Raw genomic sequence first — 61524 nt, 5'->3', positions numbered from 1 at the left:
AGATTTGTCCCTCCCATCAGCACTCTCTTTCCTATTTGCGGAGGGAACGGCGTTACTGCAGCGATATTGGAAGAAGCACCTGTCAATCCAGGCCGATCGGATGGGGGGGTGCTGCCTCCCCGCCCACTCCCTAGCCGCTACCGGTCAGGCTTTTTCCCGGTGCGCTGCTTTATCCCGGGAAGCCGTGTGGGTGCGTCATCAGCTCGTGCCTCCTTTCTTCCGCTTCCGGGTGGTGGCTGCCTTCCTTCATTTTACAGCGCGAAGGGGAGGCAGGGTAGGGGCTTTCTAAGCCCAGCGCCGCAACGTGGTCGGGAGCGGCTTTGTTCGCCGAGAGGGCAGTCCTGCAGCGGTTCTGCCGAAGCATAAAAGCGGAGCCCGGGAGTACAAGATGGAGGGGTGGGCGCAGAGGCTCTTTAGGGGCTGCCCCGTGCGCGCAGCCCGCCCCGCTGGAGCTCCTCGGCAGTCCCCGGGCTCCTGCCGAGCGCTGAGCGGAGCGCGGAAGCTGGCAGCAGCGAGGGACGTGCGGTAAGAGGGAGCGTTTGCGGGGCTAAAGAACAAAAGCAGTGCGTCCCGCAAGTAACAAATCTGAGCGTATTCCCTGCTTTGTGGGGATGGCGTCTGAACGTTTGGTAGTAGTAACAGCCATCTGTGTTACTTTTGGAAACCAACCCATCTTGTGACCAAGACATAGAAGAGTTCTTGTTTTCTGTGATTTATGTGTTATGATTGATGAGCAAGGTTGTTCACTGCATGTGCAACAATTCATAGTGGATAAAGCTTATTTAATCTTTGCAAAATGTATGTCTTTTATATTTTTGTTTCTTTGTCAAACTGATGTGTTATAAAGAAGCTCCCTGAGTCTTATGTAGAAGAGGCTAAGTGGCCCAGTTTGTCACTTCTGATCTACCAGAAAGATGCCTGTTGCTTTAATGTTCTGGAGATTCAGGAAGGGAATTAAGTGAAATTTAATTAAAAAGGCAAAGATGTTACCATGCTGAACTAGAATTCTCAATTAAAAATTAATAGACACACATTAGGTTGTGATGGAAACTTGATTGTATTTGGATTCCCATGTCTAATTCCAGCTATTTCCACAAGGATATGGTTAATAAGAAAAGAGAAGCGAAATGGAGACATCACACTGAAGGGTCATAAATCCTTGTGGGGGTAAGCTCCTTCAGGAACAGCATAACCTCAGCTGCAGTGGAATCCTCTGTAGTCAAAGAGATGCCCTTGGTTGGTGGTACTCTGGGCATACCAGGCTTACAGAGAGAGCAGCAGAGCGAGGAAGCCGAGGCATGCCTGTTAGAGCAGCAGCAGCAACATGCGCAATGTTCCTCTAACAGTAACAATCCTGTTGCCACGGAGATAATGACTTATCCCATGTCATTATTGATCTATCAACAGTAAGAGCAATTTTGCAGTCTGATATTGTTTAGCAAATAGAGTAATATCTGCTGAACACTTAAAAACTGCTATAAATGTTGGAAAGCTTCTTCGAAGCCTGAGTAATGGGTTAAAAGGAAATACCTGAGTTCAGTTATTTGTTGCAGTGTTGTGAGATTGGCTTTGTGAGGTAATTCTAAGCTTGGCAGGAAGCATTTTAAAGGAAATGATTAGTTTGGTCAGATGTTTTTGTATTTTAAAGTATGCAGCACTCTTTAAGTAGATAAATTTTTTTCACTGCTGGTAAGACTTAAATCAACTAGCCCACTACAATTTTTTATAGCAACACAATTAAAAATATTTGCAGTCTTGTCCAGTGTACTTTTAGACTAAACTGAAACTACTTATATTTTATTTTCCAGACAATGATTTAAATCACCCGTTCACGAGAAGTATTATTGGAACTCCCGTGGGATTTCTGATGTTTTGCTCTTCTTCCTGTTAGAAGAACTGTTATCAGTTCAATTTTGAAAACAGTAACAAAAGCACATTCAAACTGTGGAGTTTAAACTCAATCATTTCCAGACCTTCTGCAGCTGAGCAAAATTAGTAGTTATGAATTGATGGTTTGAGTTTCTTATATGTACACAAGAACAAAGGTGTCTAAGAATGATACTGTCACAGAGGCTTTTCCCTTTGGAGGAAAAAAAAAGAAAATGTGGGTGTGTGTGGCAGGGGTGAAGGGGAGGCAGCTGGTTGAAAAGATCAGAAGAAAAGGCTTGTTTCAGCTTATCAGGGCAGGACTCCTCTTTGTGTCTGAGTCAGATATGTCTTCCTTACTTGTAGCAGAGCCTGAAAATGAAACGTTATTATATGCAATAACAGTTAAGCTCTACTTAAGTGTTTTATTGTCTCTTGAAGCTTTTTTGAAGCTCCTGTTCAGCGTGCCAGGTGAATAATTTGAGGTGTATCATCAGGGCAACATCTGGCAGCATCAACTTGTCCTTTGAGACCAGTTAGAATGCTCAGTGTACCTACAGTTCTGGACTGCACAGTTAAAATCTGTGTGGCATACATACATTTTGAATGCTGAAGAAGAAACTGTGAAACTTTTATAGTAATTTTACCTAACTGGTGATCTAAGCCAGTTGTTGGATTTGGATCCTTTAATGGGGGGAAGTCATGCTAATGATAAAAGTAGAAGTGTTTTGAGTCCTGTACTGAGTGAATAGAATGTAAAATGTTCAAGCTAGAGAGCAGACCTTTAAATTAGACACTTTTTAGATGTCAAAGTAATTAATACAATAGTACAAATTAGTACCAAGTAATTAGTCCCAGTACGGTGAGTGTACTAAGTCTGCTTTGGGAATTGTGAAGCTGTCCTGTGACAAGAACCATGTGGTGTGAACTTCGGAATAGAGTAAAATTGCTGTTCAGTGTAAGCAAGTTTCTTGCAACTATGTTTCCTGAGCAGAGACTTTTAGACCTTTGTTGCTTATTTGCAGGTGATAGCAATCCTTGAGTCTTTCACTATTACAAAGGAAGTATAACTTTATATATGTTAGTTTTCATACTGAGTTGAGAAGTGTTACCTCTGAGTATGCTTTGTGCATCTCTTGGCCTCTTTTTGACTTGGAGTTAAGAACAGCAGAATTTTTCACCAGTCCAAAAAAAAAAAAAAAACAAACAAACAAACAAACAAAAAAAAACATTGCACAAAGCTGAGAAAGTAAAATTTATTTGCTAAACACAAGTATACTATTATTGGGTCAAGTACTGAACAAACGAAAGCTAAAGATGGTTTGTTTGAAAACTGTTCAGTTGCAGCGAGGCAAGAAAAGCTTGTATTTAGTGTCCACAAGAGGGCTCTGACAGCTCAGAGGTGCCTGCTGAGGGTCCCTGGCTGAGTCACTTCACTAAAATGGCAGGCTGCAGTAACTGAACTCTTGCTGTCATCGAGGATGGTTAGATCTTTTGAATTCCCTTATCTTAATAGTGCAATAATCGCTTGAGATAATAATTGCTATTACCGGGAAAATCCTCCAATAAGTAATCATAGAATCATAGAATGGCCTGGGTTGAAAAGAACCTCAAAAATCATCTAGTTTCAGCCCTCCCCCCCCAACTATGTGCAGGCTTGCCAACCACCAGACCAGGCTGCCCAGATCCACATCCAGCCTGGCTTTGAATGCCTCCAGGGATGGGGCATCCACAACCTCCCTGGGCAACCTGTTCCAGTGTGTCATCACTCTCTGAGTGAAAAACTCCCAATATCTAACCTAAACCTCCTCTGTCTCAGTTTAGAACTATTCCCCTTGTCCTTGTCCTATCACTATCCACCCTTGTAAAGAGCAGTTCCCCCTGCTGTTCATACACGTTAAGTATTGGAAGGCCACTATGAGGTCTCCCCAGAGCCTTCTCTTCTCCAAGCTAAACAATCCAAGTTCCCTCATGCCTTTCCGCATATGAGAGGTGCTCCAGCCCTCTGATCATCTTAGTGGCCTTCTTCTGTAAGTCTGTTGTGTTTTGGTTTTGGTTTTTGGTTGTTTTTTTTTTTTTTTAATTAAGAATGTACATTTTGAGAAATGTCACATCTATTGGAAAAACATCACCAGAACGTTAATAAACATCACTGGCCATATCATCTGCTCCATGGAACGAGACAGATACTACCAAGCATGTCATCGCATGTGGATTTCAAGTGTATTAAAAGTTTCTCCAAGTAAAGCATTTTGAATTGAAGCATTTTGCACACAACAGCATATTTGTGAAGTAGACAGAATTGTTATGATGTGCCTTAAGTATAAGTTTATTTTAGCAGTATAAACATGGTACTGTAGTGTTTCAATAAAGATTTGTGGTTTTCATTACAAATCGTTTAGCTTTTTTTTTTCTTTTCAAGAAATGTGTATAGTTGACAACTGAAGTTGTTCTGGAGAGTCTTCAGTTATTATCAATGTGATTTTTATATTGGGTATGACATAAATAAGCTCTTCTGTACAAATATTGAGAGTCATTCTTAACTGTATGTGGAAATGCTGAGACTAATTTCTAGCTATAAACTTCATATATAAAGCGCTATAAAGTGACATCAGGAATGAAGAAAGTGAGGTTTAAGTGAGAAGCTAAACTGAAATTAACGGTTACAATCAGTATATCCTTACAAAAAGATGATTATAGTCCTATTATTATATGAAGAATTGTGCAGAATAAAGTCACCCTCCTCTCGCTTGCTTACATTTTTTCTGTATGGGTTTCAGTGTTGCGGTGTTCCATGCTGATCCTCTGAAGTTTGTAGTAGCTTAACTCCCTTGCTTTGTTTTAATTTGTTTCCTCCTCTGACATCTGAAATTGTACAGCAGCTACTTAATTGCAAGATGAAAGAAAAAAAAAACTTGTATTGAAAAGATGTGAGATGTAATTGTAGCACTGGCTTGTCTCATACAGAGACCTGTTTTATGCAGTTTCTTTTAATTAAAAAAAAAAAAAAGTATTTGCATCCTATGAACAGAAGCCTGGGGAAAAGCTCAGACTTCAAATAATCTCTTTTTGTTAATGGGGCACTGTAGAGTACAGTAGAGCAGATATGTGGGAATCATCCTTATGCTCTCTCCCCCAGCAGTAGACTTTTATCTTTGTCTACAGATTTGTTTTGATGCTAGTAGAGGGAGTCATGAAGAGACAGAGGTGCAGCTGGTTTCTATCATTGTGCTTCAGTTTGAGGCACTTGACTGAAGAAAGTTGATCTGCATTCTTTTGTAGTTCTGTGCTAGGCTATGGTGGTGAATTCACTATGATGAATGATTTAAGGTCCCCGTGCTGGGGAGGGAGGAAAATAAAATTAAGGACTTTTCCTAGAACTGTATCCTCTTTTAAATGCTGGCATACAAGAGACATTTTTTTTAGCTTGTGTTTCTTGCCCCTTAAAAGACTAGATACAAACAAGTAAGTTGCTTCACAGAGCTGGCATTTCTAGAGGCAGAGAGACTAGAGTAGATGAAAGTATAACTGCAGACTGAGTCTCACAGACAAAAATAGCAAAATGGTGTTTGTAGTGTGAATGGAAGCAAGGAGAGCCAAATGTAATTCATTGTGATAAACTGTTATAGTAGAATGCTTGTGGAATGTTGTATTTCAACAGTTGTCTTTGCTGTTTTATCCTGTGGACTCCAGAGAATATTTTTAAAGCTAACTTCTGGCATTTTACTTGGAAAAATACAAGGTGTGTGGAGAGGAGAAGAGAAAAAAATCTAACATGCTGGAATTGGACCGAGGATATTTGGCTTCAGGTCCTGTGGAATCTGCAACACGTCTTGTCTTCCCGCTGGCTTATCTCCTACTGACTTCAACTGGGGCACTGCTGTTAGCTAGAAGAAGTTAAAACTTCATGCCCCTAAACATAACCTTCCATTTTGGTTTTGTTTCCTCCACATTTTCAAGCAGAGGTCAACATATCCCCTTCCTCATCTGCTTTCTTGCGTGGTTATGTTGTTGCTTCTCCAGAGCATGTAGGCTTCTAGGTGCTCAGACTCCTTAGCATACTAGGCATCTGGCTACAGTTGGCCTCTGGTTACAACTGTAATACAGTCTTCAAACTTTTTTTGGTCTGCAGAGAGTTAAAAGCATAAATTAATAGTTGTATAAAATTTGCGACTTAAGAAATATAAAAATCACAGATTGGCTGAGGTTGAAAGGGATGTCTGGAGTCAGCTAGTCAGTCCCAGTGCAGGGTGCCCAGGTGGCTTCTGAACATCTCCAAGGAAGAGACTCCATGGTTTCTCTTGGCAGCCTATCCAGTGCTCAGAAAAGTTTCCTGATGTTCAGACAGAAGCTCCTATGTTAGCAGCCCAGCACAGGGCACTACTGAGAAGAAGAAGAGCCTGGCTCCATCCTCCATCTTTCCTTCAGGTATTTATACACATTGATAAAATCACCCCGAGTCTCCTATATGCAGTTCTTTAGGTGAGGCTGCATCAATACAAAGTATAGCAGGGGAATGACCACTTAACTGGCTGGCTGTGCTGTGTTGAATGCACACCAAAATGAAGTTTGCCCTTTTGGCTGCCAGGGCACACTGCTGGCTCATATCAGTTAATTAAATTTTCTTAAAAGAAGAACATGAAGTTCTACAGGTAAGAAATGATTTTCAGTTTCAAAGTACTGGCTTTCATTTCTGTGACATTTTTGTGAGATCACCTTTTTCATGATTTGGAGAATTCCATGCAGCTCACAAATGGTGTGTGCTTCCTAAGTGCAGCACTCCAAACTGTACAGGTTTAAGCAACCCTACAGTTTTGCTCATATGCAATAACCTCTGGCTACATCCATTTCTACCTTCCTCCCATCTCATCTGAAAAGATGTGAGACGAGCAAGCTTCTCTATTTCTATTTTCAAGTGAAGAAGCAATATTTTTTTTCCTTTTCTCAAAAATATTTTTAAATTCTCCAGTTTACAGCCTCCTGTTTCCATGTTAACATCTTTCTCTAGCTTAAATAGGTCAACAAGGACTGTAAAGATACTGGGGGGAAGGAAGTAGGAAAAAAACCCTGCATGTATGCTTCAAAATATATTGCAAACAAAGCAGAAGAAAGTAGTGAAAAATTCTCAATGAAATGGGTATATCATTAACTCTAAACTGGAGAGGGATGGATTTGAAGGGTGGACAAGGAGTTGGCTGAATGACTGCAGACAGAAGATTGTGGTTAGCAGCTCTGTGTCCAGGTTGAGATCTGTGACAAGTCGTGCACCCCAGGGGGCTGTCTTGGGGCTTGAGGGGGTTTGAGGCTTGAGGAATTTGGTGCACCTTCAGCAAATTTGCAGACAACACCAAGTTGAGTGCTGCAGTTGATATGACAGGAGGAAATAAAGGGGCTGAATTAAAAGAGGAACTTAGATGAGATGTTAGGATGAAGTGCTTTACTCAGAGTGGTGAGACATTGGTATACGTTGCACAGAGAAGTTGCGGAGGCTCCATCCCTGGAGATCTTCAACACCAGGTTGGATGGAGCCCTGGGCAGCTGGACCTAGCAAACCTGCCCATGGAAGTAGTTGGGGCTAGGTAGGCTTTAAGGTCCTTTCCAGCCCAAGCCATTCTATGGTATTCACTCTTGAATTCGGGGAGAAAAAAATGTAGACATCTTAGAAACTTTATTTCCTGCTTAGCTGGTAACCTTGTTGATGCCTAAATGTTACAGCTTTTAGGGAAAACAATCACTGCTGGGAGTGGGGGGCACAGAGATCCCATAGTGTCAGCATTCATAGCCTACTGATGACTACAAGAGAATAAGTGCTTGGGGTTCTTCTCCTGGGGATTTTGATGTTCTGTTCAGTAATTCCTGTGTTACAGGAATTGTGTGAGGAAGAACTTGTGCTATGTAGCTGCTGACCTGCTGACTCCAGATAAGTATGCTTAGCAAGCATTTTTAGTTATATTATTACCCTTCAGCATTAAACACTCTCAAGGCATTGCAAAGGCATCTGATCCTCCAACACAAGGTCCCACTTCCTTCTACAAGTGATCTGTCTGCCCAGGATGTGGGGACTATCTATACAGAAGGTAAATGTCAAAATGTGTAGTAGGGAGAATGTGAAATGCCAAGACTGTATGATCTCTGTATGAATCCAGAACCAATTAGCTTGTCTAATTGATGGGAACCTTGCTACCTTCCTCTGCTGTTCCTGAAGATTTGTTGCTTTAGAGCTTTTTATGACACTTCGTTCCTCACCCACTCAAGAAGAGGTGTTCTATAGCAACTGCTACCATCGCCTGCTGAAGCTTTCTATCAAGCCATGTGCAACAACTTCTCATAACTAAAAAAAAAGAAACAACAAACCCTGAGAAGTCCAAGTGTCAAAACCTGTTATGTTAAAGACAAGACATATGTCAGTGGTACACTGCACACCAATGTTACTATTCCAATAAATGCTATTCCTCCCACCATAGGACTGCCAAATGACTCATTATGAATAACAACTTGACATTGCTGTACCCAAGCAAGCAAAAAGGGAAACATCTTAATATCTTGTAGTACTTGTTTGTCATCGTTTATGAGTGTGGTAAATGGGTGTGTTATGCTAATAACAGAGAGCAGTTACCCTGCAGCATTATAAGTGCTTTTCTACTGCAGTTCTTCCTGTGGTGGGTTGTCAGTCCTGTGGAGTAAACCCTGCCAACACATGTGCGTGTCAGTAGCACTATTTGGTGCTTCCCACCCAGTCCACTGGGTATTCTGCGCATCACAGGAAATGTCTGAAAATGCTGCGTGTTCACTGACAACCACTTGTGGTTTGGTTTAGAGGCTGAGCAAATGGTTCTAAATATATGTTCCTTTCTTCCAATGAAAGAGGGTTAAGCTTCTGTTCTGTCATTTTCAGAGGCTTCCCCACCCTTTCGCTCTAATTTCAGTTGTTCTGACCTCTCCGCTGTTATTTAGGTGTGGTGTGTGTGCAGTTTTATATTGTTTAGATAATGCACTGAATGTTCATTTACTTAATGCCTGCTGTTTGCCTGTGTATATTTCTAACTAAGAATGTACAAAGCTGTTGGAGGTAGTAAAATCAGAGCCGTGCAAGCTGCCATGTAGGGAAATACAGAAGGGGAACTTAATGCAAGTGATTTTTAAAAATAACAATGCACTGCCCACCACCAGCAAGCTCTCTGAATGCAAGGGGCTGTTTTCATTTTGGACTTAAAATATCTAGTTGTACAAAGTCTTAGGGAATGTTTTTGTTACAAATTAATCACTGCCAGTAAGGATTGCTTAAGTACCTAAATGTCTGAGCCAGTTTTCCCAATGAAAATTTGTAAGATAAGATTTTCTATTCTTTATCATCTACCTCTTCTACATGCATATTTGTGGAGTTCAACTTCTTTGGAATGTGTGCGGCTTCTCTCACTATTCCAAAGATTAAGAGATAACCAACTCTGAGTTTACTATGAGGCACAAGCAGTTGCATATGTGTGGGTGCTATTTTGTGCTGTTGATATGAACTTCAAGTAAGTCAAAACCATGCTAGGGAGTAAATCAGATTTCCCAAGTTGGGTGACTACCTTGTCCACAAACATAGGAGATATACAGTGTCCAGTTCCCCTCTCAGTGACAATTTAAATAGATCATAATGGCACACTTTGGGGTAATTAAGGTCCCACCTCAGGTATTCGGTGTCTTAAGGCCAGAACTAACTATACTAACCAACTATAAAAATGCATGTGTCTTACCATTAAATAATTCTCACAAATTCCCATTATCCTTTTCCACTGTGAGTGAGAGGTGTCAATTCCTCATGACCTGGAAGCAATTCAGGTACTGAGCTATTCCAGGTGGAGCTGCATTAGCACCATCTCGAATCCAAGCTATGGACAGAAGTCAGTCCTCAGAGGCCACCCTTGCAGATGTGGCCAGGAGACATCAGTGGTGTGTGCCAGCCTGCACTGAGAGATGGCATCACTGGACAGCCCTTGTCCTCTGCTTCTCACTGAGTCCCAGAGCACGCTCTGTTTTCACTTCTGGATGATGTGCCCTGAGGCTCTTGGCCTTAGGACTGTTATATATGGCTGAGACTTCTATCAGAAGCGTCCGGTTTTTCTGCTCGCTATGCAGATGAGAGCAGCAGTTTGCAGCGGCAGAAGGCAGCAACACAACCTCTCACAAACAACATTTTTGTGCCTTGAGAAATACAGAAAAGCTCCACACACTTACTGTTTGTTTACATTGTATTATTGCTCAAATACGATTGTTCGTTCTTCCCTCCCTGGGGCCATTTCCACGCGATGAGAACTTTCTCTTGCTGCAGGTGAGCACCAGGCGCCCGTGGCTCCGGCCTCTGGCTGCCAGGAGAGCCCGCTCCACTCCGCGCCTGCCTGCTCACTGCCTCTGCTGTTCTTTTTCTTTCTTAGCTGATCTTTCCACAATAACTAGGATGTATATTGTAGACTTCTTGCTTGGACTGGTTGTAGAAGAACCGCCTAATTCAAACAACGGTTTTGGCTTGCTGGGTTTTGTTTTGCTTTTCAACTTTCGGTTTGAACTCCCCATGCGCCCAAACAAACAACTGCAGAGCCCTGGGGCAGTTTCCTTCACGTACAGCTGGTGGGAAGCTGCCATGCTGCTGTTGTCCGTGGGTCGGTGTGGATTTCTGCACCCACCTGCACGTCTGGGGAACATTCATGTTTGTGTCACGAATCTAACAGCGCTGGGTGCTTCACAGAGCTTTAAGTCCCCAAATAGGATTCTGTGAGAAATTCGGCTTTTTTTTTCTTTCACAATTGCCGATGCTCAGCTCACCTGTGCCCCCAGACCCACCCAGTCCCTTCCAGAGCTGTCAGCCCGGGGCCCGGCCCCGCCGTCCGCTCCGCACCGCCGCGTTGCATAACGCCTCCCGCCGGGCCGGGCGGCGACGCAGCGGGGAGGGCCGAGGGCGGGCACTCCACGCAGCCCTGAGTGGCGGGGCCGGTGCCGGGCGGCCCGCCGAGGGTGAGCGAGCGAAGGAGAGCGAAGCGGGAGCAGCGGAGAGAGAAGCGCCGCGGCCCCGGAGGGACGTTCGGCGGCCGGTGCCGCGGCGGTGAGTGGGGCGCGGGCCTGCCTGCTCGCGCTGCGGGGAGTAACGGTGAGGCTGCGCTTTGCGGGAGAGCCCCCGCGTCCCGTCCCGTCCCGGCGGGGGTGGACGAGGCTCTCTGACAGCGCAGAGCGGCAAGGACAACCCTGCGCCCGGGCGGCTGCGGCAACCTGCCGTGCGGCTCTAACGGTGTCCCCGCGGCGCAGCTTCTGGCTGACGGTGCGGCTGCGGGCCCTGCAGCGCCTCTCCCCAGTGGAGCAAGCGGGCGGGTAAAGCCTCTTATTTAATGTCTTTCGGTTAAACAAGAAAATAACCTCATCTCTCCACGAGGAGCAGCTCGGTAAGAGCGCGAGCAGCGGCTTGCAACTTTTCTTACCCAGGTGTCGGGCTGTCGCTGCCAACCGGCTGCTCGCCGTGGCTGTCACGTTCCTGCGGCGCTCTGTGCCCACGCTTTCTGTTCCCGTTCTTATCCCCTTCCCCCGGCTTCTAACGCAACACTGTCCCGAGTAGTGAGGAGGGTCCCGGTTTGCCCTCACCTTTACACCCCCACTCGATGCGCAGTAAGGTTTTGGCTTCTCCCATGTCCTTTTCTGCCGCTGTGTTTATTTCCATGTGCTTATCGGTTTGACTCGTGTGAACTTAAGTCTTAGTTCTGGGAAACTTTATTCCTAGAAATAGCTTTCCTCAAATACAGTTATAGAGTGAAACCTGCAGGAGTCAGTGATTAATTGTAAAAATGAGGGTTGCAAGATTATGCTTCTACAGTTTGTTAAAGCAGTGCATTGCTTCCCTTCTCTGTTGTCTTGCTATCTTCTATCACTAATGAAAAATAATATCACTGTGCTGATCAGACCAGCTCCTTACTACTACTGCTTTTGGATGCCACTTTTAAGCCCTCTGTGGGCCATCTGAAAGCCGCTGTACGCAGTGGCTGTTTTTTGAAGAAGGAATTTGAAAAACGCAGCAAAACTTTACAAGCTGATTGGTTGCCTTAAATGTTCTGCTTCGTTTTCTAAAAGTGTCTCAAATTTGTGGGCAGTTGAAATGCGTGTTGGCTTGGCACGGCCTCTGTGGTTGCCAAGTGTGTAAAGAAAGTAAGGAAATGTAACCCGCTGCAGTCCCCTGGCAACTTTTATTTCAAGAAGCAAACTCGTAGTGAGTCATGGGAGCATTGTTCCCTCCAAACTAGCTGCCAGGAAGTGGAACTTGACACAGCTGATGGGCTCTCTATAAAACAGTTCTTCCCTACATGCAGTGTTGTTTCCATGTTCTTTGTGAATCAACAGATCCCAAGCCCTCGAACTCCCAAAGAAGATAGAATTTAGCCTCTCAGGGTGTGGTGCTGCATGTTTGTCCCTTCCTGTGTTGGTTTCGATTCTTTTCTTCTGTTATGTACTTCAGTTTCTTCTCTTCCATCCTGGTCAAAAGTTTTCCACATCTGTGAACCATTCCCAATGCATGTGTCCTCTCTGACTTTCATACACTGGCCTAACTGACAAGAACGTCTTGCCTTTCCTTTTTGGGTAAGCCATTTTTGTTCCCTCCAGTTCTTTGTGGCTCTCACATCATCCTGAAAAACATCTCTGAATGCTTGGGCTCAGGATGCAGCTGTACTTCCATACATACCTGTGTGATATAGGTAGATGCTCCAAGCCTAGCACCTGCATCACAGCTTCAAGAAGGATAGCTATCTTTCATCTTTTACTACAGCTTCTATTGCAAATAAGGTGCTTGTTGTCACTTAATCGTAGAATCACAGAATGGCTTGAGTTGGGCCTCAAAACCCACCTAGTTCTGACTCCCTGCCATAGTTGAAGTTGCCCTCCACCAGATAAGAACCCAGAGCCCCATCCAACCTGGCCCTGAATGCCTCCAGGGGTGGGGCATTCACAGCTTCTCTGGGCAGCTGTGTCAGTGCCTAATTATATAGTAATATTTGTATACACACGTGTTATAAGTAGGTGATATCCTTCTATGAAAATTGATGACTCAGCAGCATGCTGACTTACAACTGAATAACTCACAGAGTTGTGAACTCTGGCCATTCATACTATCTGAAATCGCCACACCTCAATGTCAAAATAAGGTAGTAAACTTGTTTGACAGAGAAGGGCATTTTCATTGACACTTTATATAAGGTTAATTAGCAATCTTCGATGTCTCTATCTGTCTGAACAGAAAGCTTAGACTGTTCTGATCTCTAATACAGTGCTTGTATGCTGAGGAAGATTAGGGTTATTTTTAATATGATCTGGGCCTGTTAGTTTCCTTTTGGCAGGACTGACTTGTCATGTGTGTGAATACAAGGATCTTATCTATGTTATGCCTACCAGAAGACTTGGGCCTGACAGGAAGCTCTTCATAGCAAGGGATTTCATGGGAATTCATGTTTTGGCTGTAGTACGATGAGGATTAAGTTGCCACCACAGCCTTGAAATCTCACGGAACAAATGCATGAAGTAATGGTACTAGTGGACATTGAGGGAAATCACAAGAAGAAATTACATCCATGATGTTGTAGTTTGCTTGGAAATCAGATACCAAGTTTCGGGTTGCTTGTTTTGTTCTTAATTGGTGCTTGTTCATCTGTATTAAAAAGATAGAATAGCCATTTTTACTGATGTGCTATGCTGAAAGCCTTCTTGTAACTATGGCAGTAATACTTGGGAGCACAGGATGAGTGAGAGGCCCATGTGGAATGGCATGTGCCAGGAGATTTCTTGTTATACTTAGCACTAGTATCTGTTGTTCAGATACAGTGGCTGTCACCAGTGAATCCTAGACTCACATATGCTTCTACCTCTGCAGTTAATAGTCATTAAAAAGAACCACTGGCGTTAGTAGAAGAGCAGTCAGACCCACAAATCTTTGGGCTCCTTTCAGGCAGGTGAGTAGCGTTGTATCTGTGGGATAGCTTTGCAAACTGAAGCATGACAAGAAGACAGGCTGAGGGAGCTGGGCTTGTTCAGCCTGGATAAGAGAAAGCTGCAGGGTGACCTCATTGCAGCCTTCCAGTACCTAAAGGGAGCCTACAAACAGGAGAGGAGCCAACTCTTCGTAAGGGTAGATAATAGCAGGACAAGGGGAAATGGTTTGAAGTGGAAGGAGGGAAGATTTAGGTTGGATGTCAGGGGGAAGTTCCTTACCAAAAGAGTGGTGAGGTGCTGGAAGAGGCTGCCCAGAGAAGTTGTGGATGTCCTATCTCTGGAGATTGGAGTTGGATGGGGGCCCTGGGCAGCCTGGTCTAGTATTAGATATGGTGGTTGGTGGCCCTGCATGTGGCGGGGGGTTTGGAACTTGATGATCCTTGAGGTCCCTTCCAACACAAGCCATTCTATGATTCTGTGACGCTGTGTTGCCTGCCCAGTCTGCTGGCTTTCTCTTCCAGACACATTGCCCCTGCTACTGGGGAGTCACAGCAGTTTGTAATCCCCTTCAGTGTCACGCCTTGTGGAGCTAAATAACAGGAGGTTATTTTTGATTGAGTGAGAGAAGTTCTTCAAAACTCCTTGAAAATATTTGATTTTCAAGATCAAGTGTACCTGTAAATATTGTTTTGATCCAGGCTAGCATACACAGTTTGAGATCTGGATTCTCCTGGAAGTGTCTGCACATTTCACTAAGCAGAACTATGCAAACATGAAGGCCCTAGTTCATGACTCCCAAACAATGTATGAATGGGCTATTGCTGAGTATATGGCCATCCTCCTCCTCTTAATGTAGTAGAGTGATTTAGAGGAGCCGTGTTCTGTGCTGCAGGTTTGCTCTGTGGTGTTGGTGAGCATGTACAGCTGAGGATTGGAGTGGGACCAGAGGTACTGAGTGCGAAAATGTTGTTGGCTCTGGCACCATCTATCAGAGGCTGCTTCTGAAAGGTAGACTATGAGAACATCGTATCTCCATCTGTAAAAGGGGATGCTAACATCTCACTTCATGGATGATGATAGTTGATGCTATGTCAAGGTGTCATGCTGTGATACAGTAAGCAACCATAGTGTGTCTAGGTACTTGGACTTATTTACAAACCAAGATTAGAGCAAGATTCTTACACTGATTTATCTCACCTGTTCATTCAATTGGACTGATGCAACAGTGATGAATAATAGACTATGAAAAAAATGTTAGGGTTACCTTAGCTGTCTCCTCTTCACCTTAAGCAGCAGTGTGATGTGATTTCAAGTATTGCATCCTTGTCTTTTGTTTTCTAATCATTATAGTTAGGCAATCCTAAAAATATATATTGCCTCTGATTAAGGAATAATTTAAGAGATGGATCTGATCATTACCCAGATGCTGAACTCCATTTTCAGTGCAGCCTGCAGAAGTTCAGGGACACTGAAGATGGAAGGTGAACAGATGCTGATATACCCACCATGTTTTCAAGTTATTCAGATGAAGAGGTGGTGTTGTGTGAGGAGATCATGTCAGTAATGAGGAGAAACCAATCTTTGAAGCTGCTGGTTCTTTCCCAATCTATATATTTCCTGTAACTTAAATGGCTGATTTTTCTTCAAGTTCGTTTCCTTGCACGAGCACTGCTGTGGCTCTATGGGAATGCAATAGCTGTTATGTGAATGGCAGATGACACTGTTTGACAAATACAGGTGATGTTCCATATTTAAGTCAGTAGAAATGCTCTACAGCCACAGTGGTGGAAATGAGCAATCTAGGCACATGCTCTTTGTAATGTACATATCTAATAATGATAGCTCAATAAGAGAAGAACTTTTGTTAATTTAGATCTCCAGATAGAGAAAGCACCCAAGGAAAAATTTCTCACTGCCTTGTCATTTAAGTCCATAGGAAAATCTTGGCTTTGTGGCAATGTTGCCATTGGCTTTGGCAGAGATTTGGATTTTCCCTTGTATTTTCAAATTATAGACCTGTTCCTAAATTAGCTGTTTTGGCAGTGGGTGCATATTGGTGTGAGACCCAAATCCGCAGAGAATACCTTCAACTTAACAGAAGGGAAAACAAGTTTGAGCCTTTCTGGTTCTTTTTTTTTCCTTACGTGTATAAGCTTAAAATTGTTGTAGAATCTTTACCTCTCTTCTCCTGTCCTCGGACCTTAGTTATTGCTTTATTCTTTTAAAGACACTTTTAGCATAGAAATAATTTCTTTACCCAGAATGTCGGGCTTTTCAAATCTGATTCCAGGCATAACAGCTTCTCCTCTGAAGGATTTCAGTGAGAAAATCCACTGGATCCAAACTCATGATAACTGCACTGCAGGTCCTTGTCAGACAAGTGGTCCCGTGTTGGAGGTCCCCAGGATGATGTTTCACTGTCTGAGGAGAAGTTCATGTATTCGTGTAGAATCAGTAAATAAGTAGTAAGGGAGACAAAGAAGAAGAAATAAAGAGAGTAATGGAGATGCAGACTCTTAATGGTGGTTGGACCTGAGGGAATGGCATGGAGCTGTGACAGCACAGAGTCAGGCTGGGTAATTAGGAAAAGGTCCTTCACCAGAGGGTGGTGGGCAAAGGAACAAGCTCCCCAGGGCAGTTGGTGCAGGTCTCAACTGCTGGAGTTCAAGCAGTGTTTGGACAACACTCTCAGAGGATTTGAATTTTGGGTAGTGCTGTATGGAGCCAGGAGTTGGACTTGGTGATTGTCCTGGTTTCCTTCTACTTTGGAATATTCTGTGCTGTTGTGATTCTGTGAAGTGACAAAGAGGAGTTATTCCAAGGGGGGCCGGGAGCAGGAGTATGTTGCAGGCAATGCCTGGCAAGCTGTGGTCACCTGCAAGATTTTGTAGTGCAACCACAGCTATGCCATCTCTGGCTGCCCTTGCGTGGTCAGCTTTTGCAACCTTTCTATCAGTGCAGACTTTGAGGCTCACATCCCCGTACTGCCTGCAGCACCAGGTACCAACTCCAATACCAAAGAAAAAAAGTAAAAACACCTGTCCTTTTGCAAAATACTTCTCCAAATATTCCCCCTACAGGCACCCCTGGTTGTGCTTGTAAGCCTCAACCATCCAGTGGCACTTACATAAGGCTGCCTGGGATGGGGTCTATCAGCAACCCCAAAGGTCTTGCTTTCATCAGTATTTTGTTTCTTGCCTCAGCTGCTTACCTGTCTACCTGTGGGGTGTAGTGAGAATGCTTAATTATGAAGGAGAGCTGTTTGTGTTTGTTTTTTTCCACAGCCAAGCAAAGTAGTCCTTGTTGCCTGATGAAAGAGCTGAAGGTGCTTTAAAAACATTCTTGTGAGTAATTACGTGGACACATTTAATCACTTAATCCCAATACTTTAGATGTCACAGATATTTTTTATTTTTTTTTTTTAATTTAAGCCTTGCTAGTGTTGAAAATTTGTAGTTAGTCAGTACTTTGGAATTTACCCAAACATTAATAACCTGCTTCAGTGCTCCACAGGTAATTATTTTTCATAGTGGCCTTTTCCTATGTTGTCTATCACCGTGGTATTTGTGAAGCTCTTGCAAGCTTCACCTTAGTTTGGAGATTTGTAAGATGATTTTTCAGTTAAGCAACTATACTAAAAGCTAATCCATACCTCCCTCAAACCAGATTTAACATCTATCAGTGTTTGGATTTGTGTGGGTTTTTTTTGTTTGTTTTCTGTTTGTTTGTTTGTTTTAATGCCAAGAAGTCAAAATACTTCTTCTCAAGTGGGGCAGAGCATAATGACTGCCTGCCTTAGCCTCGTTTTACAGGTGCTCAGCTTGGAGCTGATATACCTAAATCATTAGGCTGTGCCTAATGATTCATTGTTTGCAGAGTGCAGCTGTACCAGAAAGACAAAAAGCCTGACACCTAGCTGTACCACTGCCAGTACATCCAGGCCCAGTACTTGGGACAACTTGAATATTTGGTGTAGGTGTTGGTTCCTGTGTTTGCAAAAGTGTTTACCTTGCATTGCTACAGACTGTCAGGGAATCTGAAGTCATCCAGCTGGTTTTCTTACAGAATCATTGAATCTGTTTTTTATCACAGGTCTGGCTAAAGAACATGCCACTGAAATGCTGTCTCCTAACACAAAAGAAACAGTAGAAGGTCTGAGGGGTGAGAAAAATACTTGAATTCCTTGATAAACTGTCAGTAGTATTCTTCATAGAGAAGTAAGGAGATGGCAGGTTAGCTGTGGTAGGAACATCTGCCATGCTTTTCTGAAACTACAGTTTCCTTTCAAAATATGTTTTGCTTTGATCTAAATGACAGAAAGCTTTATGGGGAATGCTGCATTCCTGATTGCTAGATTAATTCTTTTCTGCTTTTGGGCTGTGGCTATTTGAAGTCACTGGGGTAGCTGCTGGGCTCCTTTGCTTTCATTGTTAGCCTGCCAGCTGATGTACTTTGCATCATTTTTGAGGATTATTCAGGTTAGCAAAAGCCTAACAAGATAGTTGGAAAATAGATGGTTTATCAGTTCCCTCCCTGAAGTGCCCTGACACCATGACTAACTCCTTTTCTGCTTGTCATTTTTCACCATTGGTGGTGCAAATTTCTGTGCTCATTTGGCTCTGTTGGGGTCCCTGTCTCAAATAGGGTTTGCAGCTGATCTTGAACTGCTGGTCTTCAGTTAAACTAGAAACTCCACAGTGTTAGCCCAATATAGAGTTTCTATCCCATTGTTTATCTTCCATTTAGATTTTCCTTCCATCCCTTCTCCTCTCTTCATCTTTTCCCATGCTAGTTTGCGTGTACTGCTTGGTTCTGCTTGCTGAAATTTAAAGAGAGGACACTGTTTTCTCCCTGTTTAACTTCTAATTTGGAAGTGGAATCTGAACCAACTTTTTTCTTCCATATTTCCTTTTCCCTGTTTTCTCCACCTTTCTTCCTTACATTCATTGTACTCTTATGGATGTTGCTCATGTAGCGCAAATCTGATGCGCACCAACTGTAAAACTAGAAATGTTTGCTGTCCACTTGGACTCACTTGGGATGTACACTAGCTTGAGTGAGTGTGCAAATATAGTTTGGCCCTGGAATACATTAACTGGATTTACACTGTTAGGATGGTTCCAATGGCAATGAATGGGTTGACCAAACCAGTGGATTTTAATTCATAGAATGTATAACAGCAGGAGTACTCAAAGGAATTATCATTAACTGAGGGAAAATGCTGCTTGATATTTTCCGGCAGTTTCAGGGAATCAGGAATAGAGTTAATCATGCTTTCCATCGTGGGAGATAGTTAATGGATGCAAAATGTATTCCAGTCAGCCAAACAGGGCCTACAGTTATATTGCCTGCAAATACCAGCTGACCTCCACTTTGCATGGCACAGCTTTAAGTGAGGGTAGAATCTAGATTAGTGTGTCAGCCTGCAAAGGGAATCTCCTGCTGAAGATCTGGAAATGAAAAAGGAGAAGATAAAGTGGGTAGAGAGGAAATTTATAATTATGGTAGCAGTTGAGCTGACAATTTTTAAAATTCTCATCTCTGACATGTATCTGTCTGCACTACTACTTCTCACTTGCTTTCATGCTGGGTATTCTGGACTTGTTCCTGTTCAGCAAACATTTGTCAGGCGTGATAATTTCAAGCATTAATCCTTAGGAATTAACCTGCTTGTTAGTTGATGACCTGAACTCTTGGTAGTTTCTGGGGATTATTTCTATTTAAATCTTTCCTTTCAAACAGAGGCAGCACACTGATAGATTTCTTTGTTATTTTTATTTTTCTGGTCTCCCATATCTTTACACTTCTATCTCCCTGCCTCCCTCCTACCATGCAGCAAGCAGCAGAGAGGAAATTCTGCACTGCCTTGGCACTGGTGAGGAGGAAGCCCTAGGTTTCTCTTCGCACCACATGCTGCTGATGCCAGTCCTGCTGAGCTGCACTCTAGCACCCAGATCCCCATAGCCTTGTGGTGCTGCACACCCAAGGGGAACACCAGGCAGATCCCTGCAGACTTTTAGCAGTCATTCTTCCAGAACTCCCAGGGTTTTGATAAGGTTTCTGTGGGATTTACTCCTTTTCTTTCATAAGGAAGTGAGATAGTCGAGACCATGCTGCCTGTGTTTTTCTTTCAGCTCCTGATAACTTCTTGAACTTTTTCCAATTTCCCATTTAAATTACTGGAGAGATAAAACCTTGAGGACGTTAAGTTCCTTGAAGTGTCATAAATTTGGATTACAATGGAAAGGAGACAGAAATAAGCACTCTGCTAGCAGAGCAGGCAGCCTATGTGTGTTATAAACAAGCAAGTGGGTGCTGCCTGTCTGTTTGCTTGCTTCTCTCGGGGGAAAGCCCATGCATTGTCTGCTCATTAGAAGGATAAGAGCAGAGGCCATGTGATGAAATAAGGACAGATAAACTGTTCTTTGAGCAGCAGAATGTATAAGGCCAGAATGGAGAACACCTTCATGTAAGATGGGAAAATGTAGTGAAGCTATCCTAGCCATAGTGCTCACCACAAGGCTGTGGCTGGAGATAAGGGGCAGCCAGTGAGGTTAACAGTGTCTGTTAGAGTTTGGAGGGCATATCAGCTTTCACAGCCTCCAGCCAAACTGGGACTACTGGAATTATTTTCCTGAAATTTCTCTAATAGTGTAGTTTTAACTTCCCATATACCACTGTTGAAACATAACTTGGGTATTTGCAATAAATTAAGACAAGATAAAAGAAATTCCATATTAGATTTTAAGAGGGGAGCATAATTTGCATCTCACTTTGTCACGCATGATGTGCTTGTTGTGGCTTCTGTGAAAACTGTCCAGCTGTTGGAGCTCGGTTGGGCTGCATGCAGTTCAGCACACATCACAAGGATTCTCTTTCCTTTGGAAAGGTGATAACCTGATTCCTTTGTTCTCTGAATCAGCCTTTAGCAAGATTTCCACTGAGCCCTGAGCTATGAATTCAAAGGGGAAATACAGTAGGAGGATTCAACTGACATGAAATGCATTTAAAATATAACACCTTTAAAAGATGGCTGTGGAGATCACTGAGAAAAGATTATTTTTCTTAGATCAAAGTTAAGTTTGTGCCACGATGTATGCTACTCCTTGTAGAAGAATTACATATTACTTGCATTATAAAAATATCTACCTTTCTGCTTCTTCCTGATCTTAATGTCTGAAAACCACCAGAGCAATGACACGTCACTCAGGAAATGTTTGTCAAAGGCACCAGTGTATGCATGCAGATCCACTGCCGATGGTGATCGCTTGCCCTGGGCATGTATCTGCATTAGCCCTTTGGCAGCTGGTGGCCCTTGGGATGTGCTTTGTCTTACTTTGGGTGGGATTTTTACAGTTGCTCTGAATAAGTAGGCCCTATGTTCCCAATGGAACCTAAATAGAGCAGAGCTGCCGAATCTTTTCAGCAGTTCACGGGGGGGGGGGGGGAAGAGCCTTGGTTTCTTACAATACTCATTTTTTATAAATACTCATTTTTTAAAAAGGTGATTAAGATTGGATGATGCAAGAGTGAGAATGATAAGCATCAGCTTTTCTCTGGCTGCTTGGCAAGGTAATTACCTGCAATCACAGCCTTAAATAACTCTTAGGTCCCTCTTGCTAGATGTGGACTGCTGACAAACACAACTTGCAGCTGAGTGCTGTCACAGCTTTATGTTCAACTGTGTTTTTAATTAACCTCAGGAGGAGGAGGTTGAATTACACTTTAGCTTTATAAAGCATGAGGCTCCAGTCCACATTCAGGCTAAAGTGATGACTAAAAAGACAGTGCTGCTTCATCCACAAGATGTGTCCTCCCTGTTGTGCAGTGCTGGGCTGCATGTGTTGCTGAGTTGTTGCTCTCACTGCAGAAGCAAGCTCCCGTGCTGCTGGGAGCAAACTCTGCAGCTGTAGACAGAGATGCATTCCTGGTCCTTAACCCACAGAGCCTGGTGAATGAGCGTAGGGGGGAGGGTGATGCAGATGTGGAAACTGCAAGAGTTCAGGCAAAAATGAGTCACAGGAAAACAGCCTCCTTTAGTCAGTTCCAGAAATGTTCTCAAACCACTCAAAATTAATTTAGAGCTGCAATTTTGCAGCGGTCTGCTTTGTTTCTGAGTTGAGATTTTTGGGGGATAAGGTTGCTGGCAGCTCCAAAAATGTATTGTTTAGGACATAAGAAGGCCTTGTTTGCTCCACAGCCTAGCTTTGTCTGAACACAAACCACTGCCTTTTTGCAGTATACAGCCTGGCATTATCAGCTTAGTACAAATGTTACTTTAAATTATGTCCAAATGCTGGCTGGCTGGATCTGACTTTGCTTACCCTGAGGTATCCTTTTGACAGCATTTCAATGGTTTAGCTTTAGCAGTGATCATTTTTCTCTTATCTGTTTGGTACAGGATCAGCAGATTTCTCCATTGTTATTGGTTTTGATCCTATGGAAATCACACATTTACTTTAATCAACAACTTCAATATTTAAAATTATGAATGTCCTAACTACTTAAGCTACTTTTTTGTTATAACTCCAATGAGTCTCACTTTTTCATAGAATCATAGAGAACAACCATGAGGTTGGAAAAGACTACTAAAATGATTTAGTCCAACCATCAATCCGTCACTGCCATGCCCACTAATCACGTCCCTCTGTGCCACATTTCCACATTCCTTGAATTCCTTGAATTCCTGGGCAGCCTGTGCCAATGGCTTTCTCCTTCTGAGAATAATTTTTTCTAGTATCTAACCGGAACCTCCCCGGTGCAACTTGAGGCTATTCCCTCTCAACCTATTGCTCTTACCTGAGAGAACAAGCCAACACCCACCTCAGCACAGCCTCCTTTCAAGGAGTTGTAGAGAGTGATAAGATCTTCTCCAGGCTACACAGTTCCCTATTTTCCATGTTTATGTTCCAATAGCATTATCCTAATAAGAATGATTTGAAAGATAGATGTGAAAAATTTGGAGTTTTGCAGAGTTATTCTGTTCTTCTGAAGGGAAAAAAAGGCATTGTATCCTTAGAATATATTTTAGTATTTACAAATGACTTTATAACAAATATTGCTGATAACCAACCTTATACAGCAAGTATTTAGTTTAAAGGCTGTGTGCTTAGTGCTCCCAGGTTGGACACAGCTGGTCCTTCAGAGGTGAAGGTAGTTGACTGATGGTCAATTAAGATTTAAGACTGTTTTTTTTGTGAAGTGGGATGTGGGGTGGAATTGTAGTCATAAAACCCCTAGAAACAAATATGGAGGCAGTTATGTGCAAGAAGGAAAGATGAAAAAAAGAGACAGACTTGGAGAAAGGCTGACATCCCATTGCTCTGAGCACCCTCATCATGACTAAAGGCTTCATCAGGCCATGAGGGTTGCTGCAGAAGAAAGTTGTCCCACCACTGCCTGGATCCCTGCTTGGAGGTGCTCCTTTCTCACACTGGTTTTAAGCGTCCCACAGATGGGCTGAGGCTTGGTGCAATGAGTCCTTTCTGCTGTGAGGCCACTGTCTGAGTCCTCTCACTAGTGCCTTCAGGGCCAGAAGGAGGATCTCTGAGTGCCTCTTGCTCTAAGGGGTGGGCTGAGGACATGGGCAACACCACAGGAGCTTGCATGGAGGACGGGAAATGCAGTGGTAATCTCCAATTGTCCCTTTTTCTGTCCAATGCTCTGTGTCCCTAAGTAATTGCTGATGCTCTATTTTCATTGCTGAAACTTTTCTAACACACAGTCTGTAATCTCAGGACAGGTGTTACCCTAAGGAGCACTTCTGGCTACTGCAGGGTGCTGTGGAAGGGCACAGTTTGTATGTGGCCACCATGCTGGGGTTGGTCACGATGATGAAAGCGGCCCTGCCCCTGAGAGTTACGATGTGGTAGACTGTGTGTAGAAGAGATGGGCCACTGCTAGCCAGACAGGGAAGGCAGACAATGCCTTTATCGGGTACTGATGGGGAACCAGAAATGGGATATGAAGAATCTCCTGAAAGAGTTATTTGGTTATAGTTTATGTAACAACCTAATTTGCAGAATTTGTTTGGCAAATGGTAAAGAATAACTCTCCCTCTGAGGAAACTGTATTGTCAGTACACAATATATGAACAACAAAAGTGGAGCAGTTTATTAGATATATTACTTGTTCTGAATTGTTCACTGATCTCCGGCCAAGATTCAGGTGGCACAGGAGTTTATTAGTCAATATATCAGTGGTGTGACTGGCACCCAGTGCTGTGGGATAACGCAGGCTGTAGAGAACAAGTGGGAAATAATTAAAAACATAAATTCCAGCCTTCAGAGATTGTGAGATTAATACTGTTGACTTGTAATGCTTTTTCCTTTGCTGACTGATGGTAAAACTCTTTGGGTGCTGAGCAAAGCTGAAACCAAGCATATTCCAGCAGCTGGGGAGGAGTTCACCAAGTGGAGATTGCTGGTAGGCATCAGGTTCCCCTGAGAGGAAATTTCAAAAGCAGACACCCTAGATATGAAAAATCTCTGCTGTGGTTTTAGAGCAGACGTACTTAACCTGTGATTTCCCAGACTAAAGAGTCTATAAAAAGTGACTAGGAAAGCAAGCCTGTTGTTAGTATCTTTGAAATCATCAGACAGATGTCTGCATGTTTATTGGGGAACTTCTGGGGTATGTATTATAAAAGGTTAAAATCACACCCTGCAGTGTTTACACCACTGGTCTAACATCTAAAATACCAATTTAATTTGAACTTTTAGTTTTGATCTGCTTGTTTCTGACAGAGAGAACAAGCCCAGAACCTGTCTCTGCCTTGCTTGCACATGATGATTCCATTCAGAAATTGAACTAGTTTAATATTTTGAATCTCTTTTAAAATCTGTTCCTTTTAGGAAGTGACTTACTAGACCTGGGAGTTTTGTTATTTGCAGATGAGTGATATAAAACAAAACAGTATCCCATTTGTGCTGCCTTTCAATAAAGTCTGAAATTAATCTTTAAAAAAATCAGTTGAAAAAGTCAGGATTTTTAAGTTAGCCTGGCACAGAATATGGCTGACAAACAGTTTTTGTGTTGTTTTTGTATCAAATTGATAGAAAAGTATCTGGTGTGATCATGTTGTAACTGAATGTCTTGCATTAGCTGTAGGCTTCCATAGATTCTTTTGTAGGGGAAAGGAGGTGGTTATGGTGTGACTGCTGCAGTACTCATGATGTTAGCATTCCTCAATTGAAAGGGATACTTGTAACTTGGTTATGGATGTGTTTATTTAAATAAATATAACAAAGAAACATCTTATTTACTCTCTAGCTCATTCATTAGGGCAAGCAATTACTAACTGTCATAAACAACAAATAACAGCAAATAACACAGGAAAAGGCCGTGTTGGAAGATGGGCAAGGTAATGGGACTAATGTTTTGAACCTCTAAAACATACTGGAAATAATTACATCTTAAATTTGCAACCTTAAGCTCTTCTGCACCTACTCAGCCAGTTTAATTCTGCTGTGCCTGGCTGAGGCTTTGCTGGAGGCTTTCAGTCCCGTGATGACAAAGCATCTGCTGCTGGAAATGTGGTTCTTATGGAGCTGACCATGAACAATTCCCTCCATGAGCGCTCCTCCTCTCCAGCCTGCAGCATTTGGAGCTCCCAGCTCTGTGTCTTTGCTCGGCTTCTTTTATGGCATCCAGGGAAACTGAAGAGTTATTAAATTATTCCAGGAACCAAACAATTCCCAGAATCACAGTTGCTTCCAAATTCATGCATTTGTGTAAAACTTGGCACTCTCCAATGGGGTTTTTGTGAATCTTTTTCATGTGCAATCCCAGAACCAGATGGAAAGGGTTAAAGTTTGAAGTATTTCAATAATTGAAAAACAGCCTCCCTCATTGTGAGTGATTTGAATTTCCTGCAGTATTTTTGTACTTTCCTTTTATTTTTGTAAGAACTTGGTTCTGGAAACTGGTCAAGTAGTACATGAATACAGGAAGCCAAAACATACTGAAACTATGTAAAAGCCTGTGTTTTATAGGTGTCAGTTTGAAAAGAGTGTTTAAAGTTGGAGTGATTGCAAGAAATGTCTTAAGAAGTTTAAGGAAAAAAAAAAAAAAAGCTGCATGACTTGGCAGAGAGGAAAAAAGTACATTAGGAAACATTGCAAAAATAATAGGATAATCCTACCAAAAAGACACCGCACTTGCAAAATAACTTTACAAGCTCCCAGTACTGTGTTACAAATATTACATTTCATGATACTCTAGTGAGAGCTATTAGATGCACTAGGGAGAATGCTGGAGTAGATACACTTAACTGGGAAGTGCTCAGAAATGCGGCCCCAGGAATGCTGGCTGAATTGCATGAGGGACTGAGCTGATCTGCATCATGCTGTTGCCTTGGGATCCCTGGGCTGAGCCATTGTGCCTTCTGCAGTGTGCTTCCAGAAGTGTTTTGGAGCCAGCGGGGATGAATCAGAGTTAATGGAAAGCCCAGTACTGTGGGTGATGTTCAGCTCAAAAGTTCTGGAGCTGATCTGTGCCTTGTATTTTCCTGCTTGTGAAATGTAAGCATACTTTTTATAACATCTATGTATGCTGCAGGAGTTCTCCTGGGCCAGTTATGCTTAGCACCTTGAATTATGCTTCCTCCTTATCTGCACTAAGTGGCTGCATTATTTCACGTGGAGAAATAACACTGGGTTATGCTGAGTGTCCCGTTATCTATGCCAGAATTTTTTATGGTTGGTTATTACCCTCATTTAGTAACATATGTATAGAGATGTTAAATGCTTCGTGCAGTATAAATAAGCCTTTCACAGCATGAACTAATACACCATTCAAGTGGCATTAAAATGAAATGTTGTTTCAAATACCTACGTGCTATCTGAAAATGAGTGTGATAAAAATAATTTGGTACAAACTGCTCAGAGGATTGCACCTGTCTTGAAGGGGAAGCCTTCCCTTGGCATAGCAGGTCCTAGTGCCCATGCCCTGGGACAGGAGCACTGTAGTGCAGGTGGCCCCAGTGGCCTGCTCCTGTTGCAGGTTGGTCCGTGAGTGCTGCTTCTGCACCACACAACAGCTCTGGCCTGCTTCAGGGGCTGTCATATCTGCTTTGTATTTTCAGTACTGATCAGAGCCCTGCATTTCGTCTCCAGTACTGCCCAATCATTTAGTCCCAGTGATGCAGCAGGAATTTGGTAAATACTCTTGATTCATAATGCTTATCCAGTCATCATTTATCCTAGCCTTAGGATTGCTTGCAAAAACAAACAAACAAACAAACAAAAAACTGTATTATATCTACTGTCAAATTTCAAGTAGTTTTGACAGCTATTCTTCCCAAGCAGGCAGAAAGTCATAAAAACCCCAAACTGCGCCTTTAAGGCTTGTGAGGTCTTCCAAAATAGAAGACCTGAGGACTCTATTGCTAAGAGCTTTGCTGGGATCTGATTGCCTGGTGCTGGGAAAGAGGGAGGACAGCCCCACCAGGCAGAGCCAGCTGTCACCTATTGCAGCTTGCAGCCCAGGAATCTGCCTGGGGCTGGGTCAGAGTTCATGTTACATTTAATCATCTTTATGATGCTAGATTGCATTAATTACTTAATAAAAATCAGTAAATGATGTTATGCGGGCAGTTGGAGTAACAAGGTGTTTCTTTTTCTTCTGGTAAGCTTTTCTGGCAAACTGGTGATCTTAACATTGGAATAACATTTTCATGCTTCCTGTTGGCTGCCTGCAGGGAATGCCTGCGTGTGGGATGGGGGACCCTGCCTCAAGTTTTAAGGCAGAAAATCCTCACTCTCAGAGGACAGCAGCATAAGTGGAGTTTCTCTATGAAAGATGGCAGTAGGTTTTCCTGTGTTTCTTAGCCCTATTTGATTGTCCTGTGCTTTCTATAAGAAGTGAGACTTAAATAACACAATGGTCTCTATGATCTAGTTCATAACTAGAGTTCTAAAGCCAATTTTAAATATGATATGGATGTTACCAGGAATAGAAACCTCTCCTAGGAAATGAATGTCACTCCTCATCTGAGTCTATCCAGCAAATGTACCGTGAGTTTTAATTTCACGAGAGCATAACTGGAATCGGCTTACACTCATGCTTTCAGATACCATTTGCCCAGAAATGTACATATGCAATGTGCAAGGAGTTAGGGGACAGACTGTATGGCTACCTGTAATGTTAATGTGAAATGGAGCCCATCAGTCAGCTGCAGAGCTGTGTGTTCTCTACAACTTAGATTATTACAGCCAGGAAATGGCAGTTCTGCACCAGTTACTGAAGGACACAGTTACCTGAAAGTAACTTTACTCCTTGAACTGGCTTCATCCTCAGGATTCTTCTAATGCAAGTCATTTTAGCTTTAATGACATATCCTATTGTATGTCTGGTAGCCACTCCATACCACATCACCCTTACTAAATCCACTATATTCTGTTCTATTCTTTAATTTCTTCAGGGTGAAGTCACTCTTCTTCAAAATTAACCTCTTGTTCTGACAGTTGGAGCTTTGAGTTTTACCTCGTCTGCCATCTCCCACTCCCCTCCGTGCAAACGCAGCTCCCTGTGCCTGCACAATGAGGGTGGACCTATCCTTGGGGGCAGGATAACTGCTGATCTGTAGATGCAGTTTTCTCTCTGGAATGGGGCTGTTGAGCATCAAGCCTGCTGAAGCCTGAGGAGCAACAACTTAGACTGTTTTAATTGCAAGTATTGCGTACACAAATGTGGTGTTCCTCCTGAGCTGACATGGAACAAAATGCACCAGGAGTAGAGGGAGGAACATCCTATATGGCATGAATCCTTGTGCATCACTGACAAGAGCACTGTCAGGATGGCGAGAAGCTTTCTGCCGCTGGGCAGGCACAGGATGGCTGTTCCTTGTATAAAGATGAAGTTGCTGACAGTTAAAATGGTTACAAAACCCCCTTAGTCCAGCTTCACTAAAAGCCATGTTCTGCCTTGTGCACTGAGCAGCTTCACCCATGTGAATTGTCCCATGGAAATGGAGGGTTCTGCTACAGCATGGAATTCTGTGCAACAAACTCAGGCTCAATAATTAGTCGTCACGCTTTGTGCTGAGAAAATATTTCCATTATGAATAACAAAGAGTAAGAATATTTGAATTTGCAGGGAACATTAGCTGCTTGGCTGCCAGTAGCTGTAGGATGTGATCCAAAACCATTTAATGTTGGTGGCTTTCTGTTCACTTCAGTAGAGCTGATGTTCAGGGGCTTCACTATGATTAACCTTGATTAGTCAAGTTCAGCCTGTTGGCTGACAGAGGATGCCTCTCCCCTGTGGCAGGGTCACTGTTACCATCTGGGCAGCAGAGGGTCTGCAGCCTGACTAGAGAAGACACAAGAACATATTAACAGAGCAAACAGCTGTCACATTCATTCACTATGTGGGAAAGAGAATGAGAGGGAGGGAAAAATAAAAAGCTCGGTGTAGCACACAAGAGCCTGGCACAAAATAAAAGAAATATCAAAAGAAGAAATGTAGAAGTGCTGATATTCCTATGTGATATCTTCTAGTGCTTTGTCTGGGCAGCTGCTGGCCAGTTCTCACTGCATCAGTTTCTCCCAGATTCACTGCACGTGCCTTCAGATCTCTCCATGGTCTCAGCAGAACAAGTTAACTGAGGGCCTAAGCAATCTGATGCTGATCTCACCAGCTTTAAAGGGCTTATAGAACTCTAAGTTAAGCATATGCCAATTGTTGTGCAAGTCTGGTGTCACGTTCTGTACATGAGTTTGGAAGGGCACAAGGAGTGTTTTGTCCTGACTAGACTTTGGGCAGAGACAGAGTATGTTTGTGATTTATGTAGCCAATCTGGAATACACAGCAGACTCCAAATTAATCTCATCTGGAAACTGAATTAAATCTGTTTATTGTGCTGAAGCCTCCCACTGCTCCCTACCTTCTTTTTGTTTCCTTGTAGATTTTCATTTGGGAAAGCTGCAGTGCAGGCATCTTCTCTGTGCTCTGCTAAATGCTATATGGGTGAAGCTTTTTGTATTGTCATTAAGAAGGAAAGCCACAACATCGTTATCCTCCTATGCATACTCCTTTAGCTTTCCTCGAATGCATTCCTATTTAAGTTTTAACCTAAAAGCTTACTTTTCTTCTTATCCTTTCAGTTTCTTTGAATGCAATGACTCAGCAGCTACAGGATGAATTTGACAGCAGCGTGGAGAATGCAGAAGCTTGGATGAAGGCCATCCAAGAGAGACTGAGCATCAATGACAACACCAAGGGACCACGATCTGCCCTAGAAGCCAGGCTGAGAGAGACAGAGGTAAGGGAAGAATGATGTGGTGGTTCAAAAGTGGCTGTCACTGCCAACAGTTGCACTTATTGCTGTGAGCTCTGGAGTTTTCTGTTAAGAAGCTACCAACTACACATGGTTGCTGGAATATTGGTCCTGTGTGGATGGGATTGCCTCATTCTTATTTCTAAGTTTTCTGTCTGCAAAATTGTGCAGCAGAAAAAGAGGAGAAAAATTTGACTACTGGCTTCCAAGATATTCTCATTGATTTGGAAGATGAGTAGCAGGTTTGGCAGGTTAGTGTTTTCATGCTCCTATGAGCGTGCTAAAACCTGAAAGAGACTGAGTTGCAATTTGTAATTACCAGATACTGATTTGCCAAAGTCCAGTATAGTGCATGAGAGAGTTGGACTTCAGTGTTCTGTCCCTTTGAGGGCTGGCACTGAGAAAGAAAGATTTCAAGTGTCCTAGTAATGGCTGGTCTAGAGTAATCCACTTGTCCTTTTTCATAAGACGTGATAAGAAGATTTACAGCTCCCCTTTCTAATCCACCTAATTAAAAGGTGAATATTTTCATTTTTTGTTGTTCTGACTTAATCTCTTGTATAACTCTCTCGCAGAGATCCCATTGCAGATCATGCTGTCTTACTGTGATGTTGCATTTATTAACTTCAGTTTCATTAGATGTTATCTTGCTCTTATTATCTCAGAAAATGATACGCTTCGTTTTCTCCAACCTATACATTCGTGATTACAGGGAGTGGTTATGTTTCTGTGATGAACACTGAAACTATTTTTTATACTTGTATTACCATCAATTCTAACTAATCTGTTCTTTAAATCAATCAAACATACATTTTCTGTTGTAGTTTACCCAGTAAATTTACAGTATGTAGTTTTGTGTCTACTGAAGTTTGGCCTGCTTCTTCTGAAAAAGTTTAACAGCTCTGAGAAAAAATTGCAGGTTTACATGGAAAGCAAGGTGCTTTACATAATGGTGCAGCAATGTCTTTTTTTCTTCCCTAGCTGTGACTGGCTTCTGGCCTAATATAAAGTCTGTTCATGGAGTGGCTTGAACCTAAAGTATTTCCTCATGGACTATGGATTTATTTCTGCCCTTACCTAATTTTCATCTTTTCTTTTTGTCTGGGGAACTGATATATGCAGTTTCCAAAGACAGTCAGAAAGTCCAGGAACTTGAATAAGGAGAGTGGTTGTTTGGCAAAGGGAGTGCAGCCATGGCAGAGGTACAAGTTTTAGAGATCTGTGGTGATTTCATATAGCCGAACTGAAGTATGTTGAATTTTGTGGGCTTTGGAAGATATCTGTAACACACCAAAAATCATGATAGAGAGATCTTCATTTTAGACTTTAGAAATTCATGATTCTGAAGAGAAACAAGTGTGTGTTTTCTCTGTTTTACCTTACCCACCTCTTGTTCCCTTGTCCTGCCTTCTTTGTCAGACTTCTTCTCCTCCCCTCATGGTGTGCTCACCACCTTATCTATTGGCTGTTTTTAAACCTAGTCATAATTTTCAGTTTCTTTTTTTCTGCGTCTGGCTTGCAGGTTGCTTTTTTTTGTTTTGTTTTGTTTTTTCATGCTTCCTTCCTGTGGTTTATTTTCTGTTAATTTATTGATGAAAATGTCCACCAGTGATAGCAATCATTTAAGCAGGTCTGAAGAAGTAGAATGCCTGTACAACCACTTGACTTTTTCAGTTTTATTTTCTTGACACATAACCTGTGGTCCTGATATTTCTGTAAGTAGCTGCTAGTTTTAAACTTCTCTATGTTTTCATCATAGAAGACTTTTCTTGCAACTGGAGCAGCAAGCCAGGAATTTGTGGAAGAACAGCAAGAAAAACCAATCTTATTAGATCAGAAGTTTGCATAAAGTGATGCTGAAAGCTACACCCAAATCTGGACATAGTTATTCTGTAATATTTTACAGAAATTGTGCTAATTTTCTGTCTTTGGCTAAAGAAAGAAAGTTTGCTTCAGATAACATAGCTTAACTGAGGTTCTTGGCTTTCTGATTAGTTCAAGATACATGTTTTCTCTAATTCATAATTTAGCAATTTAGGGTCAGAGTAAAATATGGTAGCAGACAAAATTCCACTAATTAGTTTTTCTTGGCTTGTTTTCTGTGGCAACTTTTATTTGCAATAGGAGATCTTTAAATATGTTTCATGACTTTGAAATGGAGATGTGGAGATGGCTTTTTTTTTTTTTTTTTTTTTTTTTAGCTAAGAAAATGTTTTTCAACTGCTATATGGTTTTCAGTTCAATTCAACACTGTAGGATGGTTAAAAATAAGGTTTAATGGTTAAAATGTTTAACGATAAAGAACAAAGTCTAGATGGTTAAGGGAAAGTTCTTATTTTCCACTCAAGTGAAGCTTTGCAGCAGGGGCTTAAGAATTCCTGGAAAAAACTAAGATAAAATTTCATCAGTTATGCTTGCTTCTTTTTCAAGTTTTCATTCTCATTTAATCTTTTTTCACAGAAAATACGTGATCTGGAACCAGAAGGCACGTTGAAAATGGACTTGATTCTCGCAAAGGCAGATGCTGCTCTTCACTGTATCAGTGAGGATAAGAAACACGAAGTACTGTCTAAGCTGAGACACATTAAAGCCTTGTGGGAAGAGACAGCCATTTACATTACTCACTGTCACAGGTAAGACAAGCACAACACTGCTCTTTGAAGTATTTGTCTCTTTAGTGATTTCATGAAATGTTTTCTGCCTGGCAGTATGGGCGATCTTAGGGAAATGGAGTAGAACTGGGAAAGATGGTGGGACCTCATCTCACTCCCCCTTCATAGCCAGCCCGTCTATATAATGGTAGAGTCACTAAGGCTGGAAAAGACCACTGAGATCATCTAGTCCAACCAAGTCCATCTCATGGGCTTGAATGATGAGTTTTGCTAGGCAAAAATACCTTTTACAGAATATTTCCTCCTCAGAGCAGGCAGGACCTGAGATGTGAAATGTGACTTTCTATAATCAGTGCAACTTTAAAATGCTGAGCTTTGTCCTTTTCCTTGAATGCCTCTTGAGCTTGTCAATCTGCACTGATCCCATCATGATTTCACCTAACTCATCTCTCTTGCTCTCCCTCACAGCCGTATTGAGTGGGTCTGGCTGCACTGGAGTGAGTACCTGAAAGCTCAAGATGAGTTTTACTTATGGATTCACAACATGAGGGTGACCTTGGAGCCTGACATTGAGTTGCAGCTTGGCTTAAAGGAGAAGCAGTGGCAGCTGAGCCATGCTCAGGTTCTGTTGAATGATGTCTTAAATCAGTCGGTCCTTCTGGAAACACTGCTAGAGGAGGCTTCTTCCTTGTTCAACAGGATAGGTGACCCCAGCGTTGATGAGGACGCTCAGAAGAAAATGAAGGCAGAATATGAAAGCATCAGGGAAGAAGCCCAGGTAATAATGGGAGGTGTTTAGATTTCATTAGCACACAGTATTGTTTACTCTCCATGTTTCTTGAGTGATGGGGGTTCCCTGGTAGGACTGCAAAAAGAAACAGAGCCAAGAGACCTCTGTTTTTTCAGCCAGCAGACTGTTTGCAAGTCTTTGTGTCTCAAGCTGTTAATTGGGATGCTCTCATACTGTACTTTATAGTATGTTGTAAAGTGACTGCAAGCTACTTGATATGATCTAGTGTGAATCATTTGTCATCTTTTGGTGCATCAGTGATCTTTGTGTAGTCAGGTGCAAAGTATCTATTCACATGGCCAAGCTTGCACAGTAGTTGGAGGATGTCACATTAGTTCAGATCCAGAGCTACAGAACTGGGAAACACTGAGATAAGTCAGGTGCAGCCCAACACTGAAGTCAGCTGGCTGGTTCCAGAATCTGAGGGATTGCCACTGGACACAGATACTAACTCATGCTTGCTGCTAATCTTCCAGTCTAGCCAGCTGTTAGATAGGCTCATATAAGACATTCTAGTTTATCTTTCTGTGCCAGTGATTTCCTTTGAGCCTCCCTGCTCCCAGGTAAAGAAACTCAGGTAAAAATAAGATTGAACTCTGTGGCATGGCTAAAGGGCAGAGATTCGCATATGGGGAGAAGAATTCAGTTTCTTAGTAGCCCGTATCAGTAGAAATACACAAAGTACTCGAGAAGAGTACCCAAATATTCAAGATATATGTCGATACACACAGCATATAGAGGTTCTTAAAATCTAATATGTGTCTCGTAGTGACTTCCAAGAATTGTGTATGCTGGAATTACCTAATACAAATACAAACAATTTTCATTACACCGGCTCTGCTCTCTATCTCTCTATTAACATTGCCTTACATTTGTTCCCATGTTACATCTTAGCCCAGAGCTGAAACATGTGCTATCCCTCCCTGAGCACTGTTGTAACAATAGCTAACTTCAGGTCACACTGAGAGAGCAACTTTGGGATACTCGTGTCACTGCTATGCTTGCTCTGCCAATACTTTTTCTGTTCAAAGAATTCGAAGCAAAACAAACTCCACAAAACAACAACAAAAAACAGCTATCAGCTTTTGTGAACATGGCATTCAGATATTTTTTAGTAAAAAGAAAGTTAAAGCTACTAATGATAAGTATCTTCAAAAAACAGAGAAATTCAGAAACAGAAGTGCTGCAGAAATTGCAGAATTGTAGCAGATAGGCTGTAGAGCCACCAACAGACCAGCAACTCAACGTTGATTTTTTTATTCTTAAAGGTTTTCTTCACGATTAAGCAACTGGTTTTATAAATAATAATAGTCCTTGGAATTTAAGTGTTCTGTATCTAGATTGCAATTTCAAATTTTCATTCAGTCCCTTCTAACCAATGTTTATTTTTGGTTTTGAAGCAGGAGACAGTCATTAGACATTTTAATAAGGCAGTTCTTTCAAACAAGTAATTTAAATAGTTGGGGTCTGAATGTGACCTCTCTGAGACTGGTTTTATGCGGTGTGATTTCTCTGGCTGAGTTGAATATGTGCTGGTGTAAATGAGATCAGGAAGTGTCTCATAGTACTTAGGTAAAATATGTCTTTATATCTCCAGCCAACTGAGGTGCCAGGAAAGCTTTCCTTTGGCACGGGCTACAAATACCACATTTCACAGAAAGATGAGGTGAGAGAATCCAGTTTAGAAATCTCTTTCAGGAGGTATGGAATAAAGAAGGGGGATTGAGAAGCCTTGGCTTTTGCAGCTGAAGTAAATGTGAAACTCATTAGGTAATGCAAAGGCTACAGGCACCATAGGACTCATATTGGAAGGCACAGTAGTAGTTAAAAAAGAAATCCCTTCCACCTCTTCCAATGGCAGAGAGGAATGAATGAAAGAGTTGCAGGAGTTGCAGGAGGTTTGCTTTGGCCCCATGAGTGATAAGAGGCTAGACGAAATCTGAATTGCAGATGCCAGCTGAATGCCTGAGCTGCCTGCTGGGGTGGGTTCCTGGTGTTTGTAGATTACACTTGTGTTGAAGAGCATTTTTAGAGACTGTGCAGTTGTCCATCTCTGTCAGAAGGGCAAACTTTTGGATGCAGATTCTGAAATGTTTTTGGTTGTTTGTTTGTTTGTTTTTTTGACATTGCTTCTGTGGTATGAACAAACTTTTTTTCCTTCCTCGTAGTATTCACATGTGCCCTTATCATTTCCAAGTTTTAAAGAAATGTCAATTCCTGTTAATTACATCAGCAGGGGTATTTTTATATGTGGTGATATTTCACAAACGCTTTCCCTCATCTGATAGCAAAGAGCAGAGGCAAAATAGCAATATGCAGATGTAGATGGTTGTGTGTTAAAGCATAAATTATGACTGGTGATGATAAGAAAAGTTACGGTATATTGTGTGTCAATAGTTAATCAAATTTATCAAATATGCCTGAGCACATTTATTTTAATCCGAGTTGTCTCTGTTAATTCAAGCCTAGATATTCATAAAGCCAAGCCTCTTGTGCCAGGTCTGAAAGCACCAGGAGAGGCTGTGGGAGCTTTCTGCACTCTGTCTGAGATGCCACAGAAGGATTTAAAGCAGGAACTTCCTTGATGTGCTTTAAATTGCCTTCCAGATGAGGCTGGTTTGCCTCTGCTGACTCTAAGTGAACTTTAAGAGAGAGTGTTTGCTATGCTTCCGTCTACCTCTGTGACTACCTAGGGCTGGGCAGATCCTGCCCAGACACATTTCTTCCTCTGCAGCCCATACTGAACCAATTCTTCTTCTTTTAGGGCCACAACCTTGCTGAATCTCCTCACATTAACCCAGTGCACGTGGAGATGGAGTTTAACAATGTTCTGTTCCCCAAACAGCTATCCTAGTAGAAGCAATCAATATCGTTTTTCCCAACATTAAGAAAATTTTGCTGCCTAACCTCTTGGTGGGGGCACTCAGGTTCTTGCTGGCCTTATGCTTTACAGCTATTGCAGTCTGTCTATTTACATCTAATCTCTCCCCTGACATAATGGATCAGGCAGGACTATTCAAGCTGCATGATGCTTTGTTTTGACTCAATAGACTATGCAAGGGTAGGTCATTTCTACTTCCTTTTTAATGCTCTATATATTATCATAAAACCTTCGTGTTTAATAATAACTCTGTTTTGTTATTCTTATTTGCTCCCTTTGGAGCTTCTATAAGTGCAATAAATTAGCCTAATTTCTGGAATCAAATAAACTTGGACTGATTGTTTTAGTTCAGTGCTTGGACTGTTTACACCACTATAAAGGTTGCATTCCCCAAATACCTAACTTGAGGTCAAAGTGCAAATTTTTTTTAACCTTTGCAGATTTGAGAATCAAGGCAAGGGGGCATAGCAGATGAGTTAAGTGTTTTTTGTTGGATAAATCTTGGTTGGCCACAGAGAGCTCCAATCATACCTCTACTTTTGGTTTGCACAACTGAGCAGAGATAAGCATGTCAATGTGGAAAGAGGCTGGCATGGTGCCACTGGAGGATGGTGGGTTTGTTTTGCACCACAGGGATAACCTGTCCCAAGGTGAAGGGCAAAGTCCCAGCTGCAGCACAAGGGAGATCCTAGGCTCACTCACACAGAACAAACTCAATTTGTTTTAGTTACAGCACAGCCTTTCAAGGGTGCTGCATGCACTAAGAGCATTCCACAAGGGGCGGGCTTTTTTCCTAAGGTAACCATAGTGTAACTCAATTGCTTTCCATGCCAACTGGTGAAGGGCAAGAAAAAATCAGCCTGATTTGTAGGAAATAGCATTTGGTTGCGTATTATATTAATGAAACAACAGAACAGAATTCCTTGTGATTCACATCCTTCAGCAAGGACTGAACTTCAGGTGACTAATAAGGGTAGACTGAGCAGAATGATTTCATCTCGAGTGGTTCCAGACTGGATCTGCAAGGAGCAATTCACCAAGTGCAGGCCCACATAAGTACAGGGATTGTTTTCTGGATGCACAGAGAAAATCAAGCATGCATCACGTAGATTTAAATTTGCTCCCAAGCTCTGAACTAGCACCAGAGCCTGCTTTGTGATCTGCAAATTGAAAAACTTTTCAGTTACATTATGAAGATGACAGTTATTTTCTTTACCAGCTGTTTAAATAATAACCATGGAAACAATATGTGCCTGTGGCACAGTTTCTCCTTTTTTCATTGTTATATCTAAGTAAAGTAAATCTGTGGTGTGCTCATCTTTATTTTTAACCCTCACGAGGATCATTTCTGATCTGTTTATCCTGTGAAGTCCAAACCAGAAATGGACTTCTGTCTCTTATCCTTTTCTAATGAGAGATTGAGAAATTTTGGAGAGGAGAGGCTAGAAATTTGCCTGATAGGACCCTGAAGTTTGTCTCTCTGGGAACTAAACTACCCACTGAGACCCTGCAGCACAACAGGCACAAGTGCTTATGCAATCTTTTGTGCTGCTTCTTGTATAAGCAAAGAGCTGTTGGGGCTCAAGGAAAGGGATTCCTGTTTGTACATTCTGGGTTATGGTATAAAGGAGAAAGAGCCAGATAAGCACAGTCCTCATTGCTTCTGATCTCTCCTGTTACAGAGCAGAGTGAAATTGCTTGAAAAGATAACTGAAGAGCACAAGAAATACAGCACTAACATCAACCAGTTTCAATCGTGGCTGAATGGTGTGACGGAAAGATTAAACTGCTGCATTGGAGAAACAACCAAGTCTTCAGTGGAGGACAGACTAAAGGCACTGAAGGTCCTTAATTGATACAATTTTGGCAAAGAAGCAGGATTATGTGTTTTCCATGCCTGTATGCATTTCTCAAACCACACAAGGGTGTGCTTGAGAAAAGAATTATTACAAACAAAGTAAGGTGATGGTTATTGTAATGTGGGTTATGGATAAAGAGTCATCACAGGTCTGAAAATCAGTAGCATACAAAGCTCTCTCAGTTTTACTGGGGATTGCAGGATAGCCTACTTTCAGTTTGGGTTTTGATTGATTTTTTTGTACTTTTTTCCCTTCTTAAAGCCTGATCATGATTCTTTAAGCATCTTGCCCTTTTAAACTTTCTAAAGGAATGACATTTGGTAAATATGATCCAAATAGAGCCTGCAGGCTCACAAACATTGAGCACTTAGAATGAGTGATCAAAATATCAGTTTTAAATCACAGAATCATAGAATCACAACGGTTGGAAAAGATCTCTAAGATCATCCAGTCCAACTGCCCACCTATAACCAATATTTCCCTCTAAACCATGTCTTTCAGTAACAATATCTAAACACCTGAACTGTTTTTGAACAGTTTATAATATTGTGGTACCATGCCTTAAGCTGTTCAGCTTTAAATCTCATAGATCTGTTTATTGGTACTTTTCACTGCCTGAAGCTCCTCTTTTCTTCACCAGGGACCTCAGGTGATAACCATTTCTGAGCCAATATTTTCAAAATCATAGCACTTAGTATTATACAGATGGCTGTCAAGTGACTCTGGCTTCTGGTCATTTGAAAAAAAGCATATCAAACTTCAAAAAGTGAAAAAGAATATATGTACAACTAGGAGAGGTGGTCATCTTTTCTGTCTGCTTTCACCTTTTCCCCAGTTTCCCATTCCCACAACTAATATTTATGTAACTTCTTTCTGCAGGAAATTGCCAAGAATATTAGGAGCGGTGCAAAGAAATTGAAGCACCTTGAAAATCAGTGTGCAGATGTGATTCAAAATACCTGCCCACTGGGAGCTGAGAGATTGAAGGATGAACTCTATGAACTGAGAAAAGCCTTGGAGAAGTTGAAACTGCTGAGCAATGAGGAGGAACAGAGATTGCTCAAGTTTCAGCAGTCAGAAAGTGCCTACAAGTCCCAAGCCAGACAATTAGAAGCAGATATCCAGGAATTCAGAAAAGGTCTACAGAAACTAGAAAATGATTTGGACCCTGGAGAAAGGGAAAAGACTGAAGATGAGTTTGTAGCTCAGTGGAGAAAATGCAATGTAAGTTGTTGCACTTCATATGCCTAAAAAAAAAAAGAAAGAAAGAAAAAGAAAAAAAGGAGTTAAGTGTAGTCACAGATTGAACACAGATAGCCGCATTTAGCAGATGCCTGGCCCATTGTTTAAAGGTGAAAAGGAAAGAGTAGTAGTCATGTATATGAAACAGAAATGTAAATAGCAACATCGAAGTCAACTATTTCTAACCTTATCTTGTTCTGCACAGTAAGGAGGTGGCTAGAGGATGATTTGGAGTTTGTCTTAGGTTCAGAGGAACCATATTCAGCAAGAGAACAGTACAGTGCAAACAACATAATTTTCTGCACTTATGGTGGAGCAGGAAAAACAATGTCTTAGTGTATGTACAAACATATATTCATCTACATACAATTGCGTTCATAGAAAGACACATACTTTGAGAGTATATCTACATTACAGCCTTCTTCTCCTACCATCAAAGACATATTTGTACTTACAAAAGAATTCCTAAGTTTGTAATAATCCAGAATTTACAGTAAAATCAATCTGCTGGAAAGTTTTTCACACATAAAGTAGGTAAGAGTCTTTACCACCCATTTCCTCCTGAGTGTTGTCTTTGCATTTATTATTGCTATTCAAAATATTTTTCATTGCTGTTTGTATGTTTGGAACTCAGCAAGACTAGCTGGCAAAATTAGGTGCAAAAAAATCCACAAAATACAGACTGATTCAATTGTGTAACTTCAGAATGGTTTTTGCTTGTTTTGTTACCTTACGTCAGCATAGAATTAACATTCTGTACATAGGTGTTTCAGAAGATTTGTTCCTGCATACAAAAGTGGTTAAGACATGAATCTCATTATACACTGCAACCACTGAACTGAAACTGGGACTAGCTGTGATTCACTCAAACTGTAAACCCCACAGATCAGATGCAGAGGGTAGGCAGTGTGAGAAGAGCAGAGAGCACCTGCATGAAGAGAACAGTTCCTGAGAATATATTCTACCTTATCAAAATCCATATTTAGCCAGGAAAAAAGGCATCGGAAAGGGGACTTGGAGTTGGCAGTGTGAATACCTTGAGATGGCCTTAGCACATCATTTCATGTGCCAGATGCTACATATGGTGTGACCTGTTCTTTTTATGATTAAGGCAACAAGAGCAGTTCTGGCTGCAGAAGAGTCGAAGGTTGAGAGGCTGAAGGCTCAGCTAAAGGAACTGCTGCGGTTTTCCCAGGATGTGCAGCCACACGCTGACAGCGTCATCTCTGCAATACGGGAATATCAAAGGTAGTGGGAAGTCTATAAAGGGGCTGGGGTGGGGTGGAAATATCTTAGACTCTGCATGGATTGACAGACACCTAAGAAGAAAGCAACAAGCCATTTAATTCTAGGTGGCAGGTAGAAAAAAGTGTTTTTTCGTTTATGACATCCACCTTCGCAATTCAATGAACCTCTGATGTTAGCTGTTTGCTAGGAGTTGTAGGTTGCTGGCCATTTTCATGCAGTAATCATGCATCATTAATGTTGTGCATGGTTTTAAGAAAATTAGATTGTTGGCAGCTAATTTGATTTTCTTAGCCTTATATAATAATAATTTATGTACCCTTTTGCTTTTCATGACAGCAGCTAGAAAATCAGGGCAGAAGCTGAAGTAGTAAATGGTTCGGAAGAATTATGCCCCTTCCTTATTGAGTCTGCTGTGATGACTCATCAACCTTAGCAATTACTTGGCAGAGCTTATTCCTCTCTCCTGACTGCATGCATGCATGATTCCTGTTTTCAACTTGCCTTAGTTTGGAAACTCTGAGAGTTTAGCCTCTCCCTAGACTTCAGTGTTTCCGTTTCCAGGCTGTCTGGAATCAGGAAGTAAAGGAGCTGGCAGCAAATTTTGCAAATTAGAAGAAAGGATCATTTTTTAGAGGAAAAAGAAAGGTCAGTTCTTTTTATTATATCCAAGCTTACTTTTCTCTATCCAGTGCACAGTATGCTGCCGAAATGGGAGGGTTATGGGTCATTATGGAAAAGGATTTCAGTTTAAAAACTAGCGAGTAGACGGTGTTGTAAGAGAAGCAGAGAAAGCAGGAGAACTTGCCTCTGAGTAGAAAATGGCAGCTGCTCTTTTGCCAGCTTCTCCGCAGACTTTCTTCACAAAGTCTGGCAATGTCACACTGAGCCTAGCAGGGGCAGCAGAGCAAATGGCAAAGGACATGTGCCGTCAGTACTTTACATTTGTGGAGCTGCAAACTTGTCTTTGCTTAGCTATGTAATGTCCCCGTGACTCAGGTAAGATTATTCTTGCTGCTTTTATAGAAAGACAGAACTAATCATGTTTACCTTGGAAGTCTGTGGCATTGCTCTTGCCTGCTTATCCTGTGAATTTTCAGGAGGCTGTTCCCATACGAATACACAATTCGGGCTACATTCTGCCATATCTAATAGGGTTCAGCAAACTGGGAAGTCAGGAAAGCTCAGAAAGACAGGAGACAGCTGCTTGGGGTGTGTCCCTAGTGGGCCTTGTGTCTCAGCTGTGTTTTGGATAAGCCTTTAGAAGAGATGCCTGGATACTTAATGAATGTGTGCTGATCTATATTTATGTAGATATACACTCACATAGTTATGTGCATAAACATACATAAATGATTGTTTTTCAGAATCATACACACATATATATATAAACATATATAAATACAAGAAATTCAGCAAATATAATTTGGCAAAAAAAGTTTAAAGATCTAGATCTGAGGAGAAAAAAATTTTTTTTTCCTTTTCTTTTATAGGTAACTTAGTGTGATCAAATATACTTTTTTTTTTTTCTTTATATAAAATACTACAGATAACCATGGTTAAATTCTGTACAACCTTGGCTTGTTTTTCCTAAAACTCAATGAGACTGCTCTGATAATACTATTTGTAAATCATGCTGGTGACAGCAGCCCAGAAAAATGACACAAGAGAGGAAATGGCTTCCTGCTAAAAACAGAGTAGCTCCTGATACATGGTTGCACAAGAGAAAAATGTGTCTTAGGGCGCCTAAACAAACTTTTGTCAGACATCTCTGACAGACAGAACAGCTGTGAGTATGCAAGAGCAGTCTCTGACAGTAAAAGACTGAGGCTTTTGTGTTGGATGTGGTTTACACATGAGTATTGTGTTAACTCGTGGCCTGATGAATAGGATATTTGCAGTTGGTTTTCCTTGTAATTCTTTTCTCAGCTGCCACTTTATCCTTGCAGTGTTAAAGGAAAGATGTCTAAAATGAGCACTGATGCAGAAACTCAACTGAGCAGACTTTTCCAAAATCCCCTGCAAAGTTTTGAACAATGGAAGCTAACTGTCCAGATGCTCCTGGAGACTCCAGAGCCAGCGTTGGATCAGATTGAGGTAGCAAACCTGTTCCTAAGCTCAGAAACTGATACTTGGTTTGCATTTGTCCAAGCAACACCAGTGACTGACTGCATACAGCTGCCAAAAGCAACAGCTAGAAGGCCCTTTCCCATATGATATGAAACTCCACTGCACAGAGTTCAACTCTAGCTGTAGCAGAACGTCTTATTTTGTGCCCTTCCTTTGGTTAACTGGAGTTGTCAACTGAATAGTCTGAATGAGCTATACGTCTTTAACAGTGGTGATAATGCTGTTTATCTGTGGCTCAAATTCCCTTTGATGGAAATTCTGTGGATTCTGTTAATAAGACTATAGAAATATAGTTGTGGGGTGATTTCTGCATGTGTCCAGGAAGGCATTTGTTAGTTTGTCACCCCTTTAATCTCCAGATAAATGTGTCTGTGAACAGGGATGGAGTTTGTCCTTGGGATGAGCATTCAAGCTGTCCTTTCTGTTGGTTGTTTAGGCCTCTGCACAGACAACTCTTTCCATAGTACAGCTTTCCTCTATTTCTGTTCACAAAATGGATGCAGCCCTGATGCTTCTAACATTGTCAGGAAGACTTTTCCTTTAACTGGGCACTGTCCAGGTACCTTTCGTTACCCCTTGTCAGCCCAGCATGCTGTTCTTACCCGAGTTTGTCATACTGCTTTGGTCGTGTGACTTGTGTGAGAATAATACAGTTATGTAGTTATTATTATTACTTGGTTATGATTTTACAGGAAGAATATTTTTTTTCCTTTAGGCTGCTCTAGCTGAAAGTTCACAGTTCAAAGAGAAGCTGATGACATTACAGCTGAAGAAAGATTTGCTGAACAATATCCTTGGAGAGGAAAAAGCAAAATCCTTCCTGGAGGAAGTAGCTGGAGCTTCAAAGGAGAGAGAAATTCTACACAAAAGTCTACTGCAAAGAAAAAGCAAACTCCAGGTGAGCTTCAAAGCCTGTGTGCAGACTTAAACTGTAACAAAGATGATAGTTAATCTTTTTCTAAGCCAGTTTCATAGAATCAAATTTAGCATTAACCAGTTGTGCTCAATTTGTTTTCCTGGGCTGATCAAATATGCATATAAATTTATGGCCTGTTGTGTGGTTGGCTTAGTATTTGCTCTGAGTACTGGACAGACTAAAGATAAGGTCAAGGGAGTATATGTTGAATGCTTTTTTTCTTGTTTCCCTACCTAGAATTTGATACTGCAGCATAAGGATTTTGATGCTGCTTTTGCACCTTTGCAGAAGAAATTGTTTACCATCAAATCCAAATTAGACTTGGAGAATGAACCACAGCCTAATCTTTTGGGTAAAAAGACACAACTCCAGAGATTCCAGGTACATTACAATAGTGGTTGACCATGATATTACATTGCTTCAGCAAAGGGTTCAATATGCATTAGAGCCTGCTTAAGTCATGAAGTGAACCTAGATAGCTGGGAAAAAGGGAGAGAAGAGCAAAACAGGAAGAGAGAGGATATAACTCTTTCTTGTGGCTGTGATGAGTTGGTGTGATTCAGGTATGCTAAGCCATTTCACCATTGGTGCAAAGATGTCAGTATTTACCTGATTGTATTGTGTCTCCTCTAGCACCTTCTAGCAGCTTGTTTTCTTTGTTATCAACTAATGACATGTAAGAACATCAACATCCTGCCGTTGCTTTCAGAACCATTCACTTCTAGACATCGAGCCATTAATATTCTTAATGACAGTGGTTGTTCTTTTTTTTTTTTTAATAATGCCCTCACACTCAACTGGAAATGCCTTTAGTAAAAGTCTTACAAAGGGCCTTGCCATGTCTTGGATACTACCCATATGCATTCTGTTATTTCCACTGCAGATGATCCAAGATGACTTGGCAGAGCTTGCAATTCAAATGGAAGAGGTAGAGAAGCTTGTTCAGTCAAATGCAGCACATAGACATGAAATGAACCAACTTCTGTCTGACATTCAGGCCCTGAAGAGATCACTGGAGGTAACATAAGAGTTCTTAGTTGCCTGATGAGTTACCAGTTATCACTATCTAAAAGTAATGTAAAATAATTATCTGAGCATATGAGATTATATGCTATGAACGACAGATATTTTCATTTCAGGTGAAGAAGGTACTGAATTAAGGGGTTGGACACCATGATCTCTAGAGGTCTTTCCAACCCCTACAGTCCTGTGATTATGTGATTCTTATAACTTTGGTAGCTCTTCCAGGATTCTCTGGTTATTCGTAGTACGCTATCCCTTCGAGATTGGTGTCCCTCCACACAGATTTTTGGGTGGTTTTGTTTGTTTGTTTGTTTGTTTTTAGCTGTATGGATTATTTATGGAGTGGACCTGTTATTTCTGAGAAAAAGACTGCATAGTTACATGATTACACAGTACCTTAGACTTGTTCACAGATTCCTGGACTGTGCAATAGTACCAAACCAACAATCAGAAGAACAGGTTTGTTCTTGTATAGCTTTGTGATTCTAGTTAACAGCAGAAAAGTGTTGCAATTTTATAAGTATTAGTTTTGACCTGAGACTTTCCGTAGCTTGTAAATATAACTATAAAATGACCTTCCAAAACAGACTCACAGGAAGAGCTTATAAAATGACCTTAGTTTTGCAGGTCACCATGGGGTTACATGTAATAAAATGTTACTCTAATAGACTCTGTGGAATTCTTGTTTCAATCTCAATAATCTTATTCATCACTGAACTGGAATTTTGCAAAAAAATAAAATTGTCACACTGACTTCTGATTCAGTGAGTATAGGATGTCTTTAATATTTACAGGGATGTGAAAAAATCATGCCCTTTTTTTGTTTCAGCTGAAACAGAAGGTAGCTATTCTCATGCTTAATGCCCCCTCATGTGGTTAAATTCAGGCCTGCAAGAGTCTCTAGGTGTCTTCTATGCCATGGATGCTAAAAGATAAAGCTTTTTGTATCTCATTAGCAGCTGCATTTTTATTTTCTACCCATGAGATTTTGAGTCAGTAGTCACAGTGTAAGATTCAGTAATTAAAGTGCTTCTCTGTTTTTGGTTGCTGACATTTTTATCATTTGTAGATTATGATACAGCAGTCTGAAGAGCATGTTCAGAAGCACTGGGCATTTAATGACAAACTGTCTGACCTCCAGCAGTGGATCACTGCAACCACTGAGAAGATTGGCTCCTACCAGGGTGTTGATGTGAAGCAGAGCAATGAGAGCAGGGTGGCAGACCTTGAGGTGAGAATAACATCTTAATGCAATATGTTAATTATTCATTTTGCAGCATTTAGACCTTAAGAGAAAGGGTTTTATAGCAAGGGGCTCCAGACTGAGAAGAACAGTAAAGGTTTGTACCTCCTGAGACAACTTTTGTTTGCTGCTGCCTTCCTGCTTTGCCCCATGCTGTGGTATATGGAACTAGGTAGAAAACAACAGTGAGAAAAGAGCTGAAAACTGTTGAAAGGAGAAAGTGTTATCAAACCACAAGTTTTAAAATGATAAACTCTCTTTATTCATGCATACATACAAGCACATTGAACATTACCCTGTTTTAGCTAACCTTATGCTGTATTTGAAGTAAGCACTACCAGAGCTTCTGGCTTTTTCCTATGCAGTAGTATTTTGCAGGCTAGATTCACTCTGGTAGGTTATTTCAGCTGGCAGCTTTTGCTTTCATATGGGAAACCAAGGTATCTCTCAGGAATGCCACAGAAGAGATGCAGCGACAGCTTAGGGCCTTTAAGATTTGCCATCTACTCTTTGATATATGTTGGCTCTTTGCAAGAATCCACAGCATATTTTTTTTCTCGCTAGGTATTTTCTAGCTAGTGCCAACAGAAGCAGCATAGCCTGGACTGAACATGGCCTTCAGTCTGACATAGCCTCTGCTTTACCCAGGATACCTAGAAGTAACTTTAAGGACTGTACGTTTCAGAGATGGCTAGCTGAGTTTCCAGATAAGGAGATCCAGCTGCACCTTGTGGAAGCTCATGGCCAGCTGGTCATGGAGAATTCTTCCCCAGAGGAGACTGTCCATGTTCAGGCAGAGCTGGATCAGCTGAAGGAGTCTTGGAGATCACTGAAAGAAATGGCAACTGGGTAAGTGTTCGTACATGTCTTTTTTCTATGCTCACTCTACCCAGTAATGGAAAAAAAAAAAGAAAAAACAAACATAAACAAACAACAACAAAAAAAAACACTTCAATGAAAATATTAGAAATAGAAATATTAGGACTAGAGAACAGTGCTGCTTTGAAGAACTCCTGCCTTATTTTTTTTTTTTTAATTTTAGTTAAAAAGATATTGGAATTAATAGTAATAAGTGACAATAGTGCTATTTCACCAGCAGAGGTGTCCCACGTAGTCTTGATCAAAATGTGGGCATCTCACCATCATGTGTCTCACCGTTCTGATGTCTGATTTTGTGTTTTACAGTCTTCTCAAAAGGTGGCAGTTAAACAGACCAATGGCTGATAAGAAGAAAATAGCATTTGAAGATAGCAGACACATGTCTGGACCAGTCTTCCATTGTTTAGATCTCAACCATAAGCAGGTGAGAGAGGAGCTTTGAGTCTGCCTTTATCATCAGCTTCACAAGAACAATTTTATTGGCTTCATTTGATACTATGAGTTGTATGCTTGAAGATAAAGATCTCACAGTCAGGCCTTCAGAAGAAATATCTGACTTAACAGTAACAGCTTGTTATTTGTTGCTGTTGTCCTGTAATCTAGGAGAAGACAGCAGAAGGGCAAAGGACAAGCAACCACATTAAGCTCCTGCTTGACTTTGAAGAGTGGTTACAAGGAGAAAACACCAAACTCTCCAAAATTCTTGCTGTGAATTTGTCTTCCATAGAGGAAATCAAGACACACTACAAAGAATTGGAGGTTAGTTTTCCAGAGGTGAAGAGAGAGACAAAGATTGCAATAAGCACAGATTCTTTCAGAATCAAAAAACAAAGGCAAAAAAACTCTTATATTCTCTGTGTTAGGAGACTCCAGAGCTAAAGAGGAACTAGTAAGCTTAGGAAATTAAGACAAGTATTTCACTCCTAGAAAGATCTGCCAGAGCCAAAGTGGTAGAAGTGAAAAGAGAAGCATGTCCTGTAGGTGCTGGACTGGACAGTTTCAGCATACTGTATCAAATATATTTGTTAAGGTGATTAAAATATCTACTTGCTATTTAGAATTACTCCTTTGGTTTCATTTGAATGCCATAACAATGGATGCTGTAAGAAATGAAGCAAACAAAAATATCCAAAGCCACAGGGATTCTGCAGATGAGTGGACCATTTCAGGCCAAAAGAGCAACTAACCCTGAATAGCCAGTAGTTTTATTTAATACAACTGTTCATTTAAGTGGTAGCTTTTAAAAAAATGAAACCCTCCTGAATTCCCAGTTGTTAGTGACCTTGCTTTGGCTGCAGGAGCTGCAGGCTCGTGTGCCTGATGGTCAGCGTCGCTTTGAAGACCTCCTTCGTTTTCATCCTGTCATTGGAAATTCTGAAGATCTGGAAGACCTGCGTTACCGCTGGATGCTTTACAAATCCAAACTGAAAGAATCCATGAGTTCGCCGGTAGGTGACAGCACTCAATTTGCAGTTGCTGATCTCTGCCACTGCTCTTTTAGGTTGCTTCAAATTGCTAGTCTCAATTCAGCGATACATTTATATGTGCTTAATTGAAACCTCCCTTAGTAAACAAAATGAAAAACAGAGCAAATGAAACTATATCTTTATGAATATAAGCACAAACCTCTTTGTATTAAAATAAAAGATATGAGCTATTTTTTCCCTTTATAAACAATGTTCAGAGTATTTCTCTGCAGGGTATTTTAAGGTGTGAACCAAATGAGTAAAGAATTTGTCTAATGATATACTATGGATGGCAGAATTCACCTGCATGTACGAAATATTCCAGGCCATACTGAAGGTATTTCTGTGTTCTTAGCATAAACTTACGTAATTATTACTAAAAAATTTTCAAGTACTTATGTTAACTGTTCAAGATACGTTAACTGTAGGACTAGACTTTTCAGTTATGCGTTTGGCACTTTATAGAATTAAGGAATCAGAAATTGAGCACCTAAAGTTTGAAGCCCTAGAAAATTTTCTGCTTTAGGAAGCCATCAAAACCAAAGCTTACTTAAAACACAAATTCCTCAAAGGGTTCAGAAGGTAAGCATACCCTCTGCTAATAAAGAGCATATTTTTAAGTTTTGTTTTCCACTGATTGTAATAATGCTTTATCAAAACCTTGTGTAAGCATAAATGTAGTCGATAGGTGTCAGTAAAATCAAGGCTATTGCTAAAATTCTTCATCTGATTCAAATAGCTGAGAGCCTGAAAACATTTTAAATTTCTGTCTGATGTGTGTTAAAAAGCTCATTAAAAATATATCACCTGCTAGTTCACTCTATCCAGATGACCATGAATTTAAAGAAACATCCCTTATGAGGTGAATACTCATTTATAGGTTCCACGGGGATCTTAAATTCATGCTTTTTTCACCTTTTTTTTTTTTTTCTTTCTTTAACAGATTACTGGATCTTCAGAAAAACCAGACAGATTTAGAAAGGTATGAAATTTTCCTGTCATTAAGCTAAAAAATATTTTATCCAACATTTCACAGATAATTATTCGGAATTAGAATTTTTTAAGATTCTTGAGATCATTCTATCATTAAGATCCTTTCTTTTCTCCTTTATTATTTTTAGAAGTTTTTGCTCTTGAGCTATATCCCTAAAAGATGAATATCCATATGCTATGCTATGTGAACTTAATTCATTTTTTCTAAGGAAACTAAGGAAGGGTTGAAGTCTCTCTCAAAAGAATTTAGAGACCAAGTTCCTATTAAAATAACCTTGAAAAATGCCTTCTGATTCCTTTTGAAACTTCTGGAAAATGGCTTTGGATCATTCAGCCCATTTTCTTACTAGTGCAGAAAAACAGAGAAAGTAGAGATTTACTTAATGTTATTAGACTAAATCCTTGCTATAAGAAGCAGAATTTCTCCTGTGAAGGAGTTTCTTCTGGAAGTGATGACATAAGAAACAGAAGCAGCAGCCTAAAAGATAAGGACAAGCTTAAAGAAAACAAAATACTGCCAGCTTCTTATTTAATCCAAGAAGCTTTAATGATGCCTTTTTCATAAAGTCAGGGCTTACTTTGTTTACAGGCAGTTAGCTTCTACTTTCACTATTATTTCCCTTTCCTCCCATTTTCACAAGGAAAGAAGGCTCTATTTGCTCAACAGAACATAAATTGGATAAACAGTATTTTACATGAACATGATAACATGATCACATAAGTCATCTCAAGATAAACCAAGCCCTTGATTTCTTTAGTTGCAAAAAATATCTCTTTAGAATGAGACCAATATTTGAAGGGTAAAATACAGTGACCATGCTTCTAGTATGGTCAGAAGTAAAGACTTCCCCTTTCAGATGAGATATTTCTCTGGTGCTCAAATGGTGTAGCATCTCTCATATTTTTCCCCAGTGAAGTACTGATCTATCCATGGTAGATCACACACCTCCTGCATAGTTTTGGCCACATTTGGCTCAAAGAGTTTCCATTCTTGCCTTTCTGACTCAGCATAAATTGTTCAGTGTTGCTAAGATGAAAAGAGTAGTAGAATTTATCTGGTTGGAAAAAATCCAACATTTTAATACTTGGTGCAGTGGCAGCCAAAAGTATAGCAGAGCTGCTTTCTGCTAGAGGAAGCAGTTCAGAAGACTGACTGTGGAATTCAGTTGGATAGAGTTTTTTTTCTGTAGAGTGGGGAAAAAAAAATTAAAAAAATGTGTGTGTGTGTGTGTGTGTGTGTGTATATATATATATATATATATATATATATACACAATCTTGAAGCATCACCTTGAGACATCTTCACTGAGCAATTAGATATCAGTTTTTAATTAATCTATTTCTCATGACTCAGGATACGTGGCATTTATTCCTCAACTTCTCCAAAAGAGACTGAAGTCTTCTGTTAATCTTCAAGGAAACTGCAATAATACAGTGACGGGCAGCAAACATTTGTCAATTGGGCCCATAGCAAAAGGACAAAAAAGCATTCTCTGTGTTTTTGATAGCTACTGAACACGAGCAAAGAGAACAATTTGGTGTGGGAAGAGCTGAAATACTTCATATGAAGAAAGGAAATGGCTTCCTTTCCACCAAGAAGTTATTTGTAGTTTCCTCACAAGTCAGTACAAATGTCCAAACCTAACCTTGCTCACTGAAGTGAGATTCTGCCTACATCAGAATTTTCAGTCTCTGTATACCGTGTCTATAGTCGGAATTCAAGTAACATAAGTGAGGTGTCTTTTTTTTCATTCATACTGAGGCTTTTATCAGAATGTGAGCATAATTTAGTTGAGCACCACTTGAAATGGAAAACAATGGTGACCCAGTTTGGGTGCACTGCTATTCAGGCTGAGAGGAAAAGCAGACCAACTATAGAATTAGAATCTGTGAAGTTTATTTTAAATTCAGATTCAACAATGTGTGCCTAGAAATGAAAGAAAGATTAGACAAAATATTTTTGTATGTTTTGAATATCATTTCAAAACCATGGTGAAAAATACCACTCAGAATGGCTGATCCTGGGAGTTCATTCCTGCAGAAACTATCCATGGTTGGGGCAGCGTCGCTGTACTTGCTACAACCAGTGGTTTGCATGCAGTGGGAGGTTTGTGGATCCCTGCTTAGGGATCAGGTTACCTGTAACTTCTCAGCTCCCCCGTGTTTCTGGGTCGCACAGAATCTGCAGAGGTGGTAAATTTTTAGGCATTTTGGTCTGATCTCTGCTTCTGCAACATGAGATCCCTAGTGGCTCTGCTTTCTCTCATGTTTGAGTCATAAATATATTGCAGATCAACCTGGCAAATGGGAGAATACAGCTGCAGGCAGTCTCAATCTATTGCATTCTGTTATTATTCCATTACTTGTCTGCATTTCCCAGTGTTGGCCAGAATAGAACCTACTCCACGTTTATTAATATGCTTTATTCTGATTAGTCCTTCACTGAGAACATGCCTTAAGCCATTGGTGCCGTTAGGAACATTATGGGGCTAATGATTCTGAAGTGAGCAGCTTCTTGTTGATTAACAGAAAACAGTTGCAGGAAATTGCACTGGCTACAGTGAATTTTTAGCAGGTGCCAGTGACGGGGCAATGTTGATGGGTATTTCTGCAGGGCACCTAGCACATGCAAGGATGCACTTGAGCAAAAGCTCAGTAATAAATATGATAAAAGTTACATTCAAAACCTGGTTCTCAGCTAACTATAATACTTCATGAGCATTCTTAGCATAAATAGGAAGTTGGAAGGTCATTATTTATAGTCTGAGTAGCACTGTTTGGTTTATTTTCTCAAGTGCTCAGAGCAATTACACTTCCTTGCTATACAAATGATTCTGGCTTTATCGTTTGTACAAACAAAATAATTAGCATTCATTACATCAGTGGTCAGCTAATTGCTTCTTTTGAGATTCTGCAAAGAATAATCTCCTGTAACATGGAGACAGAAGGAGCGTGTAACTTAATCTTATTTAGAAACATAATTGATCTGGAGTCAATCACATTACAGCAGCCATTCAGGAAGCTCTGTAGAGCTTGCCAGGAAGAAAGCAGTTCTGCTTTGTCCAAGCACAGAGGGGACAAGAATTCTTCAAGTCAGAAAACTGTATTACAGAATGCACAACATATTTGTGTTAGAGGTGCATTTATGCTGAAATGTGTGGCCCATTTATTTTCCTGAAATCCTGCTGGTGTATCACACAGGGACTATTCATGTGCCTCTTACCTCGTTCTGCCACTTCTGTGTTTTGCTGGTGCTCTCCCTCTAAAGCAGTGCTGTTGCAAGATGGAGAAGATATCTTGCTTGTCAGGACACATCGTCCTTACCTGCTGTTAACATCTCATATACTGACTAAAGGCATCTGGTTTACTAGCTTCCAGTGGCTCTTCTGAGTGAAGTGGTGGAGCATTGCGTTTAAATACAAAGTGTGCTTGGATATGTTATATTTCTTACAAGTGTATTTAAAACTAGTGACGTCTGTGTTTTAATTTGTTCATATTTCCCTTCATTATTTCTTTGACACAAATCATTTATTCAACTTCTTCTATTGAACCACCATTTTCATACATCTTTATATGTCAAAATTAAAACTCTTTGACTGTATATAAGTATTACATAGACACATTTCATTGCCAATAAATTTATCATATAGGTAAGTAATCACTAAGAATCAGTGTTATTTAGCAGAATGGGAGTAACTTGCCATAAGAAGTGTAAATTGAGTACCTGAAGTGTCTTGTTAGCTGATTTTAAAAACAGTTACCTTAGCTGAGATTTTTAATAGCAAGCTAAAAGTCTTTACTTAAATATCCTTTAAATATCATTGTTCTACAGTATATTTTTATCAGGGATTGAAATCAAAGAACTGCTATCCTTTGATACTGTCTGGATTTCCAGATTACATATTTGAATAGTACTGATTTAAAAACTTCTTACTCTGTTCTGAAACTTTTCCAAATACTTCATTTATGATGTTTAAGGGGGAAAACGTAACTCACTCCATTGCTGTTGTGTGTGAAGAAATCCTTCAAAATTACCCTTCTGGCAGTTTGCCCTTCCTTATTCTTATAACATCGAACTAAGAACGTTTTAGCGACCCATCCTACATTCTGCCTTACCAGTGTTCCACAGTGCTTTCTAACTTTTATCCCACATCAAGCACTTTATGGATAAAGAGAAATCAGTTCCCACTTCAATTCATGTGCAGAAGGTGGAAAAAAATGGGACTTTTTGTGTTTGCCTGGAAAATTACGGAATGCTGCTTTAAAGGATCAGGCTGTAGCTCTTGTCCTGTGGCACGCTTATCCTGAAAGCATGTCATGTTGTTTATGCACGCAGAAGCTAACCTTTATAAATCCGTTTGTGTCACAGTAGCATATGGCACAGTACTTAGTTTTAAGAGACTTTGCAGCAGAATATCTGAAATATCCGCCATATGTGGCTGTTGTAACCTCAGATGCAAACTGCTGGCTTTTCCATGTTTTCCATTTCTTTTAAATCAACCCTTCATCAAAGATTCTAGTTCATCATCTGGCTCTGTTGAGGTACTCCAGGATCTCCCTAAGGGAGAAAACAAAGCTTGCAATTTGCCTGTACACTTACTTATTTATGTATATACATTTATTCTTTTTAAAATTTAAAAGAACATTAAGGTTACGAAGTCAAGCAATCTGAAGATAGAAAATGTCAGAGCTAAAATTGCTTGTGAGACCTCAGTTAACCTCCTTTCAGCACGTAGATTCTTGTAGCCCTCCATGAGATACAGAAAGATAAGTGCAGGACTTAGCCATGTTCACTTATTCCTCACTGCTGGTTACCTAACCTGTGCAGTGTTTGCATTTAGGCAAGTATGGTTCTGAACCAAGTGGCTCATTTTCCTTTTGCAGAGGCCAGAAAACCTCTGGTCAATGGTATCCAATTCTTAGTTTCTGCTGTGGTGTATGGGAATGAGCCACTGCTTTGTCCCAGAGCATGCTGCTTGCTCAGCTCTGTGGAGTCAGTGGCAACCAGCTCCTCAATTAGGACATCAGCAAGTAAAAAATTCCTTCACTCTCGAAAATGCCAACTGTGATTTGCAATATGTTGTGCATTGAGAGGGATGCTCATGACTCCTTCCTGGGAACTACTGAGGAGTTCCAACTAGTCTCACATAGGGATAGAAGTCCAACTCACTTCGTTTTGTGAGAGCAACCTCTGCTGGTCTTAGCCAATTGTCAGTACTGGCCTCTATAAGCAGCAGCTGAATTAGTTTCTAGTGGCATTTCAAGTGGCAGAAACCTAGGGCCTCTCAGAGGCAAAATATTACTGATAAAGGCAACTGTCTGACCATAAAAAAGGTTATGGTACATGACAGTGGCATACTTCTATTTAGAAGAATGATAAACTACTGTTACTGCCTTCTTGGCAGCTCTGTTTATTCTCAGAGGAATAATGAAGTAGTAAAATTCACACCCATGTAGGTGATCCCTTCCAAGGTCCCTTCCAAATGTTTTTCCTCTCTCTTGCTGTAGTTTAAGCCCATTATGTTATGATTTGCCCACTGAGGAGATACAAGCCAGGATTCATCCTGTCTAAGCATTTAACTCAAGAGTTTTCATGAATGGTGCAGAGTACAGTTAGGGATAGACTTTCCACAAGAACTGGGGGTTAGGTTCAAGGCTAACACAAGGAGTTTTCTTCTTCATGTCACCGTTACTTGACCTGTAGAACTCCTTGTTAAATGATATTGAGGGCTTATGCATAGACTGAGGTTTGCGTAGATTCAAGGGGAAACTGGGTAAGTACAAAGAGGAAAGATTTATTGAGTGTTAACTAGATAGACAAGCTGCATCAGATTGAGGACATACTCAGAGCTGAAAGCAACTGCAGGCTGAGAATATTAAGGATTAGTTCCCCTTATGCATGGGAAGAACAGGAGTTTTAAGACAGCAGTGTTCTTCCTGGGATAGTCTGTCAGTGAAATGCTCTAAGATAAAATGAATTCACAGAATCACAGAATCACAGAATTGTAGGGGTTGGAAGGGACCTCCAGAGATCATCGAGTCCAACCCCCCTGCCAAAGCAGGTTCCCTACAGCAGGTCGCACAGGTAGGCATCCAGGCAGGTCTTGAACATCTCCAGAGAAGGAGACTCCACCACCTCCCTGGGCAGCCTGTTCCAGTGCTCCGTCACCCTCACCGTAAAGAAGTTCTTACGCACATCTGTGTAGAACTTCCTATGCTGCAGTTTCCAGCCGTTTCCCCTTGTCCTGTCTCCACTCACCACTGAAAACAGTCTGGCCTCGCCATTCTGCCCCCCACACCTTAGATATTTATAGACCTGGATCAGGTCCCTCTCAGCCTTCTTTTCTTAAGGCTGAACAGACCTAGTTCACTCAGCCTTTCCTCATAGGAGAGATGCTCCAGGCCCTTCACCATCTTATTATCTTATTATCTGGAATTAATCCAGATGCGATCTTTTTTCTCTACTGAATTATTGATTCAGTGGTACAGGTGTGACTTCTGTCAGACATGTTGGTGACTTACAAAAACATAAAAAAAAAAAACATTAATGAGAATGATATTAGATGCTATACTCCTCTGCTTCCTCATATAGTTAGATTAACAATTTTTCACACATCCAGAAATGTGGTCAGCAGCAAACCAGGGGGTGCAGTGATTTTTAGAAAGCACTTCAACAAAATATACAGGAATATTAGGTAGTGAGTTCTAAAGTGCTTTTCCGCTGTTCCCTGTCCAAGTGATTTTCACAGTGCATTGGGTAAGGAGTTATTAACTGCAAACAGATTTAAGTAACCAAGGACTCCTACCTCTAAACCAATGCTTGTCATTCAAACTCCCCAACATGAATCAAGTGCAAATATGAATGTTCACAGCCAATACAATTCATTTGGTAACAAGCCCGCATTTAGCATTACACAAAACACAGCTGTCTACCTCTTGACAATCCGTGCTTCTCCTGATACTTTGAGGGACAAAGGGTAGGGAACAGGCATTTATCCTTGATGGTGAACTTTAAATGTATATTTTCATTTTAAATATCAACCTATTCCTTTTCTGTGTGTGTTTCAAAAATGTCTCTGACACTTTGGCTCAATACCCAAGTATTCCAACTGTTATTCTAAGATGGTGGAAATTAAAGTTCTGTTGACTTCGGTGGAGCATTGCCAGTTTTTCTCAGAGAGGGATCTGGTTTCAGAGTATTTTGTGAAGCCTGGATCTGACACACACTGCAGACACTGTGGGTGATGGGTAGTAGCTGTACTGGTGCCAGTAGCTGCAGTGATTGGAAAAAAGGAATTCCACCATATAGTGAGGTTTGTGGTTCCCACCTTTGATCTCACATGGAAATGGAATGTACAAACTCTCTTTTGCAAAGGTGGAACCACGTCAGACTGTCCTTTTCTAACCCAGAATGATGTGCTAAATTGTTGGGAGTGTGGTCCTGAATCCCAGTACATTTGTACAGCCTTGATCACCCCTAGCCCAGCGCAGCAGAGGTTTTAACCTTGGCCTCAGGAATTCCCTTACAGTCAGTCTGTATTCACAGGTGACTGCAGCCTGTGAAAGTATCTCTCTTGCAGTACAGAAAAAATATCTTGATGTATCCTTAGTAAAACTGACGTGCTTCTTTGTTCATACTTGTCCCAAGACTGCCACGCTTTTTCAGCTGTGTAACTCACCTATTTTCTACCCTTAAACTGTTGCACCTCTAGCAGTGCTAGCACATGCACACACAAAATCCTGTCACAAATTGTTCCAGACAGCTCAAAACAACAAAATTAATGTAGGATTTATGTACACAAGACTACCAGCACTACATCTAAGTAATGAATTCATTTGTAAGGGTATCAGTTGAACTCCATGAATAAGTATTTCTCTATACAGACTCTATTTAGTTGTATCTCTGCATAATCCTGCTGCAAACACTGTAGTTATTGGTAAATCTCCCATGGATTTCAGTGTGTGCAGGTTGGGGCCGTCATATAATGAGGACTTATCATTGCAAATTTGCTGAAAGCACCAAACTCTCACAGCTCTTGTGTGCCTCATCTTCCATCCTGCAGAGATATCATAATGCTGTGGTTGTGAGAGGAGAGTCATTTCCATGGCAACAAATGGATTCAAAAATGTAAGATTCTGACCTTGCTGTGTGGTCAAACAAAACAGAAAAGCTAGGCAGCAAAGACAGAAGTTCATCAAACACAAATGCCTATAACCCTAGCAAGACAGCAGGAGAGAAGCAGCAGATAAAAACAAAATATTTATCCTTCTCTGAAATTCTACCCCCATGCAAAATTTCCTCAACAGATTATTCTAATGCTAGGAACTTCTGCGGTTAGCTTCAGCATCTTACCCTACAGAAAGCTCCAAGAAGCAAAAACGGTAGCTTGTTGATAAGGCCATTTCTAATTAATTCTTTCTGGTCAATTAGCTTTAAAAGGTAGTACCTTTTACAGCTCCTTCCCGTAGATCTAAAAACAATGCACTTGATGAACAGCATTTGAATTTCATCTTATTTCTTAGAGTTGCATTAATAGTCTTTGCTTTAGAGTCAGTGATCTGCTCTGAATGAAATGTTGAATCACTATTGATTTGGGGTAGGAACAATGTGTGTTTGACGTTGGCAGTGGGGTCATAATAGGAAATCAAAGACAAACTTGAGTGACCAAAGGGCACCTGCTTCCTGGGTTGTAACAGGAGCAGGGATGAGGCACAACTGAAAAAGCCCACTATTTCCTATCAGCTCATAGGCAGGAGGATGGGTGTTGCAGCTGATTTAGGTAGCTTTCAAATTAAACACTGAAAGATGAATAGCTATAAATCATGTTTTAGGTGGTGCTACAAAGTCTGGCAGTCCTTGCCACAGCCGAGTGTCAAAGACAGATGGACTTCTAATTCCCATCTGGAATTTGTAAGGAACATCTTGTGACTCTCAGCCATAATGAACTGTTGAGCAGTTAATTGCATGTCAGGATCCTTGCCTTTAATAACATCAGCATTAAATCCTATCACATCTCAGTGGTAGAAGGAACATGGTTTGAATTGTCCCAGCGCAGAGGTAACTCCATCTCTCTTCCATCACTAGAACTAGTGATTAATAAATCACTAGTTAATAAATAAACCTACCCATGTCTTCTGGAACCTGATAAAGGCCTTTTTCCTCATAGATGGCGTACTATAATAAATATACATGATATTGCTGCATATCATGGATGTAATGGAGAATTAAAAAACAAATAATGGTCAGTGAAAATGGAAGCTGTCAGCTGCCCATTAAACCATATATCCAGCCAGAAGTCCTCATTTTATTATAGTACTGACATTCCCCATGGGTTGAACACAACCCAAGCTCATCTGAGTTAACTTCCTTCTGTGAAAAACATGGATCTCACTTCAGTGGATATTCTGAGTGGATATTCATGATGTAGGTTGATACCTACCACTGGAGCAGCATGAAACATTAATTCTGCTTTCTGACTATAAATCCATATTTGATGAAATTAAAAGTGGATTACTGAGCCCTGTTTTTCTGGAGGCCCTTACAGGTTGCTGATATTTAATGAAGCTTGCACAGTTCAGTCCGTTGGCAGGAAACATGCAAGAATGCTGCCGGCGAAAATCTCACTTCTTAATTAATTTTTCCTGTTTTTTTTTTAGCTCTAAATATGTTCTCTCATGGTTGTGTTCATCCAGATTGAATTCGTGAGGTTAAGAGAGCCGCTCTGAGTTTGCATAAGGAGAAATAACATGACTTCTGTGTGCCTCTTTTGTGGCTACTCAGCAATAAATGTGACCTTAATATCCTTCCCAGGGTCAGTGTATTGTTGTCTCTCATTCTTTCACATCCGATGAAAGTGTAAGAGGAACTGAGGCAGACAGCAGTACAGGGCCCTTTCTCTTGCCTCCAGCCTCTTACACCCCCAAGTCAAGATTCAAGGAGCACATGGCAGCTGGAGAGAGGGTAACCAGCTGCACATGCTGCAAATGAGGCTCCATCTGCTGTCAGAGAGCAGAAGGCTGGGTCCCCTCTTCTAGGCACCAGCACTTGTATTTTACTGACATGAGATATTGATGCTGAGCTGCTGTGCCTTATGCTGACTGTGAGCAAACGAAATGACAGCTTTGGTGTGAGCATTTGTAACCTCCACTTTCTGATTTGGAAAAGGACTTGGAGGCAATCATTTTCTCCTCTTAAAAAGTCAGCAGTGTTTTCATGCTAGAACAAAATTTTCAGCAGTGAACTCTTTAAAATAGTGACATAGTCACTAAAAGGTTGAAGCACCAGTGTCAGCCAGCTGGACGCTAAGATCTGTTTTGCTGTGGGCAGTGTGGGTTGTTCTGCCCCTCTGCCTTGCAGTTTGATGTACTTGACATGTACCTCCTCAGTTCTTTATTTTTCTGAGTAGCTCTTTGATTTGTGTCTTTCAGAGGCGCTCTGGAGGCATGTGCTCCTTCTTGCATCGAGTATGCTGGGCATCGCTACCGTTGCAACTGCTCCTCTTGTTCCTCCTGCTCCTGGCCTTCCTCCTGCCCCTGGCAGAGAAGACGCACAGCTGCACACTGGCCAACAACTTTGCCCGGTCCTTCAACCTGATGCTGAGATACGAAGGCCCACCTCCAACCTAACTGCTTGTCATGGCAAGAGGTGACTCACAAAAGTACAGACTCATTTTTTTAATAATTGCAAGTATTGTAGATTTAGAGCTTCTAACAAGGCTGTTTTATCAACTGGATATATCACAAAAATGCATCATAAAAATAGTCCACATTGTTCAAGCATATGAGCAAAATTAATATTTTTACAGTGTTTTGTTATTATGTTTATAATGTGTATATAGAGATTGTGTATGAGTGTATATATATATATGTATATATATATACATATAAATATATATATAAATGCACACCTGTGGCCATACAAACATTCACCTTCCACTCATCCACTGTTTGAGGGCAATCCTGCAACGTTTCTCTTTTTACTGTGTTTCAATAAGGACCACTGAATGATGGCTTTGCTGTTGTTATTTTGGGTGTTACTTAAAATCAGCTTTTTGTTATTTACAAAAAAGCCAGCATGTACGCAAAGATCTGGGCTTGCACCAGAATGCAAATAGGAGAATGAACGATTTACTGAGGCTGACATTTAGCCGAGGAAAAATGGGACAATTCTATTTAAAATCTTGATCTGTTTTTTCAGTATTCAGATGCAGGTATTGCAGAAGGTAATGGAAATTTTTCCACTGAGTTCATTAGGAGTGGGGGTGGGCCTTCTCTTGTTCTCGTTTTTTACCAATTACTGTGTTCTCCAACCCACCTGAATCAGGAGAGGTAGAATACAGTGGGAGGAAAGCTGGAAAAAAAAATGACTTTTTATGATACATCTCTGCAGAGAACCTTTAAAATAAGGCCATAATTTTCTGAACAAATTCCTGAGCGCTGAATGGAAGTTCATATCAGTGATTTTGTCTCCAAAAAGCAGTGGAGAGTTTTGTTTGTTTTGTTTGTTTTGGTTTGTTTTGGTTTTTTACCTTACGCAGAGGCATTCGGGAATGGATCATAAAGCCTGAACAGTGTGGTACAGCCTGCTTCAATGTCAGCATTACAAAAGTCAGAAGTACTTTAATAACACCATCCTGGAAACAAGATTCATTTCTAGGGTGTTTTTACATAATGGTTTGTTAAACTGTGTAAACTTAATGTATCAAAATATAGATTTATCTACATTCTAAAGGCTTGAGATGATGACAATTTGCCATTTATTTTCTAGCTTCATGCCTGATTTATAAAAATTTTAAATGTACATTTTGACATGGGGCTTTAATGTAAAAGCAAACCTCAGCTTTACTGTGATGAAACCATTCTTGATGGTGTTTTACCTCATTGGTTCATTGATTCCTGAGAGAAGAGGGAATTTTAAATTTCTGAATTTTTTTTTACCATTTCTGAGAGCTACATCTTAATTTCCTCGCATTTGAGCCAGGAGGAAAATAAATAGAAAGAAAAGAGAAAAATTTAACAGAAGAAACACTTATTTTTTCCCACCCTGGCTTTCTTGTAGGAGAAGCTAGTCTTGTCAGTACCAGCAGGTGGTATTTGGTGTTTTCCAAATAAGCTTCCAAATAATATTAAATCTTGAACAGGTAAATTATTTAGTAGC

The 61524-nt window shown here is 40.9% G+C and overlaps 1 protein-coding gene across 1 annotated transcript; it reads left to right on the top strand.

Annotated features, from left to right (window-relative positions):
- Positions 1-29920: 29920 nt before the first annotated feature.
- On the top strand, positions 29921-59993 carry SYNE3 (spectrin repeat containing nuclear envelope family member 3; the record flags this gene model as incomplete). Its single annotated transcript, XM_079537086.1, has 17 exons — positions 29921-30073; positions 32549-32721; positions 33169-33478; positions 38054-38215; positions 39110-39454; positions 40584-40720; positions 42667-42814; positions 43563-43745; positions 44001-44144; positions 44647-44781; positions 45856-46017; positions 46715-46878; positions 47215-47332; positions 47512-47667; positions 48207-48356; positions 49318-49356; positions 59796-59993. Exons 1-17 carry the CDS (start codon positions 29930-29932, stop codon positions 59991-59993), a joined length of 2868 nt encoding a protein of 955 aa, XP_079393212.1. The 5' UTR covers positions 29921-29929.
- Positions 59994-61524: the final 1531 nt, after the last annotated feature.

This window comes from Tetrao urogallus, assembly GCF_951394365.1.
Source record: "Tetrao urogallus genome assembly, chromosome: 6".
Lineage (NCBI taxonomy): Eukaryota > Metazoa > Chordata > Aves > Galliformes > Phasianidae > Tetrao > Tetrao urogallus.
Note: the sequence above shows the minus strand (reverse complement) of the source record. Positions and strands in the feature narration are given on the sequence as shown.